A 72,089-nucleotide genomic window follows, 5' to 3' on the forward strand; every position below is an offset into this window, starting at 1 on the left:
GATGAAAGTCATTGTCCTCTAGCCCAGTAGAGTCAAAGGGATTGATCATGAAACTCAAGGTTTCATGTTGTTTACAATGTGGAGGCTCCCGTCATAGCCAAGGTCTTTGAGACCTGAGGGGAGTCCATTTCTATCTGATCCCCTTCTTTAAGACACTTGGACGTAGAAAGATGATAACCCCTGCCCTGGAGCACAGAAACACCATCTGTACAAAGGACAGAGATGTCATTTGTCACCAGCTGCTGTATTCTCTCTGATCTTTCCCAGGGATCTGATGCCACATCAATCAGCCATAAGAAGACAGATGAGTTTTCTTCTCCTTCATCCAGTAAATACAGACAAGCAGATAAATAGCACCCACCAATTATGCTTTGATGCTGCCCGCAAGCTCAGAAGAATTCAGCACACATCATCTTATCTGCTGTTCAAATAGATATTCCCTTAATTGAAGTTAATTGAAGCTAATTGTCTACTCTACTACATACATCCATTTCAGCAAAATCAACAGACTTTCCTTATAGACTAATGTTACCTCGGGCTTCCTTTTGTCATTACTTCTAAGTATCCTATTATTTTCCTAGGGAACGTTTTGGGTTTAAGACCTTCTTCAAAATTCCATATTGGGTTATTAAATAATTTAAGAACTTTATGCATGACAGAAGGCAGCAGCACCTTTTGTGGTAGCAAAGAACTGGAAACAAAATAAGTGCCCATTGATTTAGGAATAGCTAGAACATTTGTTCTATACTCCATGAATTGAACATAATATATTAACATTCTCTATAAACCGAGAGGCCAGGGCAGCTAGGTGGTGCAGTGGATAGAGCACCAGCCCTGAAGTCAGGAGAACCTGGGTTCAAATCTGGTCTCAGACACTTAATACTTCCTGGCTGTGTGATCCTGGGTAAGTCACTTAACCCCAAATACCAAAAACTGATAGGCCTAATGAGTCCAGAGAAGTATAGGAAAACACATATGAATGGATGTGAAATATTCTGAGCCAGGAAAAGAACATGCAGAATGATCGAACAATGTAAATAGTTAAGAACAACAATAAGAAATAATGGGGACTGAATGTTATGAAGTTGTAATAGCCAAACTTGGCTCCAAAGAAAAGTCATGAGAATTTGTCTCCTTTCCTTTGCATTGGTGGGGAACAACAGGTATGGAACACGACATACATCATTGAGTTTGGTTGATGTGTTGTTGCTTTGGGAGGAATTTTCCCATTTGAAAAAAAAATCCATAAGGGATGGTTCTGCAGATGAGAGAAAGGTATAGTATTAGGAAATGGTAAAGATGTTAAAAGAAAGAATATGAATAAAAGTTTTAGAAAAGAAAAATGAATCATGAAATATTGGTTCCACTGACAATAATTTCTTGTCATTGGACAGGAGGCTAACAAAAGACCCGGAGCCTTACAAAAGAAGATGTCTGAGGGACATATTTCAGTGGATTGGATAGCCTCAAATCCCTCTTAGCAATAGGAATAGAATTACCATAAATTTCAGGAAACTTCGCCAGAAAAAAATTGTTTTAATTGCAAAAAAGTGAGCAAAATGAAGATGAATGCTAAGAAAATTATATAAATATGAAGCAGAAACAAAAACATCAGATGAAATCTATGTAAAAACAACTTTAATAGTTACATCATAAAGAAATGCTTAAGGATACACTAAAAGTTTTTACAGATTAGAGAGAGAAATCAACAAAATAACCAAAGTGCCAATAGGGCGTGAAAGAAAATAGGTGGATACAAGGCATTATGGGACAGCATAATGATAAAACACAATACTTGGGTAAGTAATAATAACAACAATAATTGGCACCAGTGTTTTAATGATTTTTAAAGTACTTAACATTTGTTCCTCACAAAAACAGTGAAGTGATATTATTAGCCCTGTTTTATAGGTGAGGAAATAAAATGACTTGCCCAAAGTTATATAACTAAGTAGTAGTATCTGGTGGAGAATTCTCAGTTCTTCCAGTTGTAAATAAGAGCTTTTAAAAGCATAATTAACATTAGGAAGTTTTTATTTCCTAAAGTAAGGTAAGTCAAAATATAAAAAACAAACTCAGCAAACCACACATTTGGGGAAGGATTGGAAGAGTAATGCAAGTGGAAGTGACTTTGAATGGCAGACTAGGAAGAGGGAGCCTCAAAATTATTGAGATTCTTAGAAATATTGAAGAAAAGGATCAGATCACTATATTTAAGAAAATTATACTAGAAAAAACTCTAAATATTTAAAAATAAGCATGCTGCAAAGAAAGCATATATAGACAAGAGGGAATCAAACACAACAGGCAAGGGAGAATCTCAAAATTCAGCTCACTCAGAGACATCATTATCAAGCTTGAAAACTATTATGATAGCTAAATTTTTTCAAATTACCAGAAGAAAATATGTGAGTTATTGAAAAACATCTTTTTGGATGTCATATTTTTCTGAGATTGAGAAATTATATCAATAGCTAAGATGTTACAAAAGATTTTTTTTAAAAAAAATAGCGAGACCAGAATCAATTTCCTGGCGAATCTAAGCATTCATGTTAGCAACAAAAAATGGGTGTTAGAAAACCTCATATAGAAAAGATTGAGTTTTAGAGCAAATCTTGGTTTATAGTAAAAATGGATACTTTGGAATATTATGATGAAGTAAATGGAATTTCAAAGTATGAGGACAAAAAGAAAACTGACCCACCAAACTTTCATCGCAGCCTTTGGAATACATTTTGAAAAGCTAACCAATTAGAATTCATACTTCATAACTATGCCACTGAGTCAATTTTGCCCAAATATAGTATAATTTAATCTTACCTCATATAGCCATCAGACTGCATTTATTGTATGTTGTGCCGGCCTTAGTACCCTGGATATCTTAGAATCAGGTGGAGTCAGGATAAGCAAAAGTCTTTATTCTTGGTTTTTTGGAGTCACCCTCGGGGGATGACATATAGGAATCTCCACACCTTCTTTCTCTCTCTCCAACACCAAAAAATGATCCCTCTTGTCTTACTCCACCCTTTGATCTCTCTTCCCCTTCTTTGTCCACACCACAGATAGAGCCAGCACAGAGTTGAGTAGGGTCATCCTCCAAACATGTTAATAGAGAATTGTCCAATTAATTGGTAATTAGCCTTAAGTGATAGGTTATCTCAGTTAAGTGCATCTGCTCAGTTCTAGCCCTTTACAATTGTGGATTTCTTTGACATTTCTACCCTGCCTCTAGTGTTTCTGGGAATTCTCAGTATCTTGCAAGATTCAGTATTGGTACCCAGACCTCATCAATACCTTCAGACCTTTTGACTGGAGGATGGCTCCCATAAGTCCTACATTCAAGGAAGGATACAGATTAACATCTCAGGAAGTTCCTCATTTCCCTCTTATCTCCACTCACTTGGGACTTTGAGGGCTTCTTCACCATTTCCCTGTGTAGTATCATTTTCACCTTGCAGTCTTCTTCTGGGCCTTGTCTTCCCCTACTATATTGAAATTCTTTAAAATGCAAAATCTTTTTCTTTGTCATATTTTTATTCCCAGTGCTTAGCACATTGCCGGGCACATAGTAGGTGCTTAATGAAAGTTTGTTAACTATTGACTAATCACTAGTAATTAGTTGTAAGAATGATTTTATTTTACTTCATTAACCATTGACTAATATATTTGAGTTTGGGGATATGAAAAATGAGAAAAACAATATTAAAAGGTATATGTCACTAAAAGTACAGATAGATGCTCATTCTCCAAAAAATCTTAGATGTCATCAATGTGTTGTCATCAAGGTAGATATGTTCCTTCCAAACATGCAATCATGATTCATTGATTGTCATTTTGGTGCAGATTTGTTCATTTCCTATTCCAAATTTGCCACAAGAGGTCCCTCAAACATTTTGGAGACTTTATAAGTTGTTTTTTTTTTTTTTTTTTAATTAACATTGAAGATATTAATGAGGTGCATAGACTTTTATGTAGTTATTCCCTCACTCTCACCATGTGACCAGACTTTTTCTTTTGGCTCATACTATTTATTTATTTATTTTGTAAGAAAATTTATTTACTTAATATTTCCCCTCCAATTATATTCAAAACAATTTTTACATTTGTTTTTAATATTTTTTGAATTCTAGGTTCTTTCCTTTATCCCACTCACAATTAAGAAACCACATGTGAAGTTATGCAAAACATTTCCACAAAAGTCATATTGTGAAAGAAAACATAGATCTTCCACCCTAATGCAAATATCAATCTCAAGAAAAATTAAGCTAAAAATAAAAAGAGAGATAGAGTAATAGAGAATAGAATCTATACACAGACTCTCAGTTTCTTCTCTGAGTATGGATAAGTTTTTTTATCATAAGTCCTTCAGAATAGGTATGGATGATTGTAATACCGAGAATAACAAAGTCATTTTTAGTTGGTCATCACTGAACATTGCTATTATTTTGTATATAGTATATTTCACTTTGTTCATGGAAGACTTTTCAGGTTTTTTTTCCTGAGAGTATCCTGCTCATCATTTCCCAGAGAACAATAATATTCCATCAGAGAAATTTGCTTCAAAAACTTTTTTACAACTGCTATTGTTAATTGTATTTACCCCCATTTATTCCCTCTCCTTTCATAACTTTTTATTTTGTAAAACATTCTTTACTTTAATTCTTCTTCATTACTTAGTAGGTGTTGCAGTCTGCTCAAACCTTCACCATGCTTCACTGACTTCCTGAGAGTTATTTATTCTTAACTATTCTATTCTACTACTTTATTTATTTATAGCTCATAATTCTACAATAAAACTGGAAAATACTGATCTTAAAGATGCACTTTTGTTATGGGCCAGAACTCTGAAACAAGGATTCTTACAAGGTGGATTCTTACAAGTTAGTGAAATTGATGAAGACAATGTTTATCTAGTTTAGCATGATGATTAATAGTTCTCTACATTCAATATGATTGATTTAATCTTACAACAAATAATGGTTTCCTAGTGATATAATGATTGGTTTGTACTCAGTGTAAAGCATATAAGCCAGGGTCAGAGCCAGAGAAAGACTCAGAGAGCTCAGAGACAGAGCCAGAGAAGACTAGCAAACTGGAGGTGTGAGCTCAAGCTCTCTGAAGCAAGGAGAGACAGAACTGCACTTCCCCCACTGAGATCAAGGCCATTCTGAAAGGCTATCCAAAAAGCTGCCCAGCCCCAGGCAAGGAAACTAGATTGTGAAGGAGACAATAAAGAATTTGGACTTTAATACCTCTCTATTCTCATGGTGATTACTCTCCTGAAAAGAAGGCTGCCCCAAGACCTCCAGAAAACCAACAAGAACATCACAGGCTTTTGTTTCAGGGAGACAGAAATGATATTATTGAAGCAATTCCTATTTTCCTTTTTTATTAAAGCTTTTTGTTTTTCAAAGTGTATGGGGACAGTTTTTCAATTAGCCCTTGGAAAAGCTTGTGTTCTGGTTCTCCCCTTCCTCTATGCCCTTCCCTAGATGTCAAGTAGTCCAATATATGTTAAACAGAACTATATGTTAAATCCAACATACATATACAAATTTATATAATTATTGTGCTGCACAAGAAAAATCAAATCAAACCAGCAAAAAAGAGAAGCAAAATAAAATGCAAGCAAATAACAACAAAAAAAGTGAAAATGTTATGTTGTGAACCACACTCAGTTCCCACAGTCCTCTCTCTTTGGAAATACATGCTTACCATGTCATGGTAGCATTATAGATATGGAATGGACTTCAAAGACTATCTCAAATACTCATTTAATAATTAGGGACACTGAACCCTAAGAACTATAAATGATTTCTACAAGGCTACACAATTAGTATTAGAAGCAGAATTTAAATCAATTTTTTAAACTTCAGAACCAGAATTCTTTCTAGTGTTCCACACTACCTCCCAGTGTGTAGTTAAAGCAGAATATGGAATCCTTATGATATTATGACTTTTCAAATCCTTCTTTTTGAAGATGGCTTTTATTGGGTTTCATAAAGTATAAAACAGATGAATAAAAGTATATTAGGTCATGTAAAGACTCATTCTACCGACTTTGATTTTTGTTCAAGAATAGAATCAAGGAAAGATTCAACATTTGAGTTCATAAAATATAACTGGCTAGGAAGTTCCTTTCTAGAAGGCAGAGATTTGAGTTTCTTGATTATTTTAGAGGATTTCAAATTAGAAGTATAATAAGCTCCTCAACCTCCCTTTTTCCCCCCTCTAATAGGTCTTTTTTTTGCTTCTTCCTGAGATATAATTTACCCCATTTTATCTTCCGTTTCCTCTTCTTCCAGTAAAATCCCCTTTCCACTTCTAGTTTCTTTTTTATAACATCACAACAAACTAAATTATACTAACACCATCTAAGAATACCCTTATCAGAGAATTCTCAAGAGTTAAACCTATGACCTTCCCATATAGGGATATAAGCTTTCTAACTTTTAAAAGAAACAGTTATTTTTTTCTTTTCTTTTATCTTTTTATGCTTCTCTTGAGTTTTGTATTTGAAGATCACATTTTCCATTCAGCTCTAGTCTTTACATCAGAAATAAATGAAATTCACCTGTTTCATTGAATGTCCATCTTTTCCCCTGAAAAATAATGCTAAATTTTTTAGGATAGTTGATCCTCAGCTGCAATCCAAGTTATTTTATCAAGGTTTTTTATTGATTTTGATCCTGTAAAATGGAAGCTGCTAGGTCCTGAATGATCCTGATGTGGCTCCTTGATGTGTGAATTGATTTTTTGTTGTTGTTGTTGTTTTTTTTTTTTTCTGGCTGCTTGCAATATTTTCTCTTTGGTCTGATAATTCTGAAATTTTCTATGATATTTCTTGGGTCTTATTTTTGGGTCTCTTTCAGGAGATGGTTTAGATGGTTATTTTACCCTCTGGGGCAGTTTTCTTTGATGATTTCTTGAATGGTGTTGTCTAGGCTCTTTTTTTCATCATGGTTTTCAGGAAGTCTAATAATTCTTATATTGTCTCTTTTAGATCTATTTTTCAGGTCAGTTGTTTTTTTTCCCATGACATTTTACATTGTCTTCTAGTTTTTTTTTTCATTTTCTTGGTTTTGTTTGTCTGATTTTTGATGTCTCATTGAGTCATTCACTTCCATTTGTTCAATTCTAATTTTTAATGAATTATTTTTTTCAGTTATCTTTTTTACTGTCTTTTGCATTTAGGCAATTGAACTTTTAAATGAGTTGTTTTGTCCATTGTTTTTGTTTTCCATTTCACAAATTCTGTTTTTCAGTGAGTTGGTTTTCTCTTCCATTTCATCATATCTATTTTGTAAGGAGTTAGATGATTTTTCCATTTCTCTAAATCTATTTCAAAAGGTATTTTCTTCAGATAATTTTGGTGTTCTCTTTTCTAAACTCCTGCAATGTTCTAATTTCCTTTCCCCATTTTTCTTCTATCTTTTAAGCTCCTTTTTGAATTTTTCCAAGGGAGCCTTGTGAGATGGAGACCAATTCATATCACCTTTGGGGCTTCATCTGGAGATGATTTGCCTTTAGTGTCCTCAGGATTTGAAAGCTGTCCTTCTCTGTCTCCATAAAAGCTATCTATGATCAGAGTTCTTCTTGCTTTTTTGCTCATTTTGGTTGAGGACTGTCCTTAGTGTAAAGGAGAGGTTGTCCCAAGGTTCCTTTACAAGTGATAGTGGCCTCATCCTGCTCTGAGGTTGGTGCTACTAACTTCCTTCCTGTGCTGGTAGGCATGGCCACGTCCATCATTATTCTGGGATTAGGGGCTCACTATTTGCCTTTTGTAGTTGTGTTGAATGTCTCATAGTTTGTCTGCTGATCCATTGGCTTCTGAAACAGAACTGCACAGAGTAGCTGTATTTTGGTTAAGAGCCTTCTAGTAGATTCCCCCAGTACACAGACACCACACCACCCTGAGTTCCTGCAGTGTGCCTGCATTGGCCACCTCCCCCATGCCCAAATGAAACAGACCTTTTGTGAAATTCTTCCAAAATATCTTCTGCTGGGAATTTGTTATACTCAAATATTTGTGTGTTCTGTCACTCCAAAAGCACCTCAGAGACTTGATCTTTTGTTGATCTGAGGAAAAATCAGGAAGAGCTCAGATAAAGATCTGTCTATAATTCACCATCTTGGCTCTTCCCTTTAGTTCATTTTTCATTGGTGGTAAGTTCACCTTTTCATTTTTGTTGCTGGTAATTTGATTTTTCTTTCCTTTAATTAACTAGATGTTTATTTTGTTGTTTTTTTTTTCCATAAAACTAACTTTTTAAAATAATTGGTTCCATAGTTTTCTTAGTTTCAATTTTATTAAACTCTCCTTTGAGTTTCAGAATTTCTAATTTGGTATTTGATAGGGGATTTTTATTTGTTCCTTTTATAGATTTTTTTGTTTACATGCCCAATTCATTGATCTTCTCTTTCTCTATTTTATCCACGTAATTATTTAAGAGATATACAATTTACCCTAGAAACTGCTTTGGCTGAATCTCAGAGGTTTTGGTATGTTGTCTCATTTTTTGTCATTCTCCTGGATGAAATTGTTGATTGTTTCTGTGATTTGTTGTTCAATCCACTGATTATTTCAAATTAGATTATTTAATTTCCAATTGGGTTTAGTCTATTTTTTCTGGCTTTTTTAAAATATAATTTTTATTGCATTGTAGTCTGTAAAGGAAGCATTTCTACATCTGCCTTTTTGAATTTGATTGTAAGGTTTTTATGCCCTAATATAATATATGGTCAATTTTTATGTTGGTACCATGTACTACTGATACAAAGTGTATTCCTTTCTGTCCCTATTGAATTTTCTCCAGAGATCTATCACATCTAATTTTTTTCTAGGATTCTATTAACCTACCTGGTTTCCTTATTCTTCATTTTGTGGTTAGATTTGTCTGATTCTGAGAGGGAAAGATTGAGGCTCCCCACTAATATAGTTTTCCTATTTATTTCTTCCTGTAACTGGCTTAATATCTTCTCTAAGAATTTGGATGCTCTACTACTTGTTGCATATAAATTTAATATCATTACTACTTCTTTGTTTATGGTACCCTTTAACAAGATGTGTTTTCCTTCCTTATCTCTTTTAATTAGCTCTATTTTTTTTTTTTTTGCTGAGGCAATTGGGATTAAGTGACTTGCCCATGGTCATGCAGCTAGGAAGTGTTAAATATTTAAGATCAGATTTGAACTCAGGTCCTCCTGACTTCAGAGCTGGTCTCTATCCTGCGCCACCTAGCTACCCCAATTAGATCTATTTTTACTTTTGCTTTATCTGAGATTAGAATTACTACCCTTTCTTTTTTTTCCCCTTTAGCTGATAGTGGCCAAAGTATTTAAACATCAACTTCAGTATTTCATCTTTTAGCTAATTAGTTTGAATTAATGTCTTCATGTATTAACTGATTTGATATCCTTGCTGTCCAAGAGACTCAAAAATATTTTTCAGCACCACAATTTGAAATATTCACTTCTGAGGTGCTCAGCTTTCCTAATAGTTCAACTCTTACAGTCATACATTGCTACTGGGAAATCATATCTTTGCCTATACAGACCTTTGTTAGCAAGATGATATCTCTACTTTTTAGTTTATTATACTTTGGTTTTGCCATAGGGTTCCTTCCATGAAGCAAACATCCTTTAATTTCATGGATGCAATCAAATTTTTTCTCCCTCTCTTTTTCCATGAAGTGATGAGGCCAATTGTCAAGATCTTACTTTTTTGATGTTGATTATTCAGCTAGCTTTCACATTCTTCTTTCACTGTTATCAAGGCCCCACATTGGGCGCCAAAATGTAATGTTCTCCTTTTGGTTTGGTTTTCTTGGGGTCTCTGGGAGCAGCCTTCTTTCAATTCAGTAATCACCACAAGTACAGCCAGGTGTTAAAGTCCAAATCCTTTATTATCTCTTTCAAAGTCCTATCTCCTTCACTTGGGGCTCAGCTAGTTTTCTTAGAGACCTACTTCTCTCCTTAGTTCTGAGAGCTTGAACTTCTCTGCCCTCTGAATCTCTCCGAAACCAAAGGTTTGTGCTTCAGCCTCCAGCCACCACAAAGGTGGACAACAGAATGAATCAGTATCAGTCTCCGAGAGCTTGAGCTCCTGCTGCTAGTCCTTTGTCTTTTTTGCTTCTGCCTCTATCTCTCTCCTCTGTGGCTCTCAGTCCCTGCTTATATGCTCCACACTGAGTATAAACCAATCATTATATCACTAGGAAACCATTATTTGTTGTAGGATTAAATCAATGCTAAACTAGATTTAACCATTGTCTCCTCAATTCCACTGACTTAGCTCCTTGTTTCAAGTTCAGAGTTTTGGCCCATAACAGTTGATATTTCTCCTTAGACTGGTGTAGAATTTTTCATGATATACTCTGCATATATGTTAAATAAATGAGATAACAATATACAGCCTTGTTATACACCAGTTCCAATCTTAAATCAGTCTGTTTTTTCATGTTTGGTTTTAATCATTGCTTCTTGGCTCATATACAGGTTCTTTAGGAGACAAGTCAGAAGTAGACAGCAGATGATACTCCTATCTCTTTGAAGATTTGCTACATTTTGTTGTGATCCACAGAATCAAAGGTTTTAGTGTAGTCAATAAAGCAAAGCTAGATAATTTTCTGGAATTGCCTTAATTTATCCATAATCCAGTGAATGCTGCAGTTTGATCTTTACTTCCTCTGCCTCTAAAAAGCAGTCTGCTCTTCTAGTAATTCTCAGTTTATTTATTGCTAAAACATAGTTTGCAGAATATTAAGCAATTGTTCAGTACTATAAACATTCCTTGGCATTGCCCTTCTTGAAAACTGGGGTATAAACTGGCCTTTTTGTCCTCCAGTGGCCATCATGTGTTTTCCAAATTTGTTAGCATATTGATTATAGCACTTTAACAGCATGATCTTTTAGTATTTTAAAGAGCTCAGCTGGAATTCCATCATTTCCAGTAGCCTTATTGCTAGAAATGTTTCTTAAGGCCCATTTTACTTTATTCTCTCAGGATGTCTGGCTCTAGATAAGTAACCACACCATTGTGATTATTGGTGATGTTAAGATCTTTCTTGTGTAGTTTTTTGTGCTTATTCTTGCCATGTCTTCTTAATCTGTTCTGTTTCTATTACATTCCTACCATTATTGTCACTAACTTTTGCCTGAAAGCTCCCTTGATAGCTCCAATTTTCTTGAAGAGGACTCTTGTCCATTTCATTCATTGTTTTCTTCTACTTTGCATTGCTCATTTAAGAAAGCTTGCCTCTCCTGGCATTTAATTGGATATATCTTTGTCTTTTTCCTTTTCCTTTCCTTCTTTCCTCACCTATTTATATAGCCTCCTCATACGTCCATTTTGCTTCCTTGCTTTTCTTGGATGGAGAAAATGCATAGTTTGGGATCATAACTTTGACTGTGATTGTTATGAGCTGACCCATTGAATAGAGGCAGATAGCAAAATGCTTTGAAAAGCAGAAATCAACAATAAATTGTGTACAAGAGATCCATTTTGGACAGAAAGACATATTGCATCTTTGAAATGAAGGCCTGGATCCGAGTCTATTAGGCTTCAGGTAAAGTGAAGAGGAAAGAGTTGCTAATCATGATCTCAGACAAAGCAAAAGAAAAATAGACCTAATTGAAAGAGATAATCAGAGAAACTACATTTTGCTTAAAGGCACCATGGATAATGAAGTGATATAATTTATTACAGCTTTTTATTTACAAGATATATGCATGGGTAATTTTTTCAGCATTGATCCTTGCAAAACCTTCTGTTCCAACTTTTCCCCTCCTTCTCCTCACTCCCTCCCCTAGATGGCAGGTAGTCCAAAGCATGTTAAATATGTTAAAGTATATGTTAAATACAACATATGTATACATATCCATAGTTATTTTGCTGCACAAAAAGAATTGGACTTTGAAATAATGTAAAATTAACCTAAGAAGTAAATACAAAATGCAGGTGGACAAAAACAAAAGGATTGGAAATGCTATGTAGTGGTTCACACTTATTTCCCAGAGTTTTTTAGCTGGGTGTAGCTGGTTCTATTAATTACTGCACAATTGGAACTGATTTGGTTCATCTCATTGTTGAAGAGAGCCACGTCCATCAAAATTGGTCATCATATAGTATTGCTATTGAAGTATGTAATGATCTCCTGCTCCTGCTCATTAGTGATATAAATTTTTACAGAAAGTTTCTCTGATAAAGACCTCATTTCTCAAATATATAATTGAATCAAATTCATAAAACAAGAGACATACTCCAATTGATCCGTGGTGAGAGCATATGAATAAACAGTTTTCAGAAGAACAAATCAAAACTATCTAAAATCGGGGGCAGCTAGGTAGCGCAGTGAATAGCGCACCAGCCTTGAATTCAGGAGGACGGGAGTTCAAATCTGGTCTCAGACACTTAACACTTCCTAGCTGTGTGACCCTGGGCAAGTCATTTAATGCCTCAGGAAAAAATAAATAAAAAAAACTATCTAAAATCCTTTGGAAAATGCCATAAATCAAAATTGATTAGAAAAAGGCAAAGTAAGCCAATTCTGTGGTATTACCATCATAAATGACAAATACTTCAGTGGATGAGGGAAAATAGATACATTAGTGAGCTGGTCCAACCATTCTAGAGAACAATCTGTAACTATAGCCAAAGAGCTACAAAATATATTCTTTTATCCTACAATATTTTACTTGGCCTGTTCCATAAAGAATTCAAGGAAAAAAGGAAAGGCCCTCTATGAACCCAAAACTATTATAGCAGCTTTTTTTGTTGTGGCAAAGTATTGGAAGTTTAGATGATACCCATCAATTGGGAAATTTCTGAATGATTTGTGTTTTATAAGTGTGATGTAGTACTATTGTTTTATAAGAAATGACAAAGTAGGATAGTTTCAAAAAAGACTTATATGAATTAATGCAAAAAGAAGTAAGAATAACCAAGTGATCATTGGGCAGAGTAATATCAATGTCATAGGGATGATCAAAGGTGAATGACTCAGCTACTCTGACTAATAAAACTATCCAAGACAATTCCAAAGGAGTCATGATGAAAAAAGGCCATATACTTCCAAAGATAGAACTGATGAACTCAATACAAATTGAAGTATAAGTTTCTCACTTTATTTTTGATGCAATATAATTAATATGGAAATATGTTTTGCATGATTTCACATGTATAATTGATATGATATCATTTGCCTTCTAAGTAAGTGAGGAGAAATTACAAGGAATGAAAGAAGCTGAAACTCAAAATAATATTAAAAATAAATATAAAAAAGGAGAAAAATATTAGTTAAGTAGCTGTGTGGATTAAGAGGGGAGAAACTGGGGGGAGGGAGTCCAATTAGCAGACTCTTGTGATAATCTAAGTGATAGGTATAAAGGGTCTAAATTGTTGGAGAATCAATTGAGATATTTGTAAAGTACTTAACACAGTGTCTGCCCTATAATGATTACTTTAAAAAAATGTGTGTCCCTTTCCTTCCCTCCCTCCTTTGTTATGCAAATAGAGAGAAAAGTTCTTAAGTGGAGAACATTATAGAAATAAAATTGACAAGATTTGGTCATCAATGCAATATGTGGGTTTAGAGAGAGCTAATTTTGAAGTTCCTGCTAACTCCAAATTTGTGAATCTTGACTGGAAATGTGGTGTTGTTCTTATCATATATAGAAACATTTGGATGAAAGATGTCTTTGGTGGTAAAAAAAGAAAAAAATAAAGAAAAAAATAAAAGGATTCCATTTTTGATGTACTGGATTTGACTTGCTTATGAGACATATAGTTTTGTTTTATTAGACATTCATGTATCTATTGCATGGAAGAGTGATTGCACTTTTTTTCTAATGTGTCCCAGATGGCAAAACTCAGGACAACAAGTGGAAGTTACAAAGAAGAAAATTATGACTTAATGTTAGGGAAAATCAGTTCTAGCAAATAAAACTATTCAAGAGTTGACCAAGCTGCCTCTCAAGATAATAGAAAGGATGGTGTGTCCATCTCACATTGGAGATCTTCTAGAACAAGGCTGAATGCCACTTGTTGGGGATGCTCTAGTAGGAATCCTTTGCCAGGAAAAGTGTGGACTTGGTGGTCACTAAGACATTTTCTAACTCAGATTCCATAAAAATGCCAATTTGTTCAAATAAAGGTTGGGGAGAGGGAATGAGGGAAAAAAGAAGTGAGAGGTATGGAGTGGTACATAGGTAGTGGCTTTGAAGTAAGGAAGAATTATATTTAATTGCCTCCTTTGATGTATCTGTTATCCTTGGAAACTCACTTAACCTCTCAAGGCTCCCAAGGAATCTATAAAGCTACAATTTTCAGAGCAAACGCTGATCTACATTTGACCTTCTTCTGCATGAAAGACCTTCTTCTCTAGGCTTTTTCTATACCAATGAAACTGTTTACATATACACAAGCATACAGTCATTGACACACATGCATTCATGCACTGATGCAAACTCACATTCACACATGTGCTTATGTACACATGCACACACAAACATATAAATACTTTCATGCATATGCACATATATAAATGAAGATCAAACAAAAATAACAAGAATAAATATACAAAAGAGAAAATGGAGAGTTTATGCCATCAGATCTTTAAATATATCTTCAAGAAATAGTTAACCATACTCTTTGGTACTAGATTAAAAAAAAAAAACTCTATCACTGACCAATTTTTCTACTTTATTTTAAACAGAAAAATTGGTCAATGGCACAGAATAGAAAATCCAGAATTGGAACTAATATCATAAATCAGATGAGTATGTGATAAAGCTAAGTTTGCAAAATTCAAAGAAATGAGTTTTCACTAAAATTGTTTGGATCCATGAATAACAGTGGGCAAAAAAATCTGGTTAGATCCAGATGATGAAAAATGTCATCCATTTCCAGAGAGAAAACTGATAAACTCAGTGCTGGAATAAATTGGGAGATCAATGATTTAAATGCATTTTAATAAACTGCAATAAAATAAGAGAGAGCATAATGCTGTATTTCAGGTTTAGAGAGAACAAAATTCTTATTGAATGACTAAAGAATGATTGGAGGTGAAATCTATAGGTTTGATGGCATAAGTGGGATTTTGCTTAGTAAAAACAAACGAATCTAAAATAAGAAGAAAGAAACTGATTTGGGAAAATTTGTGGCACATATAGCTGACAGAAACCTAATCAGAAGAATATGTGGGGTCATTGATCCCCTCTCCCAGTTTATAAGAACCACACTCGTTCCTTATTGGATAAGTGAAAAAAAAAGTCTGTGGACAGATAGCTTAACTCAAAAACCATGTGAATAACTATTCAAACTCTAAAAATTGAATAGAAATAAAACAATGCTGAGATGTCACCTTATAACCACTAACTTGTCAAAAATAGTTAAAATGGTAAAATTTACAGTTGACAAGGTTATGGTAAAAATAGGAAGACTATTACCATTATAGTGAAGATAGGAATTCTTACAATCTTTTTTGCTGAGTATGTGATATAGCAAAAAGAGTCTTGGACTTAAACTCAGAGGAGATTGATATTTCAAACCTACCTTGGATACAAAATAGTAAGTAAAATAGCCATGGCTACTTACTTTTGGGGGATGATGATGATCATGATACTAATAAAAGTTGCCAGCAACAATAATATCTATGATATTTATCTTATAAGATTGCTGATAGTCAAGTGAGATGTTATATGTAGAACATATGCATATATATTTATATACTCATGCTTATATTACATATGTGCATATATAAAATCACTTTGCAGACATTAAAGTCCTATATGGATGCCAACTCTTATTTAATTAGAGTTATAGAACTGAGCATAATTTTATATATCTCAATTATCTATTACATAAGATTATAGGTTAGGGATGTTTTGAAATGTTCATATCATCTTTATTTATAAAATGAAAAGCTAAAATTAGAGTATATTTTCAATTACTTTACTGTGTGATTGGCTGTTAAATATGACTCTAGCCTGGAATCAAACAGGGCTAAGAGAGGTACAGCTTGTATCAGATCAATCTGTGCCCTTGAAGGAACAGTCTTAATACTGTCATAACCATATCCCTCCTTTTTTTAACTGCAAAAAAATTTTATAGTCAAGGCAATGAAACAGCAGAAGTTTGCTACTGCAATACTAAATCTATTAATTAGTAGATTCATAATAAAATATATGAGTTGCTCTAAGAGGGCATACATATCAATGTTTTTTATTATTGCTAATCTGTATTTGTGGTCAACTTCATATCTACCATGAGACTAATTAGTTCTTAGGTTTTATCCCTGTGCTAACAGTTATATATTCATGTATAAGATTAAATCCTTAAAGTACTTCATTTCTTAAAATAATATAAAGATTTTTTATGTGTGTATGTATGTGTATCATCAAAAAGAAGGATAAGACAAAAATGTAAAAATATTTTAAGCACCTAATGGACTACTAAAGTTTGAGAAAGCAATAAGATTAGACGTTTAAAAAAAATCTAAGAACTAAGATTATATATATATATATACATAAATAAATAATATATACATAAATATATGTAAACATACACACATATATAAACATCAATATACATGTGCATATGTGTGTATGTATGTATATATATCTTCTTAAATTCCAAATTTTGTCTAATGGAAAATATAGGCTTGAGTATGTTTTGTTAATAAATTTTCAAAATTAGATTAAGATTTTATTTATAAAATTAGATTAATGATTGTAAAGAATTTTAAATCATGTATTTTTTCTTATTTTGAGGTTTTTATTGTATAATATTAAGGGATAGAAGGGCTCATTTTCTAAAGCAGGCCCTTTTCTTTCTGCCTGTAGATGAAATTGTCCCAGGCACAAGGTTGGGGTAAAGATAGGAAGAGCAAGTGATACATAAAAACTGAAATTATTTGAAGTTTCAGGCAAATTATGGGTTCCTAATTTGCTTTTCTTATAGTTTTGTTGTTAATAGGGTTAGATCCACATGGTTCGAGTTAACTCTCATCTGCATGAACTAATTATTTAAAAACCAATTGGAATTGATTTTATAATAATTTGTTAAACTATGCAAGGTTTATCACTAGCAGAATTTAGCAGCTTTATGTAGGGAATCTCTGCAAATGATCTGAGCTCTAGAGTTGGTGATGGTGAAACCTCCACAGACCTGTGCTGAACCATGCACAATTGTTTGAGAGATGCACAGAAAGTGCTTACTAGATCTCTGAAGACCACACATGCTACAAAAAACTTGACAACCTTAAAGCTACTTCCATATTGAGATTTTTTTTTTCAATTCAGCTTTGTTGTTAGTTCCATGAATGCTATGGATTTATTACTCATTCTGTAAGCTGTTTATGATTTCTGCTTAGACCAACGACATCTGTAGGAACCAAAGCCAGTTTTTACTGCACTTTCCAGTCATGGTTTGTCCACAATGGTTATGCAAAGGATCTTCCTGTGATATTTACCTGCCTTTTTTTAAAGAGTTGATTCCTCATGGAAGGAAAAAATTGATTAAAAGGTGAGGGGAGTGAAAGTGGATTCCCTCATTTGACCACATTCTTAGTGTTTTGAGTACACTAAGACAATATGATATTGCCAAATTCTACAGGCTACAGATATGTTTGGGGTCCAGAAGTTTTCATTGACTAAATTATCTGTAGATTTTTTTCTTGTGTGGTCTCATAAGGATTGTGAATTGTTTATGTTTTTGGTGCCTTCCTTGGTGCAAAGAATTGATACCAAATCATTTCCTATATTTAAAAACAACAGATATTGGGATGTTGCAGTTGAGAATGGAGGGCTGATAGAGATCATTACATAAGAATAATGCATTGGGAAAACTAATATGTTTAACCACATTAACAGCAGAATATTACTAATATGTAATTACCTTGCTAAATTCAGGAGGGAAGAACTTTTGATAAAATACACAAAACACATGAAAACAATGTTGATAAAATGGGGGTAGGAATTCCTTTCCTTAAAATGATCAAGAACAATTATTCAGAACCAAGAGTTAGCATTATTTATAATGGGAAAAAAAACCCCGAAACTGATAGAAATGATAGCTTTAGCAATAACCAAAGACAAAGAAATTTAGAGAATTCTACATTGGCAAGAAGGAGACTAAAATGATGCCTCTTTGCAGATGATGTGATGGTTTCCTTAGGAAACCATGGAGAATCAATGAAAAACTAATGAAGGCAATTAATATTTTCAGCAAAGTGGCAGGATATAAAAGAAATCTACAGAACACATCATTTCTGTGTGTACTAACAAAACCCAGAAGGAAAAGACAGAAAAAAAAGAAATTATAATTTAAAGAACTGCAAAATCCATAAATTAACTGGGAGTCACCTGTCAAGATAAACAGGACTTAGATAAATTGACCTACAAATAATGTAAACTGAAATAATGGAAGAACTCTTCAATGTTTACAGCTAAGATGAATTGTTATAATAAAAGTAATGATTCTATGTAATTAATTTACAACTTTAATTGTAAACTAATCAAATTACTGGTGGAATAATTTTTATAATCAGACAGCATTATAATAATACAATTCATAATAAAATATACCTGGAGCAATAGACTGTCAGTAATATCAAGGAAAATAGCAAAAGTTTGGCCTTTTTATACCTCAAATGATATTATGAAGTAATGTTTTAAAAATAGTTGTTGAGAACTGATTTTATTAAGAAAAACAAGCTAACAAACAACCCCCCCCCAAAAAAAAAAAACCCAATGACAACCTAGAAAACTAGATCAGTGTTCTGGATTCACGAATTATATTAAACACCTAGAAATGTATGTGTATGTAAACCTTACATTCGATAAATGTCAGAACAAAAATTGCCAGGGAAGAGACTTTTTATTTTACAAGGAATCCTAAAATAACAAGAACCTAGTTTGGCAGAAAATAAGTTACAATATTATATCATAAAATATACTGCAATTAAACTGGATAAATGATCTAAATATAAATGATTATATCATAATTGAACTCCTAGCTTCCAATCTCATTCCCATTCCAATCTTTCCCTAATATAGTACCAAAGCAATTTTCCTAAAGCATGATTGTCTATATCATAATATGCACAGAGGGCAATGATTCCCTATTTCCTCAGGATAAAATTCACACTCCTCATCTTGGCATTTAAATCCTTAATAGTCTGGCTCCAGTGAACCTCTCAAGATTTATTCAAATTAGTTCCTTTCAATCACTCTACATTCTAGCCAACTATTTGTGATTAAGCAAACAATCTGTTTCTTGACTGTGAAGCGTTCCCCATATTTCCCATACCAGGAATTCACTCTTTCATCATCTTTACTTTCTCCAAGGCTCAGCTCTTGTGCCATCCTTTTTGGAAATCCTTCCTTGAAATATTTGGTTGTGAATGCTCTCCCTCTTGAAAAATCATATGTTTTGGGTTTATATATTTCATCTATACAGCAGAAGGTTTTTCATGAAGGCAGGGACTATTTCCATTTAGTCTTTGTGTCTCCTGTACTTATCATTGTGCATATATTAGGAACTTAATAAATGTTTGCTAGATTGGATTGGATTAAAAGAATCAAAAGAAATTATATCTTCCTCTGATGTATATGAGATAAAAACTCATAACCTTATAATGGAGGAGGTGATAAAAATCATTACATATGCAATTACATATTAATATGCATATATGTGAAATTTACAATTAAATAAAAGTATAAAGCTTTTGTATTACTAAAGTAATTATACTTAGCATAAAATGGAAAGATAAGAATAGGGGAAATTTTTGAATCAAATATGTTCAAAAAAATTCTGATATTAAAAATTTAGAGAGAGGTAACATTAACTCATAAGACTTAAAATCTTATGCTGATGGATACTGTCAAAGGATACAACCAATTTTCAAAAGAAGAAATTCAAGTTATCAATAATTACATCGAAATGTTTGATATCACTATTCAGAGAAATACAAAATAAAATGATTCTGTACTGTCATTTTCCAATTATCAAGTTGGAAAAGATGTGAAAAGATGATGTAGGTCAATATTTGTAGGGCTATGGAGATGTAGGCAAACCATTTTTTGCTGGTAGATCTGTGAAATGAATTAGAAAGAAAATCATAATTATGAGTAATTACTAAACTAATTACTAAACTAATAAAACATTTTTATTCAGAGATCTCATTGCACTGCTTATGTCCCAGTTAGTCTACTGTCCATGATCTGTTCCCATGTTACCCATGTCTTATAATCAATTCCAAAGTTCTTCAGATAGACCTTGAAATCCTTACTTCTGACCTTCATGTGAGAACCTTATACTGATAGATAAGCATACAATAAATTTTCAAATTGAGAAATTCAAGCTGTTGACAACTATATTTGAAATGTTTAATATCACCATTAATGAGAGAAATACAAATTAAAATAACTGAAATTTCACTTTCTAACCATCAAATTGGAAAATATATGAAAAAATGAAAGATCACTGTTTGTAGGACTATAGGGGAAAAGGACATCATAGGAAGCATTTTGATAGCTTAATGAGATTCAGTCATTCTCCATAGGAATATGGAAAAAATAGTAAGCCAGTACAAAAGCTCCATCACTCTAGCAATAGGTTAGTTGAGTGATACACCAAGAGATTGATATGAGGGGAGATTTGTTTTTTCTCTCCTTCCCTTCTTCTATTTACCAGATGATGCAATTTTTAACTTTAAAATTAAAAGATCTGAAGACTGGGGGTAGAACCAAGACGTCAAAGAGTAGACAGGACTTTGTCTGAGCTCTTCCTGGCTTTCCTCAGAATCAACACTAGATAAAACCTCCAAACCAGTTTTAGAGTGACAGAATCTACAAATATTTGGAGTGTAAATTTTTTTTAACAGAAGATATTTTGGAAGGACTTTAGGAAAGGTCTATCTGAATTGGGTGGGGGTGAGGAATGTGGCCCAATGGAGGGAGGCCTAGGGTGGAGGGGCCCCACTTGGGGAATCTAGTGGGAGATTCTTAAACAAATACAGTAGCTTTAGCTACTCTCTTCTGGTTCAGATGCCAGTGGATCAGTTGACTAGCTGTGAGAACTCCCACACAACTATACAAGGCAAATAGTAAGCCTCTGAACCCCAGCAGGGGTAACAGGAAGGACCTGGCCAGGTTTACCCAGTGTGGGGAGGAGGTCTGCATCATCATTAACCCCAAGGCAATATAAAATCCCTGTCACCCTGTAGAGGAAACTCGGGACAATCTCTTCTATATCTTAAAAGCAGACCTCAATTTTTTTAAAATGAGCAAAAAAGGAAGAAAAGCTCTGACAAAAGATAGCTATTTTGGAGACAAAAAACAAACAAACAAACAAAAAAAAATACTTCAAACCCTGAGGAAAGTAAAGAAAAATATCTCCAGATGAAGCCTTAAAAGGAATTATGAACTGATCCCCAACTCAAAAAACTCTCTTGGAAGAATTCAAAAAAGATCTTAAAGGAGAATTAGAAGAAAAATGGAGGAAAGAAATCAGAACTTTGCAGGAGAATTTGGAAAAGGAAACATAGAAATTGTCTGGGAAAAAATTCCTTAAAAATGCATTTGGTGAAATGGAAAATATATATACTAAAGAAAACAGCTTCTTAAAAAACAGATCTGGAAAAATGGAAAAGGAAAAACAATTTTTGAAAAACAGAGTTGGTAAAATGGAAAAAAGATAACACCTTAAAAATAGAATTGATGAAATGGAAAAAAACATCTAATGAGCAAAACAACTTATTTCAAAGTTCAATTAGGCAAAAGGAGGTTGAAAAAGCTAACTGAAGAAAATAATTCACTAAATATTAGAATTGGACAAATGAAAGTGAATGATTCAGTAAGACATCAAGAATCAGTCAAATAAAAGCAAAAAGGAAAAGAAAAATAGGAGAAAATGTGAAATACTTCATTAGAAAAACAACTCATCTCTAAAATAAATCCAGGAGAGACAATTTTAAAAGGCTATGACCAAAAAAAAAAAAGAGTCTGGATAGCATTCTTCAAGAGTTCATCAAGAAAACTGTTCTGATATATCAGAACCAGTGGTAAAAAGCCACTGGAAAAAATCCACCAATCAACTCCTGAAAGGGACCCCAAAATGAAAACTCCAAGTAATATCATAGCTAAATTCCAGAACTATAAGATTAAGGGGAAGATAATGCAAGCAGCCAAAAAGAAATAATTCAAATATCAAAGAGCCACAATCAGGTTTACCTAGGACCTAGCAGCTTCCACTTTAAAGGATCAAAGGGTCTGAAATATGATATTCTGGAGCTTGGATTGCAGCTAAGAATCAAGTAAGCTTTATCTTTCAGGGGAAAAGATGAATATTCAATGAAATAGGGGATTTTCAATTATTTTTGATGAAAAGACCAGAGCTGATCACAAAATTTTATCTTCAAATACAGAACTCAAGAGAAGTATAACAAGATATATTTTCAAGATTAACATGTTTACATTTCTACATGGGAAGATGATATGTGTAACTTTTGAGAACTATATCTGTAGTGTTCTTCTCTAAATTGTAATGTTCTCTGGGAGCAGGTTTCTTGGGGAGCTTCTGGAGGCAGCCTTAGTTTCAGTTCAGTGTAATAATCACCTGAAATGCAGCCAGGAGTTAAAATCCAAATCCTTTATTTTTTCCTTTTAATTCTAGTCTCTTTTCTTGGGGCTCAGTTAGCTTTAATAAAGGCCTATCTCTCTCCTTGGTTCCAAAAGCTCCCTCCGAATTTCTCCCAATCCAAAGGTTTGTCCTTTTGCCTCCAGCCAGCACAAAAGTGGAAAATGGAATGACTCTGCCTCTGCCTCTGAGAGTGGGCTTCTGGGGAAAGGGACCTGTATGTGTCAAAATGTTTGTGGCAGCCCTTTTCATAGTGGCTAGAAATTGGAAAATGAATGGATGCCCATCAATTGGAAAATAGTTGGGTAAATTGTGATATATGAATGTTATGGAATATTATTGTTCTGTAAGAAATGACCAGCAGGATGAATACAGAGAGGCCTGGAGAGACTTACATCAACAGATGCTGAGTGAAATGAGCAGAACCAGGAGATCATTATACACTTTAACAACAATACTATATGAGGATGTATTCTGATGGAAGTGGATATCTTCAACATAGAGAAGAGCTAATCCAATTCCAATTGATCAATGATGGACAGAATCAGCTACATCCAGAGAAGGAACACTGGGGAATGAGCGTAAACTGTTAGCATTTTTTGTTTTTCTCCCCGGGTTATTTTTACCTTCCGAATACAATTCTTCCTTTGCTGCAACAACAACAACAAAATTCAGTTCTGCACACATATATTGTACCTAGGCTATACTATAACATATTTAATATGTATGGGAATGCCTGCCATCTAGGGGAGGGGGTGGAGAGAAGGGGAAAAATTCAGAACAGAAGGGAGTACAAGGTACTATCAAAAAATGTTATAATTATAAAATTAATTTAAAAAATTAAAAAAAAAGAGTGGGCTTCTGACTTGTGAATCTCCTGAAGTCAATCCTAGTTGAAGCTCCTAGCTTATATAGCTCTCTAAAGGTGTGAACTCTTACGTGTGAACTAATGTGTAAACTCCCTTAAAGGTGTGAACTCTAAAGATGTGAACTGAGTACATAAGCATTGTCTCTTTCAATTCCAGTGGCTTAGCATCTTGTTTCAAGTTCTAGCCCATAACATATCTTTGTTAGAAGTTTACTTAGAGGGTGTAGGCATAAGTTGAATTTAATGTTATGATATTAAAAAAAAAGTTAGGGGTGAAAAATGGATTATACTGGAAGAAGAGGAATGGGTAGATAAAATGGTGCAAATTACATCACATGAAGTGGCAAAAATGACCTGCTGAGGTTGAAGGAAAGAAAAGAGGGGGATGAGAATTGTTTGAACCTTAATCACATCTGATTTGGCTCAAAAAGGGATTAACATACATATTTAGTTTGATATAGAAACTTGTCTCACCCTACAAGGAAATAGGAAGGGAAAGGGAAAAGGAAAGGCTAATAGGAGGAAGAACAGAAGTAGAAGGGGAAAGCGATAAAAAAAAAAAGGGGGAAAGTACTGAAAAAAGGGATGGTAGATTGAGGAAGGTGATGGTCAGAAGCAAAACATTGGTGAGGAGGGTGGAGAGAGAAAGAGGAGGGGGAGAGGCAGTAACACATTCAGCACCACCTATGAAGCAGCCCATGGCAAGATTACAAAACATATTGGTTAAGGCAAAAAATGAAAGATAGGATATATCTGATTTAAAAATAAATGCATACCCTGTGATTGAAGAGCTTGATTCTTTAGGTCAAAAAAGGAGAAGATACACTCCTTTTGATTTGGAAAAAAATATGGATTTGAAAAAAGGTTACACTCTTTATGGTGCTACATCATCTTATGTTAAGATGTTATTAGATAATTTGGCTTATGAAATCTTAACCCCCCAGTGATTGGAAATCCATAGCAAGGACATGTTTAGAATCTGGACAAAACTTGTTGTGGCTTTTGGAGTATCATGAATTATGTAGGATTCAAGCCCAAGGCAATAAGCAAACTGGAGTTAATGTACAAATCACCTTTTACTAACTGCTAATTGTTGTTGTTGAAATTAGCATTCTTCTCTTAAGTCACATAGGATATATTCTAAGGCTTTGAGATCATAGCAGGCATGAATGGACGGATGACTAAATGAAAACAAAGTACATATAAGTGCTTACTATATGCCAGCTGCTTATTAGATACTAGGAATACAAATCAAAATCATTAAACAGCTCTTATCTTTAAGAAGTTTACAATCTATTGGGAGTATGCAAAATACAGACAGATAAGTGTAAACAAAGTAGATGGGAAATCATTTGGAGTAGTTTCAAGAGAGGGAGATCATGCTAATGGCTGGAGTGGGATAAATAAGGCTCATGTGGAAGGTTATACCTGAGCTAGGAATTCTCCAGGGTTGAAGTTAAAAGTCAGTGCATTTTAAATCTAAAATTTAAAGTCATAGAAATAGAGAAGAAATACAGGCTTTCTGACTCATCTTTGTCCTCTTTCTTATAGTTTCCTCCTAGGAAATTGAGAGAGAGAGAGAGTAAGAAGTTGATTTAAGCACCCTTCCAGCCTCTAATATTTGGTGATCACTATATCATCCTTCAATCTGAAGAGAGTGATTTAGAGGGGGAACTCTGCTGTGATAGGGAACAGGGAGAAGTCCTAGTCATATTGGAATCATTTTGCCCATTCATCTTGAAGAAAGTCATAAATGTAGCAGACAAGAAGGTCACATGCAGAAGATGAGGAAAGTATAGATTGGCAAAAGTTTGTCTGAAAAAAAGTAGTCATTGTAATAGATGACAAGAACAATAGAATGTAAGTTCCTTGAGGGCAGGGCTTTTGCTATCCCCAGTATTTAGTGCAGGGCCTGGCACATAGAAGGAACTTAATAAATGCTCATTAATTAATTCATGACTCTGACCCTGAAGAGTGAAATGTTGCCAAAAATCTAATGTGATATTGAGCTTTATTATATAGTTTGAAGGTATTAAGAAATCCTAATACTTCTGTCTTCTGACCTGGTCAGACCACTTCTGGAGTTCTGTCATTCATTTGGGGCAATAAAAAATCAGGAAGAACATATATAAGGCCCTCAGTCAGAGTCTGAGTCAAAAACAAACAAACAAACATTTTTTTAAACATCAACTATGTATCAACCTCCCTGCTAAATTCTGGGGATACAAAGAAAGACATAATACAGACCATGTCCTGAAGAGCTTCACAATTTAGTAGAACAATCCTGGGCTCCAATAGATGAACTTTCACCATATCTTACCAGGAAGCAAGACTCCATGTCACTTTCCAGCCACCCTATATTTTGCTATTTTGCCTTTATATACTGTCTTATTCCCATTTGACCATAAGCTTCTTTGAGAGTAACGTTTATCTTATTTGCTTCTATTTGTGAGCCTATTGCTTATTAACACAATGCCTAATATACAGTAAGTATCTATAAATCTATCTATCTATTCTACTTATCTACCTACTCATGCCTGCCAATGGATCAGCTGGAGGGCATGCAAAGAAGGGCAACCAAAGGAGGGAGCAATTAAAGTGATAATTGTAAAACACTTTGCACATAGTAAGTGTCTAATAAATATTTGAAAAATAAACAAGATGGTGAAAAAATAAACAAGATGGACCTTGAGTCCATGATATGTGAGAGTTAACAGTTGGGATTATCTGACTCAGAAAAGAATCATTGGGGATATCCCTGACATAGTGTTTGGCACAAAGTAGGAATTTAATAATTGCATGTATATTGATAGATGGACATGATAGCTATCTTCAAGTATTTGAAAGGATGCCATATGAAATAGGGACTAGATTTATTGGATTGCAGATGGTAGAACAAAAAAAAAAATAAGTGAAAGTTTCAAAGAAGCAAATTTAGACTCACTCTCAGTAAAAACTTACCAATATTTGGGACTCCCCAAATGGAACAAATTACCTCCTTGAAGTAAAGGCTGAATGATGGCCATTCTGGCACAATATAGCAGGAATACTTTTTGGTCATGAACTGGAACAAATGGTCACTGAGTTGGTATGGAAACTGAGGGTAAGAGAAAATTAAATTACTTTCCTATTCTCTGTCCTCAAAGAGCCTGCATCCTATTTTTCTTATGATTCATTGAATTTCCTAGATGTTTTCCCCATATTCTCCTTGTTCTTATATTTATATAACCTTCTTCATTGCAATGACTATTTCCTTTGTTAAAAATAATGGAAAAAAAGATTCCAATTTTAGTAGGGTCTCTTTGTGGTCTGGGTAAAATATCCATTGAAATCCCTGTGCAATTTGCAAAATAAACTGCTCACAGAATGTTAAAATAAAAGGGACCCTCGATAGCACCTTTTCTCCTAGCCCAACTTTTTGAAATGATGAATTTGTCACATAGACATCACCAAGGACCCTTCCAATTCTGACATTCAGCAAAGTATTTATGAAATTATAATTTATTAAATGATATTCAGTCAGGCAGTTTTCTTTATTTTACCCCAATGCACTGGTTTGAAGATCTGTACAGATTTCCAGAAAATTTTCACTTTTCCCTTCAAAATATTTCCAGAAGTTAAACACCATTCTAGTGGAAAGCAAGAGGAAATGGAGAGTCTGCCTCCCAGCTTGCTTGTCTCTCATCTGGCAGAGACAAATCATGAGTCAGTGGCCCCCCTGAGTAACTTGAGGCAAAGTAATAGGGCAGGAATCATTAAAACGCAAGACATTTCTTTACTCTCAGTTGTTATTGCTTCCTCACTGATCTCATTCTCAGGCTTCGTGACATTTCAGAATACCAATAATTTATAGTAATAAATATGAAATATCACCAGGACTGCCTGAGAGAGTAGTGAGTAAATCCTCAGCAATGAGCATTAAATATTTTTTCCTCCCACATACCAACTGATACAAAGAGAAGTAATAAGTTAGGAAAGTGCCAAGTAAAATCATTCATTTTCCTCTTCTATATAATCCACTTACTTTCATTAAAGTTATTTCTTTCATTACTTATTAGATTATAGAGATCTAAAAGGGACTTCAGAAACCAATCTGTCCACCTATCTCATTTTACATGGAAGGAAAATGAGGCTCTTGGTGGTTAAGTTACTTACCCAAAGTCAGCACAAGTAAATGTCAGACACAGGATGAACTATTCCCTCTAACTCCAGAGTCAATGTTGCTTCCATTGCCTTAAACTATATCCTTTAAAACCACATTCTATCATTTGCACCATCTTTGACTTTTTAGATTTTATTAGCATATTAAAGTGATATATGTAAAATGCTTCAAAATCTTTAAAGCACTATCATTAGTACTTTATCATTATTCTTATTTTAAAGAGAGTTTCTACTTTTGTTTGTCAAAGGTCCCTGGATTTCATTAGACTCTAACAATTGAATCAGGCTTTGAGAGTTAGAAGGGGCCTTCTAATCCAACCTGTATATTAAAGGAATCCCCACTATAATTTACTCAACAAATGATCATCTAGCCTTTGTATGAAGATCTCTAATGTCAGCAACCCTCTATGACCTAAAACAGCTTGACAGAAGGGTCTGGCATGGTCCATGGCGTCAGCAAGAGTCAGACATGACTCAGTGGCTGAGCACTAACAACAAAATTTCCAGCCATCACTTCTAAGGGAAAAAAGAACAAATCCAAAATTTTTCTACATAACAGCCTCTTGATATTACATTCTAGAATTTTGCCTCCAAGACTCTTTTCTTCAGGCTAAATATTTCCAGTATTTCAGTCAATCCTTGTATAGCATAAACTTGAGACTGTTTTTGTGCTTTATTTTTTTGATTTATAAATGAGCTAGCCATTCTTTTTATGCCATCATTTGAATTTACTTATATCATTCATGGCTTACTGTCTTCTTTATGATATTCAAATAAATTTTGACAGATTTAATTTATTGACAGATTTAATATTGAAGCTCAAAAAGTGAAGAAAAAACCAAGATACAACAAAATAAAACAAGGGAATGTGCAACTTCTGAAATACAAAGACTTTTCCTTCAGATCATCTACATATAAAATCTGAATCTTGTAGACCTTTTGAATTACATTGTAGCATCTTTTTTTTTCTGTACTTCTCTGATCATGATTAATGCTTCTCACATATTTAATTACCCTGTGACAAGATTCATTGTATTATCTGAGAAACAATGTCAGTTAGATGATGGCCTCCAAATTTAAAGATTGCTTTTCTCACAACAGCACCATAAAGTAGGTAATGCAAATATTGTTAGCTCTATTTTATAAAGGTTTAATTTGTGATTGAGAAATATTGAGTGAATTATTCATGGTAATAGCAATCAGAAATCCTCTGAAATCCCTGTTATTTTGAAGACGAATTACCCAATAACCTGCAACTTTTCAAACAATGTTCTACCTACTTTCTCAGTTAGTGCAAACATGCTTTCATATTCCATGACATTTTCAGTACTCTCTATTAAAGACCACTCCTCCTATTCTTAGAAACTTCACCTTTTCCTCAATCCTCCTGAGCCCAGGGTCAAGAAGAGAGAGTCATATTCTCTGTCACTGTTTCTCTCATTCATTCTCAGTAATTTTTAATCTCTTTTGAGGTAGATGAAATCCATCTACATTTACTCTTTCCTAACTTTGTTGCTGCTACCTACCCACTTCCAAAACATTTTTTCACTCATTTCCTTCCCAGATTAATGGCTTTCCCACCTTTCTTGTCAACTGACATCATCCTTCATGGCTTTAAAATCAGTTTCTTATAACCTGTCTACATAATGTCTCAACATCCTTGATTTAAATGTCTTCCCTCTTTACCGAATTTCAGTTGTATTCTGAGTATGGTACAGTGAGAAGAACAATGACCCTGGAGTCAAATGAAATGCCAGCATTGATTCTTTTTACTTGTGTGAACTTGGATACATCACTTAATGTCCTTATGTAACAGTTTCCTCATCTGTAAAGTGAGTTACTTCAGAGTAGCTTGAGGTCTCTCCCAACTTTACATTAAGATCCTATGATGAACATGTTCATGCCTTTTAACTTACTGTCCCTCAGAGAAGTATAATCTCCCAGATATGTAATTTAAAAAATCCGTTGTCAGGAATGCTATTCCCTTTGCCCCAACTCAAAGACAACTCAGAGTATATAAAAGGGGATGAGAGAGATATCGATGTGACTGTTCACATGCATGGACCACCTAGGAGTCAACTACTCTAATTTTTCTGATATGAGGGATAAAATAAATTCTTTAAAATCAGTTACTATTTCACTTTTCGAATCTCTAGTGTTTTGAAATAGTTTATACATTGTAAATGATTAACAAACACTTTGCATTCATTTATATCTTCCTACCTCCATCTCACTTTCTCCAACAAACTATTTTCTTCTTTCCTGTAGCCTTAACTTATTGATGTTCTCCCAGTCCTCTTTCACCATATCTTCAAATCAAAAGTTAAAATGGGTGCAAATTATAGAATGTGGTGTTCCATTTTTGAGCATCTTCTCTCTCTAAATTTATCAGCCTTGCTATATACTATACTTTATAGTATACCTCTATACTTTAGCAAAAATGCCTAAAATTATTCTTTTGTTTTTGTGACTTGAACAGAAATATTATTGGTGATTATCTTTCCCCTTCATAAAGCATTTTGTTTTGTACCTCATTAATATACTTTTTAAATTTCTTTTTTATTAAGAACTAACATTTTAGAGAACCAATTTTTAATCCATTCAAATCTTCTGTCACATTCTGGCTATATGCTATTGAACCAACATTTCAGGATTCTTGATAACTCTCTAAAACATTAAATTTCAAAAAAATTCAACAATTTATATTGTAAGGAGTTTTATTTTTATCTAAATATCCTATATTCCTGTATCAGTGAAATCATATTTGATTCTTTTATTGTAAAAAAAACCCAACCATACAACACTCATTTATGACTAATACACATGTCAAATTATAATTATCTGTGTTTGTGCTTTGCATTGCGAGGCAAAAACAATTCTCTCCCTTTATGTTCTTGAAGACTTCTTATTTATGGTCATTATAAACATAGCAAGGTAATATATTCTAATCACCATAAAATGAGATTTGTTTTCTTGATATACAAGATATATCCAATTCTATCACCTGTTCAATTCACCTTTCAGAAGAGAATCTGTGCAATATCTATTTAATTGCAATTATTCTATGCCTCATGGTAGTGTTCATGCTAAGAGTATTAAAATATAGGTATATTTCATGTCCTGATAGCAGAGAAAATTTATTGATAATTGAACAAAAAATACACATTTTAAATAACTACTGTCATTAAATAGATATGTAAGAAAAATTGAAAGAGTGTGGGAGAGAAGAAATATTAGACTGTCTGCCAAACTGAATGTCTGCAGAAGCTATTGAGCTGTCTTCATTGTATGCTTGTGAAACCTGGACAATATGTTAGTGTCATGCCAGGAAACTGGACCTTTTCTATTTGAATTATCTTTGGAAGATTCTGAAGATCACTTTGAAAGATAAGATACTAGACTCGGAAGCCCTTTCTTGAGCTGAAATGCCAAGCAATAAAATTCTACTGCAGAGAGCACAGCTCTAGTAAGTTGACCACAATATTTGAATATCAAAAAAATATGTTTGCCTAAGAGACTATTTTCAGAGAACTTAAACAAGGCAAGCACTCACTTGAAGGTCTGAAGAAGCAAAACAGACATTTCCAAGGTGTCTTTGAATAACTTTGGATTGATTATGAAACAGAAAACCACCATGGGACAGGACCATTAAGTATAGATGCCTGCATCAGAGAAGGCACTATACTCTATGAACAAAGCAGAATTGTAATAGCTCAAAAGAGATGGGAGATGAGCAAATTTGAACTATCTCCACTCCAAATGTTTTTTATGGATTATTTGTGCCAGACCTGTGGCCCAGCTTCCAAGCGTATATTGGTTTGGCCAGCCAAACTGTATCTTGGCCCCAATATCATGATGTCATTTTTAAGAATATTAAGAATAAAGGGCAATAACCAAGGGAAATTGCATTATCCTCAGAATCTTATTGCATCTACAACATGGGAAGTGGCCATATTTAGAAACTATACATTTCTAAAGACTCTTTTATATGATTTTTTTTTGCCAAAAACTTAATTACTTATTGGCTTCTCTCATGATTAACTTCTCTGTCCTTATTTAAATTGGTCCTAAATACAGACATAGTCTTGTACTCACAAGTAAGTTAATATTTTTGTTGTTGTTGTTGCTGAGTCATTTCAGTCATGTCTGGCTCTTCATGACATGGTGTGGGGTTTTCTTGGTAAAGATAATGGAGTAGTTTGTCATTCTTCTCCAATTTATTTTACAGATGAAGGCTACTTTGGCAAACAGGGTTAAGTGACTTGCCCAAAGTCACACAGTATCTTCAGCCAGATTTGAACTCAGGAAAATGAGTCTCTAAGCCCTGGAGCATGCTATCCCATGTCACCTCTTTCCCCTAGTTAACATTCATCACAACATACAAATGATTTGCTCTTATTTATGTTTTTGTCTAAACATGATTTCATCAATTAAAGGATCTACTAGTGAGGAAACTCACTCTCCCAAAGTAGTCAAGCATATTCTTTACAATATATGGCTTTATAAAATTGCCTGGGGCATTAAGAGATTGAGTTGTCTATCTGTCAAAAGAAAAAACTGAATCCAGATCTTCCAGACTCCATGATCAGTCTTTTATTCACTATGCCATATAACACACATAAGTGCACGCACACTACACACACACACACACACAGTCACACACACACATCTGGGCAATGTGTAACATTTTTAGCTAAAATAAAACTGTTGTTGACAAAATATTAAGTAAAAGAAAACTTCCAAAATTCTGATGGACAGAATTTATTCCGATCTAATATAAACGTCCAAGTGCTATTGTTACATTATCCATCCTATTATACTGCTTTTTCTCCCTACTACTCAATTGTAGCTCCTTCACTGCATCACCTCCTTCCTTGACAAGGCTTTGAGCTCTTGATCTTTGCCTGACTTTAGATATACATTTCTATCACTATTACACTACACCTAAAAACTTTAAGAGCCACTCTAAATACACACACACACACACACACACACACACACACACACACACACACACATCCTTAATCTATTGCTCTTATATTCCATTGGGGACCACTTAGTAATAACTTCCAATTACTTCGTACTTTAAAGTTTTCAAAGCAATTGCTTTACAACATTACTGTGAGAGAGCTAACACAAGTAATCTTATCCCCATTTTATAAATCATCTCCTTAGAAACTTTAGGAAATAATTTATTGTCTTATACATCCTGTTGCCTGAATAGACTGTTTACTCCTATCCAGAATCCTCTTTTTATACCATTCAACAAATTATATGCACCTTTAGTTAACACTAGGTTCATTTGTCTTTATATATGTCTCATGGTAGTGTGCATGCTAAGAGTATTAAAATATAGATGTATCTCAGGTCCTTTATTATAAGTAAAAAAAGAAATCTATGTGTTGGCTATGTGTGCCTCATGCTAAGGGTGCTTTTGTACTTACAAGTCAGAAAGGTATTCATTGTCTTATGTCTTCACACTGTTCACGCTAACTTTGATAAATAGCTCCTGACATTTTGAGATCACTGAAACTAAGGACTACTCCTCATTTGAAGTAAAGTGAAGTTTTTGGGAGGGATCCATGACCTTCTAGATGTGGTAGCTGAGAGTGCACTACTCTCTTTTCTTAAAGAAAATAATTTGTTATGAAGAATTTGGGAATATTACAATCTCTGGTGAATCAAAATGCAATAGACAAGAGAGAGATCTATGATGGACGTAAATAGGCTGCAGCATGTTACTAAAGATGGATGACACATAGATAAAAGGAAAGGAAAAAGAAGATATCATCCAAAGATGTATAAATGAAAAAGAAAGAGGCTCAGTCATTTAGTGAAAACCATAGAAAACAGCGCTCTATTAGCAGCCATAAAATTTCCAAATTCCTAGACGCAGCCTTCTATTACTATTGCTATTCTATTAATATTATTATTCTATTAATTTATTCTTATATTTATTATATGTAATATATTATAAATATATAATATATATTATAAATAATATAAATAATAATATTATAAATATATAATATATATTATTATATTTATTCTTATATTTATTATATTATTATTCTATTAATATTACTATTCTATTACTTTGAATAGCCTTTGAAAAGCTTTGTAAAGCTTTGAAAAGCAAGTCTTTCATAACTACTTCACCTTTAACCCTGACAGTTAAATCCTCAAAGTAGACCTATTTCTTCTCTACAGCTTCTAGTAGTAACTGTAGATAGTTGAAGTTGCTAATACTGTCATATATCTTACTGATAAAACTCCCCTAGATATATTTCCCCTAATCAATAGTTGATTTCAATTAACTTTTACCAAAAAAACAAACAAACAAACAAACAAAAAACCTACAATATTTACTTAGAAAGTGTGAGAAGAAAAATAGGTATAAAACAGTCCTTCATCCCCAACCCAAAGTATACTTACTTTCATTAAACACACAATTTACCTTGAAAAGTGGGAGAAATCGAATCTGGTTACTAGCCATACTTTTTTTTGTGATAGTCTCAAGTTTTCTTTACATTAACTCTTCACTGAGCTCTGGAAGTTGTAAATTTGTAAATTCCTGGGATTTCACTTCCTTAGGTGTCTAATTAACTTTTGGTGTATGTAATATTCTTCTCTAAGATATAATATTCTCGGGGAGCAGGTTTCTTTTCAGTTCAATAATCACCTCAAATGTAGCCAGCAGTTAAAGTCCAAATCCTTTATTGTCTCCTTCAAAGTTTTATGTCCTTCCTTGGGCCTGGTTAGTTTTCTTAGAGGCCTATCTCTCTCCTTGGTTACAAAAGCTCCTGCCACTAGTCCTTTGTCTCTGCCAGCTTCTGCCTCTAGCTCCCTCCAAATGTCTCCATCCAGCACAAAGGTGGAAGATGGAATGAATCTGTCTCAGCCTCAGAAAGCTTCTAGTGTGCTTCTCCTTCCTGGCCCTGAGACCTCCTCCTTATATGCCCCACACTAAGTATACACCAATTGTTACATCAGTAGGAAACCATTATTTGTTGTAGGATTAAATCAATGCTAAACTAGATTTAAGCACTATCTCAATTCCACTTAGCACTTTATAAGAATACTAACATCTCCCCTTTCTTTTTGTTTTTAGAACATAGAACACCTATGTTTTTAGAACATAAGTGGTTATGACCTCCCTTACTTCTCAAGGAGTTGAGAACCCCAAAAAAGAAGGTGATCACACCTTCCCTGAATTCTCAGGAAGGGAGATGAAAACACCAAAGGAAATGGGAAATCAAATCAGAATAGTGAGTTTCTGAAGGGTTTCACTCTTAAAACAGATATACATAAATCCATCAATATAAGAAATATTATACATAATTACATAAATTACATAAGCGCATAGCAATATAACACAGGCTAGTAGTGATGTAACCAATAACATGAATCAACATGAGGAATTATACATGACCATAAGTCCTAGAAATAGTCCAAAAGGAATCTATTGTCCATTACTTCATGGACATCCATATCCAATAATTCCTGGAAGTTTCGAAGTCTTGCAATAGTCTCATCTTGTGTTAGAGAATCCAATGATTCCTGCTTGTTTTTAAGTCCTGCAACAGTCTCTATCAACAATTTTTTATCTCAGGGAATCCAATGAATCCTGCTGGTTTTAAAGTTCTTTAAAGTCTCATTATCAGCTATGCTCCTTCAATGTCAGATTTTTTTTTTTAGCTTCTCCTTTGTTTTGAGGTATTTCTCTTTGTCTCTCTCCACTGGACAAGGTGAATATGGTTCATTGGCACTCATATGATTCCTTCTCCATCTGTGGAAATACAAGCAAAGCCTTTCTCCCAAGCAGATAACCAGTTCCAATAGTCTTGTGATCAAGAGACATCCACACTCAGGAAGAGGACTCAGAGTGGGAACTGAGTGTGGATCACAACATAGCATCTTCACTCTTTTTATTGTATTTTGCTTATATTTTGTTTTCTTTCTCATTTTTTTTTCCTTTTTGACCTGGTTTTTCTTATGCATCAAAATGATTTTATAAACATGTATGCATATATTGGATTCAACATATATTTTACTATATTTAACATATTGAATTATTTGTCATCTAGGGAGGGGGTGGGGGGAAGGAGTGGGAAATTTAGAGCACAAGATTTTGTAAGGGACAATGTTGGAAAATTATCTATACATATGCTTTAAAATAAAAAAAAGCTTTAATGAAAAAAGGTAAACATGAAAGAGAAACCAGAAGTTGTGGCTGCTGCCTTTACTCCAGTAAGAAATGCATTTCCAACAGTTATGTTGTTACATTACATGGGTGATATATTGGGATATGCACCTGAGGAGCAAATGTTAGAAGCATGTTTACAAAAGACCATAGGAACACTAAGGAGCTACAATTTGCATATAGTTCTAGAAAAAATTCAAAGACGTGCTCCTTTTCAATATTTAGGATTTGAAGTATATGCTAAGATACTTATAGTACAAAAACTTTCCTTAACAACAGGTTATATAGAATATTATTAAAGGCTATTAACTGAGTAGTACAATTATCTAGGATAAGACCTGACCAGATATACACCTTTTATACTAATGTACAAATTAATGTATGCTGTGAAACCATCACAGAGCAGCAAATTTTATTGGCCACAGCTCCAAATTTCACACACGGGTCTCCATTAGAGATAACCAGACTGTTACATAATTGGCGACGGATTCTTGAAGAAAAGGTTTCTAGAGTTCCTCTTAAAGGACCAACGCATCCCAACATAATAATTGTGCTGTATAATCTCATGACTTAACTATAAAGAGAGTAGTCAGAACTGCTTTTCAGTCCACTCAGCAGAATGAATTGTAAACAATCATTCTAGCTCTTGCTTATTATCCAGGAGATATAAATGTAATATCATATATATATATATATATATATATATATATATATATATATATATATATATATATATATATGTATATATATATATGTTCATTAAGGAACTTCAAGAGCAAGTAAGAAAGCATCCAGGTAATATTCATATCTTGCATGTCCATTCTCATAGTGGATTCCAGATGTTATTTTGATATTTAACCATGTTAGCCAATACTTCTTTATTATAGGAAGCCCAATAATCTCATGATATTTATAGCATCAGGCTGCTCCAGCTTTAAGTTTGCAATTTGGGATAACAAGAGAGCAAGCTAGGAGCATAATAAAAGACTGTACAGCTTGCTTTCATTTCCACACTCCTATGCTCCCTCCAGGGTAGAACCCTCATGGTTTGAGACAAAATGAAATCTGGCAAGTGGATGTAACCCATTATAAATTTTTTGGTGGTCTATCACTGTCATATGTCTTGTGATGTCTACCATGTTGGGGTAGACACTTTTTCAGGATTTACTTTTGCAATACCAGCAGCAAAAGAGATAGCCCGAGTAGTCACTGAATTCCTTATACAAGCATTTGCAATTATGTGTGTGCCACAAGCAATAAAAACAGACAATGGACTTGAATATACTTCCAAACATTTTGTACACTTTTGTGCCCAATATCAGATTTTATACACCATGGATATACCCTTTAATCTCAAGACAGAGAATATTAGAGAAAAGAAACAGAGACATTAAAATGCTCCTCCAAAAACAAAAGAAAGGGGGAAACACAGGTAACCTTAGAGAACTTCTAAATTTATCTCATTATACAATTAACTTCTGGATTTTTGACAAATATGCACTGGCTCTGCTAGACAGATTTTATAACCCACCAGTAGGGCAGTGTCCAGTGTGAGCAGCTCACTATATTTAGATAATTGCCAGGTGATGTGGAGAGATCCAGAAAGTGGTGACTAGAAGGGACAGATAGGTTAACTGCTTGGGGAAGAGGGTTTGCTTGTATTTTTACAGATGAAGAAGGAATCAGATGGATGCCAACCAGCCTTATTCATATTGTCCAGTGAAGGGAGACAGAAAAGGAGAAGACTCTTGAAAGAAAAGAAAAGACCCAAGAAACATCAGATGACTACATGTGTCAGTGAACAACAAAAATTGCAGGACTTCAAAATCTACAGCAATCATTGGATTCTCTAACACATAAAAAGATTGTTGCCGGACTTCAAAAACTTGCAGGGATCATTGGATTCTCTAACACATGAAGTAATGGACAATTGGTGTTGGACTCTCTCTTGGCTGCTGAAGGAAGTGTATGTGTGACTGTTATTGATATACCCTTCTTCTAGGATTTAGGACATGAGTAATTCCTCCTATTGAGTACATTCCATTACTGCTAGCCTGTGCTATATTACTATGTGCTTGTGGAATACCTCCCATGCTGATGGATTTGTGTATCCCTGTTTCAAGTAAGGCCTTCAGTGCAGAGACAATGTCTGCTTGGGTGTTCTCAGCTCACTGAGCAGTCAGGGAAGGCTTGATCCACCTGTGTTCTAAAACAAAAGAAAGCGGGAAAGATTAGTACCAGTTCATTTCTCTCCAGGTCTCTCTGAATTCGTTGTGCTGATCATTTCTTAGCTAATAACAGTATTCCATAACATTCATGCATCCTAACTTATTCAGCCATGTCCCCACTGATGGGCATCCAACCCAGCCACTTTTGAAAGTGGAGCCCTAGGAATACTCTTAGCATCTACTCACCTAAACAAGTCCCCTTGTTCAGAAGATCATTGGCTTGTAAAGTACCGCTTGGGGAGGCAGTGGGAGAAAGCAGAGTTAACAACTGAGGCAAGGCGGGTTGACACCTAAGCAGGTGTTAACTCCAGGTGGCAACTCGGCCAGTGTGAAGCTTTTTCATTGGTTGGGGCATCTCCAAGCTCTGTATATAAAGAGGTTCTCTGGGAAGGCATTTCCAGTCTGAGAGACTTCAGGCCAGGATCCAGCTCCTGCTCCAGGAGAAAGGACAAAGGACAAAGGAGAAAGTTTCTCTCCATCCTTCCCTGTCCACAGAGTTCCCGTTGCACCGATTAGCCCAAGATGGCCAAGCGCCCAGGGAACGCCGCTCGCCACTTCCGCCGCCCCGACCCGCAGTCCTTGGTGGAGAAGATGATCCGGACTCGCATCCAGGAGTCCCGGTACTGGCGGGAGGAGTGCTTGGGCCTCACGGCCGAGCTGCTGGCGGACAAAGCCAAGGAGCTGCGGGCTGTGGGGGGCGTCTACGGCCCCAACCTGCAGCCGACCCCTTTCCTCTGCCTCACCTTGAAGATGCTGCAGATAGGCCCCGAGAGAGCCGTGGTCCTGGAATTCATCAGGAATGAAGATTTCCGCTACGTCCGCCTGTTGGGGGCCTTCTACCTGAGGCTGACGGGCACGGCCCGGGACTGCCGCGAGCACCTGCGACCTCTGCTCCGGGACTGTGGGAAACTGAGGAACCAGAACCACTGCGGATGCTTGGAATGGATCGGCGCCAACGAGTTTATCCAAGCACTGCTGCACGGAGAGCGGCTGTGTGACATCAAGCTGCCCCCGCTCCACAAGCGCCGCGGCCCGGAAGACCCGGGGCCCCGGCAGCTTCGAATGCTAGTTGTGGGGGAAGAAAGGGAGGATGGGAACTGCAGTGAGGGAGAAGCCACGCGCCCAGGCCGGCTGGAAAGGAATCCATCCGGGGATCGTCGTTCGCCAACTTGCACAGGGCGGGACTGGGGCTCCCGGAGAGGGCGCTGCAGGGGAAGCGAGAGCCCGTCTCCCAAAAGGAGGAGGGTGGCCCGCAGTGGGGAAAGCTCTCCCAGCAGGAGCCCGAGGCACTCCTGCCGCCGATCCCGGGTGCCGAGCCGGTCCCCAGCATGGAGCCTGTGTCCAGCTCGGAGAGGATTCCTCGGGTGGTGCCGGGGTCTAACTCGGAGTCGTTCCCCCTCGTGGAGCCGGTCCCCCCGTCGGTACCAGTCCCCCTTGAAGAGCCGGTCCCCCCCGCAGTGCCGGTGTCTAGCTCAGAGTGGGTCCAGCTCGGGGAGCCGATCCCCTGGGGGGTGTAAGTGTCTAGTTCGGAGCAGGTCCCTCACGCAGAGCCGGTCCCCTCCTCGGTACCAGTCCCCTTGGAAGAGCCGGTCCCCGCCTCGGTACCAGTATCCCTCTCAGAGCCGGTCCCCCCGTCGGTACCAGTCCCCCTTGCAGAGTCTGTCGCCCCCTCGGTACCAGTCCCCCTGGCAGAGCCGGTCCCCGCCTCGGTACCAGTCCCCCTGGCAGAGCCGGTCCACGCCTCGGTACGAGTCTCCCTGGCAGAACCGGTCCCTCCCTCGGTACCAGTCCCCCTCGCAGAGCCGGTCCCCCCGTAGGTACCAGTCCTCCTCGCAGAGCCGGTCCCCCCCTCGGTACCAGTCCCCCTGGCAGAGCCGGTCCCCCCGTCGGTACCAGTCCCCTTCGAAGAGCAGGTCCCCCCCTAGGTGCCGGTGTCTAGCTCAAAGTGGGTCCTGCTCCGAGAGCAGATCCCCTGGGGGGTGCAGGTGTCTAGCTTGGAGCTGGTCCCCCGGGCAGAGCCAGTCCCCGCCTCGGTCCAGGTCCCATTCGAAGAGCCGGTCCCTCCCTCGGTACCAGTCCCCCTCCCAGATCCGGTCCCCCCCCAGGTGCCGGTATCTAGCTCAGAGTGGGTCCAGCTCCGAGAGCCGATCCCCTGGCTGGTGCAGGTGTCTAGCTCGGAGCCGGTCCTCTGCACAGAGCCTGTCCCCACCTCGGTACCAGTCCCCCTTGCAAAGCTGGTCCTCCCCTCGGTTCCAGTCCCCCTCGCAGAGCCTGTCCCCCCTTCGATACCAGTCCCCCTGGCAGAGCCGGTCCCCCCCCCCCCCCCCTGCCCGGTGCAGGTGTCTAGCTCAGCGCGAATTCCCTTTGAGAAGCCTATCCCCCAGAGGCTCTGAGATTTTAACAATTGAGTTCCTTATGACTGTTCCTTATGAAAATCTCCTGGTCACCAGCCAAGCCACAGACACTCAAAAGTCCCCTGAAACATCGAATAAAAGGCACAGAAATAGTATACTGTGCTGTCATGCATTTTGAACTGTAAATTTTCTGGTTTGTAAATCATTAAAGTTAAATAAAGAAAATGACAATATTAATCCTTGTTTTCCTTTTTCAATCTTAAACTAATCTGTTATGTTCAATTCTAGTTCTTCTCCCCTCCCCCTCCCAGGAAGGTCAGGAGACAAAGAAGGTGAACTGGTCTTCCCATCTCTGAGGACTTGCCATATTTCCTTGGGATCCATACAGTCAGGGACGTGCTGTAGTCAACTCAGCCACAGGAGAAGCTCTTCTGCAACTCCCCTGCTTTCTCCACAATGGAGACTGCTAGCAATTTGGTCTCTAGTTCGTCTGCCTCTTCAAAAACTAGCCAGCTTTTTTGGTAATTCTCAGGTTGTTGATAATGTTGGTTTGATAATTCATATTGTTGAAGGCTAGCTAGCAACATCTTAATCCCATCCTAGTTAGCATGGCAAATGAGTCCAATTGTTCAGTAACTTGAACATTTCTGGACAATGCACTTCCTCAGGGCTGGGAAAACCAAACCAAACCAAACCAAACAAAACAAACAAACAATCAATCAAAAACCCTGCTCTTTTCCAATCCTGTATCTTTTCCATTGCTGTATCAAGTGGAGCATGTTAACAGCATCACTTGTGAGAATTTTAGTTTTATAGTGGTCCAGTCTTTGCAATTTAGCGTTGGTTTAGGGCTTTGTACAAGTTCCAGGGCTTTATTGGGTTATTTATAGAATAAGAAATGAATGGCATATAGGCAACTGTGATGGGGAAATTTTCAATTTCATTTTATATGAATTTTATATTTCATTTTACATTTTCCTTTTATATTTCCTTTTATAGTTCCTATGTGGAAAGATGATACATTTAATCCCTAAGGATAGAGTGCCAGTCGTGAAGTCAGGAGGACCTAAGTTAACATCTGACTTCAGCTACTTAATACTACCTAGCTGTGTGACCCTGGGAAAGTCACTTGACCCCTATTGCCTCCACAAAGAAAATATCTATTTCTATTTTTGTATAGATATAGATATTTTCTTTGTGGAGGCAATATTTACCTACTTATCTATCTATATCTATTTATCTATATATATATATATATAGTACACAGTTTTATTTTCATAGAGCTGCTTGTTAAACATTAACCAGCTCATCCCATCACTTATAAAATCCCACAATTTCAGAGATAGAGATTTCAGAAACCATCCTATCAAATCTGTATAACTCAAAATTTTCTTGTGATGCTTCACTCTGCTATTCCATTGCCATCTTCAATTCTTGGCAAAATCCTGCAAACCATCATTAAAGATATGAGCACAACTCTAGAATAGAAAGTAGCAATTGTGAAGAACCCATCTTTGATTTTTTCAAGAATTAAATATGCATAACCTAACCTTTAAAAAAAAAACTTGCTGCTTCTTTTGGTATTCCTGATAGAAAACATTCCATCTCTCATCTTTATGATTTTTGCACAGATTGTCCCATTTGCCTGGAAAGCACTCCCTTTTTGTCTGTCTTGGAACCCTTAGCTTTCTTCAAAGCTCAAGCATCACTTCTTATATGATAACTTCCTTGATTTCCCCTAGTTGCTGGCAGCCTTGTTTTTTCATTTTGTTATGTGTATACATGTTGTTTCCTCCCAATTGAATGTAAGATCTTTGAGATAGGGGACTTGTGCTTTTGTGTTAGGATTGTAGACTTAAAATTTGAAAGGACCTTAGACACCATCTTTTCTGTGGGTCTCAATGTTTTAGGCCTCCAAAACTCATTATGCTCTGAAAATTATCTAGGACCGTTCTCTAAGAGCTTTTGTTTATGTGGGTTATAGCTATGAATATTTATTACGTTAAAAGCATGATGTCTTATAATTATTATGAAAATAGCTTTAGTGCTGAAGACCCCCTGAAACTATTTTGGAATATTTCCCTGAAAGGAATATCTGAGTGTCCTTGGACCATACTCTGATAACTTATTGACATTTTCCAATGGCTTCCTTTTACAAATGAGGAAACTGAGATCCAGAGAGGTTAAATGACTTACCCAGTATTAAATGGCAGAGCTAGACTTTGAATGTAAGTCCTCTAACTCCAACTTCAGTGTTTTTCCCACTGTACCATAGTCCTTGAATATTTGGTGCCTAGGACATAATACTTGCTGAAATGAATCAAATTCTGAAAAGAATAGGAGTCAAAATCACCTAGTAGTAGAGGGGCCTGAGATGGAGGTAGAGACCTAATTCTTCAGAGAAGAGAAGAGATGAAACTATAAATTAATATAAAGGTCAGTGGTGTACATTGAATGGATGGGTTGAGGAGATCATCTGAAGATAAGGGACCAGGAGACAAAAGCGTAAAGCTGAGAGGTGACAAGGACCTGAATCTAGATGAACTCAAAGGAAGAGATAGAGGAAATGTTTCTCCTTTAATTGATGTCCCCCATTTTAATGTAAATATAAGATTCACACAATATAAAAACAAAGTAATATGAGGGAGGGCTTAATAATGTATGAACTCAAGAAAGAACTATATGGGAGACAGTCCTTGAGAGAGTAAGTCCAGCAGGAAAATGATTAGGGTTGTAATAATGGAGTGTTCCTTTCAATTTGCTAATATGTTTTGACCGAGGGAAAAGTATTCTTTCTTGAAAGAAATACTCCTTAATAAAAGCAAAAGCAAAAAAAAAAAAACACACAAAAAAACTCCCTTGCAGAGCAAAAGAAATGTGAGTATTTTAAGAAAATGATTGGTGATATTCATCCATATATGTCTATTCCTTCAGTAGCAGTAATCCTTTCAGAGAAATAGAATTGGTCAGATTCTAATATTTTGAGAATAAAAGACTCTGGAACTAGTCAGTCTTGGAGTTGGAGGTAGATATAAACAGTTGAAAATCTACAGCCAAGGAATAGGTGAGGAAAACCTTTCCTGAAATTGTTTTGCATAATTGCATATGCATCATCTATATAGATTGCTTACCCTTTCAGATATGGGGGAGGATAAGGATGGGGGAAAATTTGGAACTAAAATTTTTAAAAAGCAAATTTTAAAAATAGTTTTTTAAATAGAATTGAAGAAAAAGAATTAAAAAAAGAAAACCTTTCCTGAAGTATTCTGAGGGACTATTGGATTCCTTGTACAACAGAAGTGGGGGATCAAAGAGGCAGCCATAAGCATCAAAAAATCAAGGGGGGCAACTTTAGAAAAGAGCATCTTTTGAAATATTTCATTCCTGTGTCCTCCTGTCCCCAATGGGATCCTCAACAAAGAGAAAAACGAGTGGGGTTGTATCATTTTGTTCAATGAAAGGTATTAATGATAACAAATAGGGCCTGGTTATTGGGAGAACAATGAAGGTCAACTCTAGGCTCACTATTTCCAAGGAAACCCTGACTTCAGTATGTCTTACTAGCATGTCTGAGTCAAGTAAAGATGAATGGGAATGGCATTGCTCAGATTGTAACACTGGTGGGCTAAATAAGTCATCCATAGCAGGAACGTCAAAGGAGGGACAATCTCTCTTAAGGACTTGATGACTGTTGGTGCGTGTACCAGTGACTCTGTGATAGATGGCTTAGAAAGATGATACAGGTCAGTCTAATTTACTCCAGAAACAATTGGTAAAGGAAGTTAAAATTTGTCTAAAACACTACTGCTTCCCACGTTGTTACTCTGCTTTGTTCCTTCTCATCTCCTCTGTTTTATTCTTTTGTTTTGCCTTCTTCTAGAACTGTAATTTCATTTGTCTGGGAAACTCCCATACAGAAAAATCCTTCCCCAGATACAGAGACATCATTCTTTTATAACTTAGATTTGGAGAACTACATGAAACACTGAGAAGTTAAGTGATTACCCATGGTCACACAGAAGTCTGAGTCAGAGACAAAACCTGAACCCAGTATTATTGACATCAAAGCAAGTTCTCTATCCATATTCTCATCAATTCCTTATGGAGATTGTGACTGATCTGTACCAATTATCTTCTACTGAGATACAGTGTATGGCCTTTTTTCCCTCTGGTCTAAGAGTGCCTATTTTATGTATGAACAATATTCAGAGTAGCTCATGGTCATGATGAGTCACTGCAAAGAAAATCTGTACAACAAGTATACAATAAGCCATGGCAGAAGTAGGGAGGGGAGGAAAAGGAGCAAAGGAGAAAGGGAAGGTATATGTATGCATATATGATAGATGAATGGATAGATTGGTGAATAGATGGATAAATAGATTAAGAGAATAGGAGAGATGGAAGGATATAGCAATGAATGAACAGTACACATCAATAGCATGTCAGTAACTCAGTATCATATCAGCCTTGCTGCTTATTCTATTCTGATAATCATCCTTGGCTTCGAGTCCAAATAATCTAGTTTTGATTATGGACCTTGTTTCTTGTGACCAACTTATACTCTTTCCACCATGATATCAGACCCGTGGTCTTTGTCTATTTTTCCCCATTCCATTCAGCCTCAGCCTGAAGTAAAAGAACTTTCACCTCTCTTTCTGCATGGGGATTTGGGATTATAAATTCTGGAAGACTCAGGGAAATTTAGGCGATTAGGAAATCCCAGTTTGCTAAACTGTGCTGCTTTCATATAGCCTTGGGCAAGAAGGAACCAGCACATGGGAGTGCAGAGGCAGGGGAGGCAGGAAAGCTGCTAGTTGCATTTGTAGGAGAGGGGAGTTTTTGTTTGGTCTTCTAGGTCAGAGGGGAGATCTGAAATGAAATCAGAGGTACCATCTCCCCACCCCATGATTTGAGGTGTTAAACTAATACTTCAAAAAATGAACCGGCAAATAAAAAAAAAGAACCCCAACATAGTAACTTACTGTGCAAACAGGGAAAACTGGGGTTCATCTTCAAAATAGGACACTGGCATAAAAAAAGCTCCTACCCCAAAGAGTAATGTGAAATGGCTCTCTGCCCAGAGAGAATTTATAGAAGAGCTCAAAAAAGAATTTAAAAATCAAATGAAAGACATTGAAAAAAATCAAGAAAAATAAGATTAGAAAAGTAGATACAGAAAGTTGCAGATGAAAATAACTCTTTGAAAATTAGAATTGGGCAAGGGGAAATCAGTAAAGGTATGAGAGAGAAAGAAATAACAAGACATAATACAAAGAATGAAAAAAAAACAGAACAGAATGCAAAACATAAGAAAAAACAACAAATCTGCTGAACAGATCAAGAAAAGAAAATATAAAAATAATCAAATTTCCAGAGAGTTGTAACCAGAAAAAGAACCTTGACACAATAATGCAAGAAATAATCCAAGAACATTATCCTGAAGTAAAAGAACAATATGGGGAAAGTAGAAATAGAAAAAATCCACCAGTCACCACCTCAAAGAAATCATTTGTGGAAAACTTATTATTTAAAACATATTATTGCCAAAATTTGAAACCTCAAGATCAAAGAGAAAAATTTGCAAGAAAGAAGAAAAAAATTAAAATACACTGGAGCTGCAACCCAATGCTATCAGCAGCTACAATAGAAGACCACAGGTCCTGGAATCATATATACTGGCAATCCAAAGAACTAGGCCTGCAGCCAAAAATATCATGTCAAACAAAATTATCCATAATATCGAATGAAAAAGAATGGGCATTGACAAATTTGCAGATTTTCAGGACTTTCTTTCAACCAAACCCAAACAATAGAAAATTGAATACAAAAGAGCCAATACCAAAGATTAATTTCAAGGAACAGAAGACAGATAGATTGCTTAATTTTTTTTAAACATGGAAATATATACTATATGTTTAAGATTGACATTAGTAATTAAGTAGCTCAAAAGAAAGATTGGGGCAGAGTTGAATATGATCTGTCTCTAAAAAGCAAAACTGTCTAGGAAAAGGTAAAAATAGTAATTATGTTATACAAATGAAATACAGAGGAAGAATAGACACAGAGGCAATAGAGGGGGAAGGAGGGTTCATTATTGTAGAAACCTATTCATATTGAGAATGGGTTAAATAGACAACCCAATCTATATACCATTAAGAGTATAGCACTCTCTAAAATATATAAAGAAGTAAGGGAAGGAAAGGACGGATAAGGTGGGGAATAGAGGATGGGTGGATGGGTAGATTTATGGCTGAGGGACAATATATGTAGATCAATAGGAGAGATATATAGAAGAAGGGAAAAGGTAAATAGGACAAAGTATGATAAAGAAAGGTGTTTGGATTAAAAGTGTAAAGACTAATGGGGATGGATGAAGAGGGAAGGAAAAGGTTGGGGGAGAAGAAAAGGGAGGGAAACATGGATAGGGGGAGGTTAAATAGCAAGGAAAGTTAAGGAGCAGAATTAAAGTAGAAGTCTTAACAGGGAAAGGGAATAAGAGATATACATAAACACTACAACAAGGATCAGGAGTAGAATTATTAGAAATAAAAGGTAGGGCTCTCAGACAAAGTCAAACTTAAAAGATTTAATCAAGGGAGAAATCTATATTCTATATCAGCCATAATATTGCTTTAGATGCAGGTTTACACATGGGTAAATGTGTGTGTGCGCATATATAGATATATACATTTTTATATATGCACGCACACATATATGTTTGAATATATGTGGGCATATATGCAGGTAGGTCTATGTATATGTACATATAGATAAATGTATATATGTGTGGGTCTGTAAGTGGCTATAAATGTGTGTGTATATATATGTATATATGTATATATGTATATATGTGTGTATATATGTATATATGTATATATGTATACCTGTGCTTAAATGCCCTGCTTGGACGAGTTGGGGGATATGAAAGAAGAAAAAAGGAATAAAGTAAAAAGTGCACAGCAGAGAAAAAAAGGATAACCATAGGGAAGTAAAGAAAAGATGGATATAATTTTTATGATTATATATGCTTTCTTGAAATGGAAATTGCTATATATTTTGAGTCTTCTCTGATGTTCTGCCATTATTTTGTTTTTTTAATTTTATTTTTCTGACTTTCTTTTTTCTCCTCAGTTTTTTTCTTATTTTGCATTTAGTTCAACAAATAATTTTTAAAAAATAAATAATTAAATTCATGTATTCTTGACTCCACGCCCAGGGCCCTATCCACTGGGTCACTTCTCGCCTAGGTGCTTCTGTGTTAACACACCAAGACAAAAATCAAAATGGTCCCTGCTCATAAGAATTTTACCTCATATTGGAGAAAACAACATAAACATGGCTGAATAAAAACAAATAATTTTGAGAGGAAGCACTAACGATGCTCTGCCTCAGATTATAAAATCTATCCATAGAGTTCTGGTGACAAAAACACTTTGAAAATGTTAAAGTACCACATACACAGTACTTATTATGATGAATATTATTAATATTCTATCAGCATTCTGTTAGATTATCCATTTGCTTAACAAATCCATTTGAACTCTCTAGGGCAAAAGTGAACTCTAGCTGAGGCACTGTCTTAATCACCACAAGTTACTCATCAAGAGGTCCTTGTAGTCCCCTTTCCTGGGGCCTAGATCCTCCCCTGCCTCAGTTGAAGAAGCAAGTCCTTTGATAACTTCATGGGAAAGCTATTCTCTCTCTTGAAGGGAGACAGTTGGAGGTTTGCTTGAGTGTCTAAAAGTAATCTGGATGTGGAATGTTGTGGGTTGAAAATATGTGCTGTAACCATATTGCTTCTGGGGTAGCTTCTGAGAATATTGTCTCAGGTTAAAGTAAACTAGAATGGATGGTAAACATGACAGCTGTTTGGAAGTATTTGAAAGGCTCTAGAGTGGAGAAGACATAAAATTTGTTCTCTTTTTCCAAGGGAAAAGGAGTGGAGAATGGAGGGAAGGAATCATTTTTCTAATTTGTTAAGTGCCTACCATATGTCAGTCACTATTAAGTACTTTGTGAATATTATCACAGAGCCAAGGGCAACAGGCATGAGTGAGGAGTTCAAAAGAGGCCAAATGAAACCGGAAGTCATGAAAAACTTCTGAGCATTAATAGATCTCCAGAAGACAAATTGATTTCCTTAGAAGCTGGAGGAATCAACAAAGCAAGCCGAAAAGAATTGGCTATTAAAGTAAGAAAAGAACAAGGAGAATGCTCTGTGAATTTCCCAAGGAACATGGAGCAAGGAAGATGAGCCATTATAGAAACCTGAATGAATGACTTTCCCTTCTCAGTTGAAGACTGTGGGCTTACTTTACTGAGAAAATTAAATGTTCATTATTCCTTCCTTCTTTTCCTAATCTCTTCATCTGAAATCCCTTTGAGATTTTCTCCCTCTACTTTCATCCAAAAAACAAAACAAAACAAAACAAAAAAATGGAGCTTCTTCTAGAATCTAGATATCTCTTACAATGCACTGGTGTTCGTTTCTTCTAACAGATTGAATTCTCAATCACATATCATCAAATGTCTTTAATCTTCAACCATTCTTCATGAATTTCCTCTTTTCCTACTGCCTTTAAACATTTCAGAATATTGTTATCTTAATAAAATTCCCTTCAGTAGACACTAATATCCTTCAAGCAACATCTTTTTCCTTTATCAACCAAACTTCTTGAAAAAAGTTGATTACGCTCACTGTCTTCACATCCTCTCCTCTCACTTATTTCTCAACCTTTTGCCCTATGGTTTACAACTTTATAACTGTTGAAACTGCTCTTTCCAAATTACTACTGAATTCTCAATAGATAAATCTGATGGCTTTTTCTTAATCCTAACCTGGATCCACTTGTCTGCTATGTATGACACTGTTGAACACATTCTCCTTTCAGATACTATCACATCTTTGAGTTGGGAGAGTTTATATCCTACTTGTTCCCTTCTTACCTTAATCACCAATCTTTTTCAGGCTGCTTTCTTGGCTTCTCTTCAACATATCAAGTCCCTAACCTGGAAATGGGATGGATTGTAAAGTTTGGTCTTGGGCTTTCTTGTTCTTGTTCTTGTTCTTGTTCTTGTTCTTGTTCTTGTTCTTGTTCTTGTTCTTGTTCTTGTTCTTGTTCTTGTTCTTGTTCTTGTTCTTGTTCTTGTTCTTGTTCTTGTTCTTCTTCTTCTTCTTCTTCTTCTTCTTCTTCTTCTTCTTCTTCTTCTTCTTCTTCCTTTTTTCTTTTGCTAATCATAAAATCTCCTATGGATTTAGCTATCATTACAATGCAGATGACATACATACATATTTATACACCTCCATATATGCAGGCAAATATAAATGTATATAATCATGTGCATATATCTATCATTCTCTGACTATATCTCTACAGCGTAAGTCTCTCCTCTGATCTTTAATCCCCACAATACCAGTTGTTTACTGACATTTAAATCTAGACATCCTAGAGACATTTTTAATTCACTAAGTTCAAAATATTATCTTTTGCTCCAAATCATCCCCCCCTCTTCAAACCCTAATTCTCCTGAATGTACCGTTATATTTTAAGGCTCCCAGATTCAGAACCTCAGTTATCCTAGATTTTGTTCTCCATACCACAGGTCCAGTTAGTTGCCAACTTGGATCTTTTCTACCTTCGCAACATGTGCCCCATTTGACCTCCTTTCTCTATTCATGAAGCTTCTCCTTTAGTTCAGGTTCTCTGTACCTCCCATCCAGATTATTGTAACAGCTTTCTAATTGGGTTTCCTGCCTCAAGCATTTTCTCAGTGAAGTTCAACCTACATAAGGCTGTGAAATGAATTCTCCTTAAAAGCAGTTTTGACCATGTGTCTCCTCTACTCATTAGACTTTTGTTTAGCTTTTAAAATCTGATACAACCTGACCCCAACTTATCTTTTCAGCTTCATTCAACATTATTCTTCCTCCTAGAATCTGGGATTCAGTCAAAATGGCCTTATCTCACAGCCTCATACATAGATCTTCCCTATTATCCCTGAGCTTTTGTAATGGACATTTTCCTTACATGGAATGCCTTTCCTCTATCTCCTTACCTCTTTTTAAAGAGGCAATTCGGAAACTATTTTCTGCACAAAACCTTTCCTGATGCTCTCCAACTACTAGTGCCTTTCTTCCCATAGAATCTTCTATTTAATTACTGAAATTACTGTAATTTTTGCATTTGTATCTCCAGTGTGTAGCACAGTTCCTGACACATCATCAGTACTTCATGAACACTTGTCAATTGATTGATGAAGGAACAGGTTGGATGAGTTTTTGTCCCATGTGTCATAGGAACAATTCTTTATCAAGGTTTGTTTGGCCTAGATGTGTTTATAAGACTTTTGTAACTCAAGACCCATAATTCAAAGGTCTTGTTAAAATTGGGAGCAAATGAAAACAAGCTGTATAAAGGAGTTGCTTTAATACAAGCATTCTATGTATGTTTTGTTCCTCCCTATTACTGGATGGAAACATAAGGCCACCTGTGACCTTACCAGGATGCCATTGTTAAATGTTAAGTGTAGGTTTTACACCATGGAAATTGGAAAAACTTATAAATTAATTAGAGCTTAATGTCTTGTTTATTGATTGGGCTCAAAAAGGAAAAAGAAAATTTTAGTAATTCAGGCTAACCTCTAAAATATATTGTATCCAAGGGCAACTAGGTATATATAAAATATAGCTTATACATATGTCAATCTGGTTGTTTCTAAAAAATAATCCCCAAAACTGAGTCTGCCCGGATAATTTAATAGAAGAGAATAATTTCAGAGTTAAAGCATAGCCAGCAAATCAGTCCAGTAAATTTAAGCAAGGAGTAAAGGACTGTTTAAAGGACTTCCAATTAAATCTGAACTAATAAAGGAGGGGGCAGAAGTGCCTAAGAAAATACACCAGTTTCCCCAATTTTCTATGTCTTCCTCCCCTTTTTTTCTTACACAAAGTTATTAGCAAGTAACCATTCCACATGTAACTCCCAAGAGTGAATCAAAATTTCTATACATATACATTGCAGACTACAAATCCCTCAAATATAACAGCAATTATTACATAAGTTTAATAATTTCCATCATCAATCTTAAAAACAGTAATGCAGTTAAAATTGTAATAATTCAACCACTTTCCCACTCCCCCATATCATTCCAAATTACATCAGGATCAGGGGAGATGGTTTTCTCAAAAACTGCTTTCTGCTGAAGAAGAGTGGAGATTCTCAGTTCAGGAAGGGGGATGGATGTCATGTGGCCTGCTTACAATCAAAGCTCAATCTAGGTCCCAGAAGCAAGTCTATGTCTATAATTTGAACAAATCTAGAAACAAAAACATGTCTATCAAAGAAAAGTCAGAACAGTGTGAGATAGAAAGACTGGTCCATAAAGACTGCTACAAGATGTGTCCTCTCATTAGTTATAAACCTAAATAAAAAACTTGAATATCCAGACACAATATCTAGGAACTGATGAATAGACTAAATACTTATTTGCTGAAGTATTCAGGGTATAATGATTACAGATGAACAGGTATAACATATATCCAGATTGAAAATAATAAGATATTGCATAATTGAATTGCATTAACAGTTTCTTATTGAACATTGCTCTGATTATACAAATCAGTTACAGGAGGAAAAAATGCAGGGACATATTAAGTACAAAGCCAAGAAATTTTACCTCCAATAATAAATCCCATTAACCAAAGTTTCAGATAAATCCTAAACTGATATTTACCATAACCTTAAATTTATACAACTCAGTTTGGCTCTTTTAGTCAAGAACCAGGTGGCTACAACTTAATAGAAAATGGCTGGAACACAATTTAGAGGGAGGGGAAAGGAAAGGATGCCAAGTGGCCACCCTTCCCCCCACTCCACCTCCAAATAGGCAGGGGAGAGGGAAATTGGACTAAACCTCACTCCAGGCTAACAGATACCTGAAGTAGCACAGAGCAGTGGGGGCTATTTGAAATCTTCACCTTTGAAGACAAAAGATCCCTACCCCACCCAACCTTTAAACTAACAGAAATCAGTGTGTGTGTGTGAAGTCCATAAAACCCATGTGTCCACTGGATTTAACTTGCAATGTCGTAATATAGGTAACAAACTCTGAACCAAAATACAGCTTTAAATTCCAATAATATAAAACTGTTTTTCCTATCATATTTCAAATAATGAAATAGCATAGATTCATTAACATCAAAAAACTCAATGAATTTGGACTCTAAGTACATACATTTGAACTATGCCTTTGTCATTTACTTATAAGCTTGAGAAAATCATTTCCTTTTTTTTTTTTTTTTTTTTTTTTTTTTTTTTGGACTTCAGTTTTCGTCATTTAGCAAATAAGCAAGTTGATATAGGTGATCTACAAGATCCTGTCAGTCTGTGAAAATATGGGTCTTTTCCTAATATATAGCATGGAGATAACTTGTATGGTTCCTTCTGCAACTCAAAAGCAATGATCTCCAAACCTTAGAATATATCCTATGTGACTTAAGAGAAGAATGTTAATTTCAACAACAACAATCAGTGATTGGTGCTTGTGAGGGAGAATGATGACAAAAAGGCCTCCAAAGAAAAGCTTGGCACAAGTTCAAATGAGAAAAAAATGTTTTATACTCTTTCTGAAGATAATCTTCAAACAAGTGTTGTAGACTGATGTTGTTGAACAATTTGGAATCCAATGATTGCTTATGAGCTGACTACAAGTCTCAGGGTCCTTGAGCAAAAAACAAGATCAAGTTCCAAAAAAGGAATGAATCTGCCAATGAAAGAATTGTTTTCACTTGTCCCCAGTATGAAAGTTTTGCATGCATTATTCATTTTAGGTCTCCAAGTCCACAAAAGCAGAGCTTGCAATGGTGTCAACTTCATATAGCAAAGATTCCAAAGGAATATGTATTTTCCTCTGGCTTTCATTGGTCTCCTTCTTTGTGCCTCTTGCTGGGACCCACCTGAATGCTTCATTTCATTATTCTTGCTATCTTTTTTCATTAACTCAGATTGAAAAAAATACTACTGAGATACACACACACATATATGCATGTATGTATGTATGTTTATATACATATATTTTTTATTTTAATTATTTTTTAAAATGGAAAAGCCACATCTTTACAATAATACAGAAATAGGAAAATAAGGAACTGTGGAAAGAATCCCTCTTATCTCACTGAGAAAACGAAGATTAATAATGAGGAAACCTAAACTAATACAAGGTTGGAGCTGGATGGAACATTTGAGGTCATCTAGCCTAATACCTCATTTGGCAGGTAAAGGAAGTCAGAAATGAAAAAAAAAAAAAAAAAAAACTTTCCCAAGTTTCTTCTGTTAATTTAAAGAAGAACATTTGAAAGTGGGTGATATAATAATTCATCAATCATGATTAAGTCACAACTGTGCACAAAGTATGTAACTAGAAAAATAAAGCCAAAGTTGATATAGATATAGTGGGTAGAAGGTCGAAGTTGGATTCAGGAAGGCTTTCTTTCAAGTGTGACTGCAGACATTTATTCAATAGCTCTGTGTCTCTGAGTAAAAGACTTAATCTCTCTCTGCATCCATTTCCTCTCTATTATAAGGGGATATTAATATCATCTCCTTCCCAGAGTTGCAAATTAGAAGATATTTATTAAGTCTTTTAAAATGTTAAAGCATATGGTATATAATATTTAGTTAGTGTTGGTTGATTTGGTAAATATAGTTTTGGAAAAGTATACCTAATTCAAAGGGCACCAAATAAATGGAAAGGTAGAAAATAGGATTATCTGATAATCATATTTACATGAGAATTTTGAGAGACTGGAAAATTTAAGTCAAGATGTGGTGGAGGACATTTTAATGAGGATCAATGGATGAAAGAGAAGTGTTATTACTTTAGTATTATTTTACTATATAGGCATTATTCTTTTTTTATTCTTTTGTTTATCTTTGTTTATCCTTTTTTTGACTTTTTATTATTTTTATTAATTTTTATAATTATAACATTTTATTTGGCAGTAAATATGTATAGGTAGTTTTTTTTTTTTTACATTATCCCTTGTACTCTCTTCTGTTCCGAGTTTTTCCCCTCCTTCGCTCCACCCTCTCCCCTAGATGGCAGGCATTCCCATACATATTAAATATCTTATAGTATGTCTTAGGTACAATATATATGTATACAACCGAATTTTGTTGTTGTTGTTGCAAAGGAAGGATTGTATTCAGAAGGTAAAAATAATCTGGGAAGAGAAACAAAACAAAACAAAACAAAACAAAAAACCCAATGTTCTCAGTTTACACTCATTTCCCAGTGTCCCTTTTCTGGGTGTAGCTGATTCTGTCCATCATTGGTTAATTGGAATTGCATTTGCTCTTCTCTATGTTGAAGATATCCACTTCCATCAGAATACATACTCATACAGTATCATTGTTGAAGTGTATAATGATCCCCTAGTTCTACTCGTTTCACTTAGCATCAGTTGATATAAGTCTCTCCAAGCCTCTCTGTATTCCTCCAGTTGGTCATTTCTTACTGAACAATAATATTCCATAACATTCATATACCATAATTTACCCAACCGTTCTCCAATTGGTGGGCATCCATTAATTTTCCAGTTTCTAGCCACTATGAAAAGGGCTGCCACAAACATTTTGGCACATACAGGTCCCTTTCCCTTCTTTAGTATTTCCTTGGGGTATAAGCCCCTTAAGTAGCACTGCTGGATCAAAGGGTATGCACAGTTTGATAATTTTTTGGGCACAATTCCAGATTGCCCTGCAGAATGGTTGGATTCTTTCACAACTCCACCAACAATGCATCAATGTCCCAGTTTTCCCACAGTCCCTCCAAAATTCATCATTATTTGTTCCTGTCATCTTAGCCAATCTGACAGGTGTGTAATGATATCTCAGAATTGTCTTAATTTGTATTTCTCTGATCAATAGTGACTTGGAACACTTTCATATGAGTGGAAATAGTTTTAATTTCCTCATCTGAAAATTGTCTGTTCATATCCTTTGACCATTTATCAATTGGAGAATGGCTTGATTTCTTATATATTAAAGTCAATTCTTTGTATGTTTTGGAGATGAGGCATTTATCAGAACCTTTAACTGTAAAAATGTTTTCCCAATTTGTTACTTCCCTTCTAATCTTGATTGCATTAGTTTTGTTTGTGCAGAAACTTTTTAATTTGATGTAATCAAAATGTTCTATTTTGTGATCAATAATGGTCTCTAGTTCTCCCTTGGACACAAACTCCTTCCTCCTCCACAAGTCCAAGGGGTAAACCATCCCATGTTCCTCCAATTGATTTATGATTTCGATCTTTATGCCTAAATCTTGGACCATTTTGATCTTATCTTAGTATGTGGTGTTAAATGTGGGTCCATGCGTAGTTTCTGCCATACTAATTTCCAGTTTTCCCAGCAGTTTTTGTCAAATAATGAATTCTTATCCCAAACGTTGGGATCTTTGGGTTTGTCAAACACTAGATTGCTATTTTTATTCCCTTATCTTTCCCTGTGAACCTAACGTATACCACTGATCAACTAGTCTATTTCTTAGCCAATACCAAATGATATTAGTGCCTGTTACTTTATAATATAGTTTTAGGTATACAGCTAGACCACCTTCATTTAATTTTTTTTTCACTACTTCCCTTGAAATTCTCGACCTTTTGTTCTTCCATATGCATTCTGTTGTTATTTTTTCTAGGTCATTAAAATAGTTTCTTGGGAGTCTGATTGGTATAGCACTAAATAGATAGATTAGTTTAGGGAGTATTGTCATCTTAATTATATTGGCTCGGCCTATCCAAGAACACTGAATGTCTTTCCAATTATTTAACTCCGACTTTATTTTTGTGGCAAGTGTTGTGTAATTTTGCTCATATAATTCCTGAATCTCCTTTGGTAGATATATTCCCAAATATTTTATACTATCGACCGTTATTTTGAAAGGAATTTCTCTTTGTATCTCTTGCTGTTGGATTGTATTGGTAATGTATAAAAATGCTGAGGATTTCTGTGGATTTATTTTGTATCCTGCAACTTTGCTAAGACTCTGAATTATTTCTAATAGCTTTTTAGCAGAGTCTTTGGGGTTCTCTAAGTATACCATCATGTCATTTGCAAAGAGTGATAATTTGATTTCCTCTTTTCCTACTCTAATTCCTTGAATCTCTTTCACGGCTCTTATTGTTGAGGACTATATTGCTTCTTATTGTTTCTAGGACTATATTGAATAGTAATGGTGATAGTGGGCAACCTTGATTCACTTCTGATCTTACAGGGAAAGGTTCTAGTTTATTGTCATTACATATGATACAGGCATTATTCTTAAGACAGAAAAAGCATTTAGATCACAATCCTAACACCCTGCATAAAACTGCATTGAAGGGGACTTTCAGCTAGATTCCTTTTTCTGTCAAAAGAAGAGGAGTTGAGAAAATCTGGACTTGTTTTAATGTTAAATTGTCCTATGATGTGTAGAGGAATCAATAAAAAATCTGTTCTGAACTTGATACTCACTGAAAAATAATTGATTCCTGAAGTACACATAGTGGGAACATTCAAGCAGGTAGAAATTTTAAAAATCAAATATCATGGAGTGAAACTCAGGATCACACAATATTTAGTGGTTTTCACATTAAACAAGTAGAGAAATTGGAATAGGATACTTTGGAAGGCAAAAGAACTATGATTCCAACCAAAAGTAACATGTGTAGGAAAACAGAGTAATCTTTGAGAAGAAAATAGACTTTCCATGAAACAGGACTGTTAAGCATTCCTGATAAAAGACCAGAGCTAAATGGAAAATTTGTCATTCAAAGACAAGACTTCAGAGAATCATACCAAGGTAAACCTGAAGTGGAGTGTGAAAGGATCCAATCATTCTGGAGAGCAATTTGCAACTTGGCTCAAAAAGTTACCAAACTACATACCTTTTGATCCAGCAGTGTTTCTACTGGGCCTCTATCCCAAAGAGATCTTAAAGGAGGGAAAGGGATCCAAATGTGCCAAAATGCTTGTGGTAGCCCTTTATGTGGTGGCAAAAAACTGGAAGCTGGAAGAAGAGTGGATGCCCATCAATTGGAGAATGGCTGAATAAGTTATGATATATGAATGTTATAGAATATTATGATGCTATAAGAAACTATTAGAGGATGATTTCAGAGAGGCCTGGAGAGACTTATAGGAACTGATGCTGAGTAAAATGTGTAGAACCAGGAGATTATTGTTCTGGGCAACAGCAAGATTATATGACAATCAATTCAAAGGAATGTAACTTTTTCCAACAATGAGATGATTATGGCCAATTCCAACAGTGTTGTGCTAAAGAGTGCTATCCATACTTAGAGAGAGGACTCAGAGTGGGAACTGAGTGTGGATCACAACATAGCATCTTCACTCTTTTTGTTGTCTTTTGCTTATATTTTGTTTTCTTTCTCATTTTTTCCCTTTTTGATCTGGTTTTTCTTGTGCAGGAAGATGATTTTATAAACATGCATGCATTTGTTGGATTTAACATATATTTTACTATATTTAATATATATTGAATTATTTGCTATCTAAGGAAGGGGGTGGAGGGAAAGGAGTGGGAAATGTAGAGCACAAGGTTTTGTAATGGTCAATGTTGGAAAATTATCTATACACATTGTTTAAAATAAAAAGCTTTAATGAAAAATAGAAAATAGAAAGAGAAATCAAAAGTTGTGGCTGCTGCCTTTACTCCAGTAAGAAATGCATTTCCAACACTTATGTTGTTACATTACATGGGTGATATATTGGGATATGCAGCTGAGGACCTTGTTATACATGTAAACATGTTAGAAGCATGTTTACAAAATACCATAAGTAAGGAACTACAAATTGCATATAGTTCCAGAAAAAATTCAAAGGCATGCTCCTTTTCAATATTTAGGATATGAAGCATACTCTAAGGTGTTTACAATAAAAAAACTGTCCTTAACAACAGAAAGGTAAACACCTTAAATGACTTTCAGAAATTGATAGGAGATATCCAATAGATGCATCTCATGTTAGGCTTCACTACCTATCAATTACAACCATTATATGATATTTATGGGAAGAGGGTGGTTAAACTCATCATGCCAGCTTACAAAAGAAGCTCAGGAGCCTTTGAGAGAAGTTGAGCTAGGTTTACCCAACGTGGCTGAATGAGCTACTCAAAATTTTTTAGAAATATCAGGGGTTTTTATTTGCTACAAAAAAGGCACCCACAGCCATCCTTCATCAAGGAGACAGTGTGATACAGTAGGTGAACCTCCCAGGAGAAGCAGAACAAAGCCTTACTCCTTACCCAGTGCTTGTGGCTAGAATATTATTAAAGGCTATTAAACCATTAGTACAATTATCTGGGACAAGACCTGATAAGATATACACATTTTTTATACTAATGCACAAATTAATGTATGTTGTGAAACCATCCCAGAGAGGCAAATTTTATTGGCCACAGTTCCAAATTTTACAAAGGGGTCTCCATTAAAGATAACCAGGCTCTTCTTACATAATTGGCAATGAATTTTTGAAGTAATGGTGTCTAATATTCCTCTAAGGGACCAACTATAGTTCAGATGCATCCAAACATAACATTTGTGCTATATAATCTCATGACTTAACTATAAAGAGAGTAGTCAGAACTCCTTTCAATGCACTCAGCAGAATGTACAATCCATTTTAGTTGTAGAATGTAGCTATCATTCTAGTTTTTGTTTATTATCCAGGAGCTATAAATATAATATCTGATTTGGCCCATTCAGTAGCTGTGCTGCAAGGATTTGCCACAGCCCAAATAAAATTTGTAGCTTCTAATACATATCAACTTTTTAAGGAACTTCAAGAGCAAAGTAAGAAAGCATCTAGCTAAGATTTATATCTTGCATGTCCACTCTCATACGGGACTTCTAGGTCTTATTTTTAATGGAAATTCAGAGGCAGATAGCCTTGTAACCATGTGGGTCAATATTCCTTTATTTCAGGCAGCCCAAGAATCTCATTCTAAATATCATCAGGCTGTTCAAATTGTTTGCAATTTGGGATAAAAAGAGAGGGAGCTAGGAGCATAGTAAAAGCCTGTACAGCTTGCCTTCCTTTCCAAGCTCCTATGCTCCCTCCAATATGGCAAATGGATTTAACATATTATAAATCTTTTGCTGTTCTATCTTTTATCCGTGTTGTGGTAGACATCTTTTCAGGATTGACTTTGGCACTACCAGCAGCAAAAGAGACACTCTAACAGAGGAGTTCTCACTGAATTCCTTATAAAGCATTTGCAATTGTGGGAGTGCCACAAGCAATAAAAACAGACAATACACAAGCATACATTTCTAACATTTTGCACACTTTTGTGCACAGTATCAGACTTTATTCACCACTGGCATACTCTTGAATCCTCAAGGACAGAAGAGAAACAGAAATCTTAAGAAGTTCCTCCAAAAACAAAAGAAAAGGGGAACCACAGGTAACCCTGGAGAACTTTGAAATTTATCTCTTTATACTATTAACTTCTTGATTTTTGACAAAGATGACTGGCTCTGGCAGGATGTTATAACCCATCGGAAGGGCAGTGTGCAGTGGGATCTGCTCATTTTCTTTAGGTATTTGCCAGGTGATGTGGAGAGATCCAGACAGTGGTGAATGGAAGGGACCAGATAGGTTAACTGCTTTGAGGAGAGGGTTTGCTTTTCTCTCTCCAGATGGAAAAGGGATCAGGTGGGTGCCAATGAGCCATATTCACCTTGTCTCTTGAAGGGAGACACAAAAGGAGAAGACTCTTGAAACAAAGCAAAAGATCCAAGAAACATCAGATGGTTCAACCCCTGACTACATGTGTTACTGAACAACAAAATATTTTCAATGAGACTACTAGAGGACTTCAAAACTTACAGGAATCATTGGATTCCCTGACACAGGAAGTAATGGACAATTGGTGTTGGTCTATCGCTTGGCTGCTGTATGTGGAAGTGTATGTGTGACTGTTATTGATATACCCTTCTTCTAGGATTTAGGACATGAATAATTCCTCATGTTGATCTATATTGTACATTCCATTACTGCTAATTGTGCTATATTACTATGTGCTTGTGGAATACCTCCCATGCTGATGGATTTGTGGATACCTGTTTCAAGTAAGGCCCTTCAGTGCAGAGGAAACCTGTTAACAACATCCCCTCACTGAGCAGTCAGGGAAGGCTTGACCCACCTGTGTTCTAAAACAAAAGAAAGCGGGAAAGGTTAGTACCAGTTCATTTCTCTCCAGGTCTCTCTGAATTCGTTGTGCTGATCATTTCTTAGCTAATAACAGTATTCCATAACATTCATGCATCCCAACTTATCCAGCCATGTCCCCACTGATGGGCATCCAACCCAGCCACTTTTGAAAGTGGAGCCCTAGGAATACTCTTAGCATCTACTCACCTAAACAAGTCCCCTTGTTCAGAAGATCATTGGCTTGTAAAGTACCGCTTGGGGAGGCAGTGGGAGAAAGCAGAGTTAACAACTGAGGCAAGGCGGGTTGACACCTAAGCAGGTGTTAACTCCAGGTGGCAACTCGGCCAGTGTGAAGCTTTTTCATTGGTTGGGGCATCTCCAAGCTCTGTATATAAAGAGGTTCTCTGGGAAGGCATTTCCAGTCTGAGAGACTTCAGGCCAGGATCCAGCTCCTGCTCCAGGAGAAAGGACAAAGGACAAAGGAGAAAGTTTCTCTCCATCCTTCCCTGTCCGCAGAGTTCCTGTTGCACCGATTAGCCCAAGATGGACAAGCGCCCAGGGAACGCCGCTCGCCACTTCCTCTGCCCCGACCCGCAGTCCTTGGTGGAGAAGATGATCCGGACTCGCATCCAGGAGTCCCGGTACTGGCGGGAGGAGTGCTTGGGCCTCACGGCCGAGCTGCTGGCGGACAAAGCCAAGGAGCTGCGGGCTGTGGGGGGCGTCTACGGCCCCAACCTGCAGCCGACCCCTTTCCTCTGCCTCACCTTGAAGATGCTGCAGATAGGCCCCGAGAGAGCCGTGGTCCTGGAATTCATCAGGAATGAAGATTTCCGCTACGTCCGCCTGTTGGGGGCCTTCTACCTGAGGCTGACGGGCACGGCCCGGGACTGCCGCGAGCACCTGCGACCTCTGCTCCGGGACTGTGGGAAACTGTGGAACCAGAACCACCGCGGATGCTTGGAATGGATCGGCGCCAACGAGTTTATCCAAGCACTGCTGCACGGAGAGCGGCTGTGTGACATCAAGCTGCCCCCGCTCCACAAGGGCCGCGGCCCAGAAGACCCGGGGCCCCTGGAGCTTCGAATGTGCTTCTTGGGGGAAGAGGGGGAGGATGGGAACTGCAGTGAGGGAGAAGCCACGCGCCCAGGCGGGCTGGAAAGGAATCCATCCGGGGATCGTCGTTCGCCAACTTGCAGAGGGCGGGACTGGGGCTCCCCGAGAGGGCGCTGCAGGGGAAGCGAGAGCCCGTCTCCCAAAAGGAGGAGGGTGGCCCGCAGTGGGGAAAGCTCTCCCAGCAGGAGCCCGAGGCACTCCTGCCGCCGATCCCGGGTGCCGAGCCGGTCCCCAGAGTGGAGCCTGTGTCCAGCTCGGAGCGGATTCCCTGCATGGTGCCAGTGTCTAGCTCAAAGTCGGTCTCCCGTGTGGTGTTGGGATCTATCTCAAAGCCGATCCCCCGCTGGGTACCAGTCCCGCTCGCAGAGCCTTTCCCCACCTCAGTACCAGTGCCCCAATTGGAGCCAGTCCCCACCTCGCGACCAGTCCCCAGGGCAGAGCCGCTGCCCCCCTTGGTGCTGGTGTTTACCTCAGAGTCAGTCCCCCACTCTGTGCTGGTGTCCAGGTCAAAGTGGATCCCCCTCGTGCAGCGGATCTCCCCCTCGCTACCAGTCCTCCTCCCAGAGCCAATCCCCCCGTCGGTGCTGGTGTCTAGCTCAGAGTCGGTCCCCCTCTTGGAGCCTGTCCCCCCCTCGGTACCAATCCCACTCCCAGAGCCGATCCCCCACTCCTTACCAGTCCCCCATGTGGAGCCGGTCCCCCCCTCCGGACCAGTCCGCAGAGCAGAACTGCTCCGCGCCTTGGTGCTGGTGTCTAGCTCAAAGTGGGTCCCCCTTGTGGAGCCGATCCCCCCCTCGCTACCAGTCCCCCTCCCAAAGCCGGTCCCCCCCGAGATGCAGGTGTCTAGCTCAGAGTCAGTCCCCCTCGTGGAGCCTGTCCCCCCCTCTGGACCAGTCCCCCGAGCAGGGCCGGTCCCCCCCTCGTTACCAGTTCCCCATGCAGAGCCTGTCCCCCCCTTGGTACCAGTTCCCCATGCAGAGCCTGTCCCCCCCTCGGTACCAGTCCCCCTCACAAAACCTGTCCCCCCCTCGGGACCAGTCCCCTTCACAGAGCCTGTCCCCCCCTTGGTACCAGTCTCCCTTGCAGAGTCTGTCCTCCCCTCAATCCCGGTCCCCCTCGCAGGGCCAGTCCCCCCCTCAATACCAGTCCCCCTCTCAGGGCGGGTCCCCTCCTCAATGCCGGTCCCCCTCTCAGGGTCGGTCCCCCCCTCGGTACCAGTCCCCTTCACAAAACCTGTCCCCCCCTCGGTACCAGTCTCCCTTGCAGAGCCTGTCCCCCCCTCAATCCCCGTCCTCCTCTCAGGGCCGGTCCTCCCTATGGTGCCGGTCCCCCCCTTGGTACAAATCCCCCCCGCAGAGCCAGTCCCCCCCCTTGGTGCTGCTGTCTATCTCAGAGTGGGTCCCGCTCTTCGAGCCAATGGCCCTCTAGATGCTGGTGTCCACCTCAGAGTCGGTTCCCCTAGTGAAGCCGGTCCCCCACTCGGGACCAGACCCTCCCACAGAGCCTTTCCCCTTTCCCCCCCCCCCCAGTACCAGTCCCCCGCACAGAGCCTGTCCCCTCCGCCCTGTCTGTGTCTAGCTCTGAGATGGTTCCCCTAGTGATGCAGGTGTCTAGTTTGGAGGTAGTCCTGGGAGATACCTGGGAGAGATCCCCGGCTCAGAGATTTTAACCACTGAGTTCCTTATCAAAATCTGCTGGCCACCAGCCAAGCCACAGACACTCAAAGTCCCCTGAATCATCAAAGAAAGTCACAGAAATAGTAGACTGTGCTGTCATGCCCTTTGAATTCTAAATTTCCTGGTGTATGAAAGCATTAAAGTTAAATAAAGAAATTGACAATATTAAACCTTGTCTTCGTTTTTTTCAATCTGAAAATAATCTGTTTCCTGTTCAATTCTAGCTCCTACAGCCACAGCTCCTCACCCCCCTCCCTGTAGGAAGGTTAGGAGACAAAGAAGGTGAACTGGTCTTCTTATCTCTGAGGACTTGCCATATTTCCTTGGGATCCATACAGTCAGAGACGTGCTGTAGTCAACTCAGCAGCAGGAGAGGCTTTTCTGCAGCTCCCCTGCTCTCTCCACAATGCAGACTGCTAGCAATTTGGACTCTAGTTGGTCTGCTTCTTCAAAAACTAGCCAGCTCTTTTGGTAATTCTCAAGTTGTTGGTCATGTGGGTTTGGTAATTCATATTGGTGAAGGCTAGCTAGCAACATCTTAATTGTTCAGTAATTTGAACAGTCCTGGACCTTGCCCTTCCTCAGGGCTGGGGGGAATAACTGCTCTTTTCCAATCCATTGCTGTATCAAGTGCAACACGTTAACAGCATCACCTGTGAGAATTTTAATTTTACAGTGGTCCAGTCTGCAGTTCAGCCTTGATTTAGGGCTCTGGACAAACTCCAGGGCTTTATTGGATTATTTATGGAGTATTAAGACAATGGCATATAGGCAACTGTGATGGGAAGATTAATTCTTTCAATTTCATTTTATATGAATTTTATACTTCCTTTTATATTTCCTTTTACATTTCATTTAATAGTTCCTATGTGGAAAGATGATACATTTAATCCATAAGAACTATTTACAGAAGGCCCATGCCTTCTGAACCTATTATTTTGGAATGATCTCCCCCAAAATGAAAGTGAGAAAGGGGGATGCATTGGAAAAAGGGAGAGCAGTAACCATGGACATTTTTCTCATATGGATGAGGTATACAAGCCTAAGATTTTATAGTAAAGGGGAAAATTTGGGAGTGGGAGTGGCAGGCAATTCTTGGACATTTTCATTGGAATTGGTTTAAAGAAACCACTGTGTGTGTGTGTGTGTGTGTGTGTGTGTGTGTGTGTGTGTGTGTGTATTGATTTGTATATGAAAATGTATCTTGACCAAAGGGGAAATGGTAGGAGATAAAAGAAAAGGGAAGATAGCCTAAGAGAGGCTATGGTTAGAAGTTAAATAAACTTTGAGAAGAGAAAGGATAAAAAGAAAGAAAAGAAACTGAAGAAAATAGAATGGAAGGCAACGCCCAGTAAATAATCATAACTGTAAAGGTAAATAGGATGAGCTCACCCATAAAACAGAAGCAGATAGCACAATAGATTAGTCATCAGAATTCAACAATATGGTGTTTACAAGAGACATATCAGAAATAAAGACACAGAGTTAAAATAAAGACAGGAGCGAAATGGATTATGCTTCTGCTAAACAACAACACCACCAAATTAAAAAAAAAAGTAGGGATATCTGACATGATCTGAGATACAAGAGAAACAATAATGAGCTTTATATGTGCAACAATAATAACCTGGCAATTCACTGACTTAGTGCTGGATTTGCATATGCAAGTAAGCTATCCTAGATGTAGTGCAGGGAAATGATTTAACCTGCCTTCTGAGCAAACATCAATCCAAATTGAACAAATTGGTGTTGATGATGGCAAGACTTCCAGATTTTCTAAGGTATTGCTGCTGCTCTTTTGTTCCTCCCTATTACTGGATGGACACATAAGGCCACCTGTGACCTTACATTGTTAAATTTTAAGTGTAGGTTTTACACTATGGAAATTGGAAAAACTTATAAATTAATTAGAGCTTAATGTCTTGTTTATTGATTGGGCTCAAAAAAGTGAAGAAGAAAATTTTAGTAATTCAGGCTAACTTTTAAAATATATTATATCCAAGGGCAACTAGGTATATATAAAAATATAGCTTATATGTATGTCAATCTGGTTGTTTCTAAAAAATAATCCCCAAAACTGAATCTGCCAGGACAATTTAATAGAAGAAAAAATTTCAGAGTTAAAGCATAGCCAGCAAATCAGTCCAGTAAATTTAAGCAAGGAGTAAAGGACTGTTTAAAGGACTTCCAATTAAATCTGAACTAATAAAGGAGGGGGCAGAAGTGCCTAAGAAAATACACCAGTTTCCCCAATTTTCTATGTCTTCCTCCCCTTTTTTTTCTTACACAAAGTTATTATCAAGTAACCATTCCACATGTAACTCCCAAGAGTGAATCAAAATTTCTATACATATAGGTTGCAGACTACAAATCCCTGAAATATAACAGCAATTAATACATAAGTTTAATAATTTCCATCATCAATCTTAAAAACAGTAATACAGTTAAATTTTTAATAATTCAATCACTTTCCCACTCCCCCATATCATTCCAAATTAGATCAGGATCAGGGAGATGGTTTTCTCAAAAACTGCTTTCTGCTGAAGAAGAGTGGAGATTCTCAGTTCAGGAAGGGGGATGGATGTCATGTGGCCTGCTGACAATCAAAGCTCAATCTAGGTCCCAGAAGCAAGTCTATGTCTATAATTTGACCAAATCTAGAAATGAAAACATGTCTATCAAAGACAAGTCAGAACAGTGTGAGATAGAAGGACTGGTCCATAAAGACTGCTACAAGATTTGTCCTCTCATTAGTTATAAACCTAAACAAAACTTGAATATCCAGACACAATATCTAGGAACTGATGAACAGACTAAATACTTATTTGCTGAAGTATACAGGGTATAATGATTACAGATGACCAAGTATAACATATAACCAGATTGGAAATAACAAGATATTACATAATTGAATTGCATCAATAGTTTATTATTGACCATAGCTCTGATTATACAAATCAGTTACAGGAGGAAAAAATGCAGGGACATATTAAGTACAAAGCCAAGAAACTTTACCTCCAATAAAAAATCCCATTAACCAAAGTTTCAGATAAATCCTAAACTGATATTTACCATAACCTTATATTTATACAACTCAGTTTGTCTCTTTTAGTCAAGAACCAGGTGGCTACAACTTAATAGAAAATGGCTGGAACACAATTTAGAGGGAGGGGGGAAGGAAAGGATGCCAAGTGGCCACCCTTCCCCCCACTCCACCTCCAAATAGGCAGGGGAGAGGAAAATTGGACTAAACCTCACTCCAGGCTAACAGATACCTGAAGTAGCACAGAGCAGTGGGGGCTATTTGAAACCTTCACCTTTGAAGACAAAAGATCCCTACCCCACCCAACCTTTAAACTAACAGAAATCAGTGTGTGTGTATGAATTCCATAAAACCCACATGTCCACTGGATTTAACTTACAATGTCTGAACCGAAATACAGCTTTAAATTCCAATAATATAAAACTGTTTTTCCTATCATATTTCAAATAATGAAATAGCATAGATTCATTAACATTAAAAAACTCAATGAATTTGGACTCTAAGTACATACATTTGTACGATGCCTTTGTCATTGACTTATAAGCTTGAGAAAATCATTTCCTTTTTTTTTTTTTTGGACTTCAGGTTTCCTCATTTAGCAAATGAGCAAGTTGATCTAGGTGATCTCCAAGATCCTGTCAGTCTGTGAAAGTATGGGTCTTTTCCTAATATATAGTATGGAGATGACTTGTATGGTTCCTTCTGCAACTCAAAAGCAATGATCTCCAAACCTTAGAATATATCCTATGTGACTTAAGAGAAGAATGCTAATTTCAAAAACAACAATCAGTGATTGGTGCTTGTGAGGGAGAATGATGACACAAAGGCCTCCAAAGAAAAGCTTGGCACAAGTTCAAATGAGAAAAAAATGTTTTATACTCTTTCTGAAGATAATCTTCAAACAAGTGTTGTAGACTGATGGTGTTGAACAATTTGGAATCCAATGATTGCTTTTGAGGTGGCTACAAGTCTCAGGGTCCTTGAGCAAAAAAAAAAAAAAAAAAAAAAAAGGACAAGTTCCAAAAAAAGGAATGAATCTGCCAATGAAAGAATTGTTTTCACTTGTCCCCAGTATGAAAGTTATGCATGCATTATTCATTTTAGGTCTCCATGTCCACAAAAGCAGAGCTTGCAATGGTGTCAACTTCATATAGCAAAGATTCCAAAGGAATGTGTATTTTCCTCAGGCTCTCATTGGTCTCCTTCTTTGTACCTCTTGCTGGGACCCACCTGAATGTTTCATTTGATCATTCTTGCTATCTTTTTTCATTAACTCAGATTAAAAAAATACTAGTGAGATACACACATACATATATATGCATGTAAGTATGTATATATACATATATTTTTATTTTAATTTTTAAAATGGAAAAGCCACATCTTTACAGTAATACAGAAATAGGAAAATAAGTAACTGTGGAAAGAATCCCTCTTATCTCACTGAGAAAACGAAGATTAATAATGAGGAATCCTAAACTAATACAAGGTTGGAGCTGGATGGAACATTTGAGGTCATCTAGCCTAATACCTCATTTGGCAGGTAAAGGAAGTCAGAAATGAAAAAAAAAAAACTTTCCCAAGTTTCTTCTGTTAATTTAAAGAAGAACATTTGAAACTAGGTGATATAATAATTCATCAATCATGATTAAGTCACAACTGTGCACAAAGTATGTAACTAGAAAAAATAAAGCTAAAGTTGATATATAGTGGGTAGAAGGTCGAAGTTGGATTCAGGAAGGATTTCTTTCAAATCTAACTGCAGATATTTATTCAATAGCTCTGTGTCTTTGAGTAAAAGACTTAATTTCTCTCTGCATCCATTTCCTCCTCTATTATATGGGGATATTAATATCATCTCCTTCCCAGAGTTGCAAATTAGAAGATATTTATAAAGCCTTTTAAAACCTTAAAGCATGGCGTAGATAATATTTAGTTAGTTTTGGTTGATTTGGTAAATATTGTTTTGGAAAAGTATACATAATTCAAAAGGCACCAAATAAATGGAAAGGTAGAAAAGTAGGATATCTGATAATCATACTTACATGAGGATCTTGAGGGACAGGAATATGTTAAGCCAAGATGTGGTGGAGGACATTTTAATGAGGATCAATGGAAGATGAAAGAGAAGTGTTATTACTGTGGGATTATTTTACTATACAGGCAAGCATTTAGATCACAATCCTAATACCCTGCATAAAACTGCACTGAAGGGGACTTTCAGCTAGATGCCCTTCTCTGTCAAAAGAAGAGCAGTTGAGAAATTTTGGACTTGTTTTAATGTCAATTTGTCCTACGATGTGTAGAGGAATCAATAAAAAAATCTGTTCTGAACTTGATACTCACTGAAAAATAATTGATTTCTGAAGTACACATAGTGGGAACATTCAAGCAGGTAGAAATTTTAAAAATCAAATATCATGCAGTGAAACTCAGGATCACACAATATTTAGTGGTTTTCACATTAAACAAGTAGAGAAATTGGAATAGGATACTTTGGAAGGCAAAAGAACTATGATTCCAAACAAAAGTAACATGTGTAAGAGAAGAGTAATCTTTGAGAAGAAAATAGACTTTCCATGAAACAGGACTGTTAAGCATTCCTGATAAAAGACCAGAGCTAAATGGAAAATTTGTCATTCAAAGACAAGACTTCAGAGAATCATACCAAGGTAAACCTGAAGTGGAGTGTGAAAGGATGCAATCATTCTGGAGAGTAGTTTGCAACTTCGCTCAAAAAGTTAGCAAACTACATGCCTTTTGATCCAGCAGTGTTTCTACTGTGCCTCTATCCCAAAGAGATCTTAAAGGAGGGAAAGGGACCCAAATGTGCCAAAATGCTTGTGGCAGCCCTTTATGTGGCGGCAAAAAACTGGAAGCTGGAAGAAGAGTGCATGCCCATCAATTGGAGAATGGCCAAATAAGTTATGATATATGAATATTATAGAATATTATTGTGCTGTAAGAAATTATCAGAGGATGATTTCAGAGAGGCCTGGAGAGACTTATAGGAACTGATGCTGAGTAAAATGTGTAGAACCAGGAGATTATTGTTCTGGGCAACAGCAAGATTATATGACAATCAATTCAAAGGAATGTAACTTTTTCCAACAATGAGATGATTATGGCCAATTCCAACAGTGTTGTGCTAAAGAGTGCTATCCATACTTAGAGAGAGGACTCAGAGTGGGAACTGAGTGTGGATCACAACATAGCATCTTCACTCTTTTTGTTGTCTTTTGCTTACATTTTGTTTTCTTTCTCATTTTTTCCCTTTTTGATCTGGTTTTTCTTGTGCAGGAAGATGATTTTATAAACATGCATGCATTTGTTGGATTTAACATATATTTTACTATATTTAATATATATTGAATTACTTGCTATCTAAGGAAGGGGGTGGAGGGAAAGGAGTGGGAAACGTAGAGCACAAGGATTTGTAATGGTCAATGTTGGAAAATTATCTATACATATGTTTTAAAATAAAAAAGCTTTAATGAAAAATAGGTAAACATGAAAGAGAAATCAAAAGTTGTGGCTGCTGCCTGTACTCCAGTAAGAAATGCATTTCCAACACTTATGTTGTTACATTACATGGGTGATATATTGGGATATGCAGCTGAGGACCTTGTCATACATGTAAACATGTTAGAAGCATGTTTACAAAATGCCATAGAAAGAGTAAGGAACTACAAATTGCATATAGTTCCAGAAAAAATTCAAAGGCATGCTCCTTTTCAATATTTAGGATATGAAGCATACTCTAAGGTGTTTACAATAAAAAAGCTGTCCTTAACAACAGAAAGGTAAAAACTTTTTTTTTTAATTTTTTTTATTATATATATATATATATTTTATAATATTATCCCTTGTATTCATTTTTCCAAATTACCCCCCCTCCCTTATTCCCTCCCCCCGACGACAGGCAATACCATACATTTTACATGTGTTACAATATAGTCTAAGTACAATACATGTGTGTGAATATCATTTTCTTGTTGCACAATAAACATTAGAATCCGAAGGTACATGCAACCTGGGCAGACAGATATTAGTGCTAACAATTTACATTCCCCTCCCAGTGTTTCTTCTCTGGGTGTATCTACCTCTGTCCATCATTGATCAACTGGAAGTGAGTTGGATCTTCTTTATGTTGAAGATTTCCACTTCCATCAGAATACATCCTCATACAGTATCGTTGTTGAAGTATACAGTGATCTTCTGGTTCTGCTCATTTCACTCAGCATCAGTTGATTTAAGTTTCTCCAACCCTCTCTGTATTCCTCCTGCTGGTCATTTCTTACTGAGCAATAATATTCCATAACTTTCATATACCACAATTTACCCAACCATTCTCCAACTGATGGACATCCATTCATCTTCCAGTTTCTAGCTACAATAAAAAGAGCTGCCACAAACATTTTGGCACATATATGTCTCTTTCCGCTCTTTAGTATTTCTTTGGGATATAATCCCAGTAGTAGCGCTGCTGGGTCAAAGGGTATGCACAGTTTGATAACTTTTTGGGCATAATTCCAGATTGCTCTCCAGAATGGCTGGATTCTTTCACAACTCCACCAGCAATGTATTAGTGTCCCAGTTTCCCCACATCCCCTCCAACATTTGTCATTATTTGTTCCTGTCATCTTAGCCAATCTGACAGGTGTGTAGTGGTATCTCAGAGTGGTCTTAATTTGCATTTCTCTGATCAGTAGTGATTTGGAACACTCTTTAATGTGAGTGGATATAGTTTCAATTTCTTCCTCTGAGAATTGTCTGTTCATATCCTTTGACAATTTATCAATTGGAGAATGGTTTGGTTTCTTATAAATTATGGTCAGTTCTCTATATATTTTGGAAATGAGACCTTTGTCAGAACCTTTGTTTTTAAAAATATTTTCCCAATTTGTTACTTCCCTTCTAATCTTGTTTGCATTAGTATTATTTGTACAGAAACTTTTAGTTTGATGTAATCAAAATCTTCTATTTTGTGATCAATAATGATCTCTAGTTCTCCTCTGGTCATAAATTCCTTCCTCCTCCACAAGTCTGAGAGGTAGATTATCCTCTGTTCCTCTAATCTGTTTATTATCTCCCTCTTTATGCCTAAATCATGGACCCATTTTGATCTTATCTTGGTATATGGTGTTAAGTGTGGATCCATATCTAATTTCTGCCATACTAATTTCCAGTTTTCCCAACAGTTTTTTCCAAATAATGAATTTTTATCCCTAATGTTGGAATCTTTGGGTTTGTCAAAGATTAGATTGCTATAGATGTACCCTTTTTTGTCCTTTGTATCTAATCTGTTCCACTGATCTACCGGTCTATTTCTTAGCCAATACCAAATGGTTTTGGTGACTGCTGCTATATAATATAGCTTTAGATCAGGTACACTTAGACCACCTTCCTCTGAGTTTTTTTTCATTAGTTCCCTTGCAATTCTTGACCTTTTATTCTTCCATATGAATTTTGTTGTTATTTTTTCTAGGTCATTAAAATAGTTTCTTGGGAGTCTGATTGGTATAGCACTAAATAAATAGATTAGTTTGGGGAGTATTGTCATCTTTATTATATTCGCTCGGCCTATCCAA

At 36.6% G+C, this 72,089-nt stretch overlaps 1 long non-coding RNA gene across 1 annotated transcript; it reads right to left on the reverse strand.

Annotated features, from left to right (window-relative positions):
* Nucleotides 1-20,025: 20,025 nt before the first annotated feature.
* Nucleotides 20,026-34,574, reverse strand: LOC141555894 (uncharacterized). The gene is made up of 3 exons (XR_012486377.1): nt 34,126-34,574; nt 26,469-26,604; nt 20,026-20,094 (listed from the first exon to the last, which is right to left on the reverse strand). It is a non-coding gene; the product is annotated as an uncharacterized LOC141555894 (long non-coding RNA).
* Between the last annotated feature and the right edge of the window lie 37,515 nt (nt 34,575-72,089).

The sequence above is a fragment of the Sminthopsis crassicaudata genome, chromosome 1, assembly GCF_048593235.1.
Source record: "Sminthopsis crassicaudata isolate SCR6 chromosome 1, ASM4859323v1, whole genome shotgun sequence".
Classification (NCBI taxonomy): domain Eukaryota; kingdom Metazoa; phylum Chordata; class Mammalia; order Dasyuromorphia; family Dasyuridae; genus Sminthopsis; species Sminthopsis crassicaudata.